Source organism: Onychomys torridus, chromosome 21 (genome assembly GCF_903995425.1).
Source record: "Onychomys torridus chromosome 21, mOncTor1.1, whole genome shotgun sequence".
Taxonomy (NCBI): Eukaryota; Metazoa; Chordata; class Mammalia; order Rodentia; family Cricetidae; genus Onychomys; species Onychomys torridus.
In genome coordinates, this window is record NC_050463.1 from 3,718,517 (window position 1) to 3,790,605 (window position 72,089).

General features: G+C 39.3%; 1 protein-coding gene across 1 annotated transcript; it reads right to left on the reverse strand.

Annotated features, from left to right (window-relative positions):
• Positions 1 to 12,458: 12,458 nt before the first annotated feature.
• LOC118571400 (zinc finger protein 883-like) lies at positions 12,459 to 25,723 on the reverse strand. Its single transcript, XM_036170384.1, has 4 exons — positions 25,651 to 25,723; positions 17,177 to 17,303; positions 16,920 to 16,980; positions 12,459 to 14,351 (listed from the first exon to the last, which is right to left on the reverse strand). Exons 1-4 carry the CDS (start codon positions 25,651 to 25,653, stop codon positions 12,575 to 12,577), a joined length of 1,968 nt encoding a protein of 655 aa, XP_036026277.1. The 5' UTR covers positions 25,654 to 25,723; the 3' UTR covers positions 12,459 to 12,574.
• Positions 25,724 to 72,089: the final 46,366 nt, after the last annotated feature.

The following is a 72,089-nucleotide window of genomic DNA, read 5'->3' on the forward strand; positions in this document are numbered from 1 at the left end:
GCAGAGATCCTTGGCCAGGCCCCAGGTGGAGCTCCAGGAGTCCAACTGTTGAGAAAGAGGAGGGACTGTAAGAGTGTGAATTGATGAGACCAAGATTGGAAAAAGCACAGGGACAAATAGCCAAACTAATGGAAACACATGAATTATGAACCAAAAGCTGTGGAGCCCCCAACTGGATCAGGCCCTCTGGATAAGTGAGACAATTGAATAGTTTGAACTGTTTGGGAGACACCCAGCCAGTGGGACCAGGACCTGTCCTTAGTGCATGAGCTGGCTGTTTGGAACCTGGGGCTTATGCAGGGACACTTTGCTCAGCCTGGAAGGAGGGGATTGGACTTGCCTGTACTGAATCTACCAGGTTGAGCTGAATCCCCAGGGGAGTCTTGGCCCTGGAGGAGATGGGAATGGGGGGACATTGGGGGAAAGGCAGGGGCAGGAGGCGGGGAGGACAGGGGAACCCATTGTTGATATGTAAAATTAAATTAAATTAAAAATAAATAAATAAATTTTGTGTTGGGGTGGAAGGAAATGGAATGTATAAAATGATGAAATTATATCTTAATTAAAAATGTAAATAAAAATGCTTGGAACAGAATTGAAGAAGTAGGAAAAAATGAGTCATTTACAAAAATTATAGAAGGCCCAAAAGAAACCTTCATTGACTTCTTACAAAGGCTGTCTTCAGCAGTAAATAAAATGATAGCAAATTCAGAAGCTACACAGACAATAATTGAATCTCTGGCTTTTTAAAATACTAATTCACAATGCAAAAAGATAATTAGGCCATTGAAGGCAACATCAGCACTGTAGCTGGGGTTTTCCTGTGTCCACCTGGCTCCTACACCCGCTCAGACCCATGTAAACACACAGAGACTTATATTACTTATAATCTGTATGGCTGTGGCAGGCTTCTTGATATCTAGTTCTTATATCTTAAATTAACCCATTTCTATAAATCTATACCTTGCTATGTGGCTCATGGCTTACTAGCATCCTTACATCTTACTTTTCATGGTGGCAGTAGCTGGCAGCATCTCCTGACTCAGCCTCCCACTTCCCAGCATTCTCCTCTCTGCTTATCCTGCCTATACTATACTTCCTGCCTGGCTACTGGCCAATCAGCATTTCATTTATCAATCCATCAGAGCAACACATTCACAGCATACAGAAAGATATCCCCAGTACTTTCCCTTTTCTTTTTTTCAAAAAGGAAGATTTTAACTTTAACAGAGTAAAATTACATATAACAAAACCATTATCAAGCAAGAATTATAGTTATAATATCTAGTCTATTTGTATTTGGCAAAGTTAAAGAAGATATCCTATCTATCCTATATTTGTGAGTCTAAGCTTTTATATCTAACTTATCTTTTATTATAACTAAGGAAATTATAACTATTTAGTCTTCCACTACATCAAAGACACCAAAGGGATATAATATTATCTGAGAAGTGGGAGAAGGACGCAAGCTACTTTTGGGAGTCCTGCAAGAGTAGACAGAGACAGCTGGCAGCCTGAACAGCCACCCAAAGTTCCTCTGTAAAGTTGGGGCATCTGTCTTCAGCCCATAGGTCTAGAGTCTCTCAGTCACTTCTTGCTGTGTCCTGTAGAATGTCTGGCAATTTCCTCTGCAAGGCAAGAACCTAAAGGACCATTGCAAAGTTCAGTGGTCACCTTTCTATGGGTCCTGCATGTCCAGTTGATCAAGCAGTCCAGGCAAGAACAGTTTTCTTGCCCAAATGGCTATTTTTGTCAAGAAGAAGATAAACTCCATATAGAGTGTGTCTTCGATGCTCATCCTTCTCTCTGAAGTAAATCAGTCCTGCCAGGAGTAGACATGTCTCACTGTGCAGGAAGTCTAAATTTTTAAAAACATTTTAAATGCCATATCCTGTAGGACTTTGAAGTGTTTGAAGAATACCTAACTAATTTAATCATGTCTATGTATACCTAGAAAACTTAACATGACTATAAGTTTGACTATCATAGAAGACTAATTATTATTCTGTATTTTTAATTATCCATTACAATCTAAATGAGTTACACAAACATAATACCTCAAACAAGAGTAGAAATATATACTCAGTATAACAAAATTAAGTTTAAACTTATATCAATAAACTAAAATCCATAGCAATGTAAAACATTTCTAAACAAGTTGTTGCTCTTTAAAAGTAGATTCAATAATCTACCCTTTCCTATCATATCTATATCCCTTTTTTCTTGTTTAGAAAGATATCACATTTATATTCCTTCTCAGGTCTTTGATGGGATTGAAGACTTAACAGTTACAGTTATAATCTTCTCTCTTAGCTAGAACATATTATTAAGTATTAGATTCAGGTTCTTCAGGAAAGAGTACTTTTTGGAATGATCCCTGTAATGTGCAATTTACTCAGGCTCCAGACTTCTCTGGATTTTAGTATTTGTCTCTCTCTCTCTCTCTCTCTCTCTCTCTCTCTCTCTCTCTCTCTCTCTTTTTGAGACAGGGCTTTTCTGTAGCTTTGGAACCTGTCCTGGACTAGCTCTGTAGACCAGGCTGGCCTCAAACTCACAGAGATCCACCTGCCTCTGCCTCCTGAGTGCTGGGATTACAGGCATGCACCACCACTGCCTGGCTGTATGTGTCTCTTGTTTGATATTGTTTGTTTTGGTTGTAGTTCCATCTTGTCTAGGTCATTATCCTTTATTCCTCCTTGACAATATTTGATAATCATTCCTATTGTACATAGTTTTGTATTAGGTTAGGACTTTCTTATTTAGAAAAGAAGGGGAGATGTAGTAGGTAGCTGCTCCAGCTTTGCTCTGGAAGTACTACCGCCATTGAGGCTTCCAGTAACTGTCAAGGCAAGGCCAAAAGAGGAGCCTTTAAGACCCAAAATCTGGATTTGCTGGTTCTCTTGGTTCCTAGATCCTGCACACTGGAGGTAGATTGAGCAGAGTTCTCCAGAGAACACTGCTGGACTGTACTACATCTTTCCTGGACCCTGTAATCTATTCCTTTACTTGTAAGTTACCCTACAAAATAAACCTCCCTTTGAACTATGTGGAGTTGCATTAATACTTCCACCAATACAGCACCCTTGGAGAAATGGATCTGAGGTACAATTACTATTGAATCTCATGACTATGATGATACTTGGATAGGAGAGGTAATTTCCAGATTTTTAAAGAAAAATCATAATGTTAGATGTTTCAAATGTGGTAAACAAAGTTACCTAAAAAGGGGCTGTAAACAGGGTGTTCCTAGAAACAATTTTTTTAAGGAATAATACCAACAGAATGCTCCTCCCTTCTGGAATATGCAGAAGGTATAGTAAAGACAAACATTGGACTAATGAATATAGATTAAAAAAAAGGGACAGACAAGGTAATCTTTTGCCTTTGCCGTCAGGAAATGTCCTGAGGGACCTTTTGAAGGCCCCATGACAAATTCAGTATAGTCCTTTCCTGTCATCATGGAAGAAAATTTTTCTCAGAGCAATTAAAAAACCTAATGATTATTGTAAGAAACTATACCTCTCTGGATCATAGAATAACTTTAGAAAGTAAATAAAAAAATTAAGTAGAAACTATAAATCAAAATTGATAAAGATTAGAAAGGGAAACTCCCCAAAGTTAGGGTTAGGGAAGGGTTTTGTTTTTGTCTTTCAGGAGAATGAATGCAAAATCTCTGCATTGTATCAGAAGAGCCACCTGATATAGGACAGAAGAAAAACCAAACATAAGGGACTGTTCTATTGCCACTAATCTCACAATTCTTTGGTTTTATTTTTACTCTTTCTGAGCTTTTCTTAAGGTATGAATTTTATATCAAAATTTATAATATATATATACATATATATGTATATATTTATACATATATATATATATATATATATATATATATATATATATAAAACTTTTGTCATGATATTAATGGTCATACAGAGTACTAACTAATTCTAGGGGGGAAAAAGTCTTTAGCTTCCTGTACATGATTTTGGGTTTGAGTCTCTATCAGTTTTCTGCAGAGAACAATTACCATGCCTAACAGTGAATTTGAAGTCTCCAAAAAGATGATAGGGCCCCACAATTATGATTTCATCAGGATGATGATAATACCACTAAGATGACAAGCACCACCCAAAGGTCAGTTTTGAACTACAAACTGCTCAGGACAATTTTGAGATGGCTAGCTGAAATTATCTAGCCTCATAGACAATTTGAGCAAGGACTTGAGACAAGCCCTGCATTTTCCCGTTATGCAGAGACTGGACAACAAATGATAGAGCTACCTCTCCAAGGACTTGACAACCCTAGTTTTTTTTCAGGATCCCCCAAAGATGCCATCAACCACAGATGGCAGGAAGTAATTTTAAGAACATGACACCCATATTCTCATGAGGTGGGGTAGGTGGATTTTAGTCATTCAATGAGTTATGGATAATTGCCATTGTTTAGAATGGTTGGTTACAGATTGTTAATTGATAATAGTATGGGAGAAAAGCTAAACAAGGAGATTATACTCAGGGTATTTGTTTAAAAAAAAGAAAAAAGGGATATAAATAAGAGGTACATTATTGAATCTACCCTCAAAAGAAAAAAGTGGAGGATATAGATATGATAAGATAAAAAGGTTGATTATTAAATCTACTTTTAGAAAGCAACTACTAGCTTTAAATATTTTACATTGGAATGGATTTTTGTATATTGTATACAAATTATGAACATTGATATAAATCTGAGATTGATTTTGTTAGAAAATACTGTATGTATATTTCTAATCTTGTTCAAAGTATTGTACCTATACAGCTCATTTAACAATGTAATGTAAATTGCTAGTCCTTTAAAGTTATTATTAATAACTAATCAGGATATAAGAAATGTAAGTTAGGGTTGGGGATTTAGCTCAGTGTTAGAGCATTTGCCTAGCAAGCGTAAGGCTCTGGGTTCGATCCTCAGCTCAAAAAAAAAGAAAAGAAATGTAAGTTAATAGTCATTACAATCAAATTTGTAGTCATATTAGGTATGTTTTCAAGGTTAAACAGAAATATATTTTAGATAGATCATCTTCAAACACTTTAGAGATTTATGGAATATGGCATTTAAGATGTTTTAATAATACTGGGATTTTTTATGACTTTGAGACATATCTGTTCCTGGCAGTACCAATCTACTTCAGAGACAATAATGGGCATTGAAAAAACTATTTATGGACTTTACTTTCCTTGTGGCAAGTTAGCCACTGGTCAAGAAAGTGCCTTTACATCAACTGCTGACAGTATGCTGTTCAAAATGGACAAGCAGGACACAAAAGAAAGGACTGCTAAACCTTGCCAAGACAAGGTAGGAAGGCTCTTTAGAAAATCCTGCTTCACAGATGAGTCTGTCAGATATGCGAGGCCTGTAGGTTGAACATAGATGCCCCAACATTACAGAGAAACCTTGGGTGACTGTCCAGGCAGCCAGCTAGCTGTTTCTGTCATTTCTCACTATTTTTTAGAAGTCATTTGTTTGCAATTCCTGTTTACTTAGTTAATATTATTACCTTCTCAGGTCTCTGAGGGAGTTCAAGACTAGATATTTATGGTTTTCCTTGTTAACAAATTCAGAAAAGAAACTCACTGAAGAGGTGTAAAGTGTATAAGATTAAAAGACATCAAAAGATTGTTTTGGGGTGGTAATGCAAATTAGGATAGAAAGTGAATTAGATACAATACCTGGATTCACAAAGATAGTAAATGCAGTATTTTCTCTGAATTTGTCAAATGCAAATGGACTAGATGTTGTTGATATATTTATTGCCTGCATATATTGTATATACTTATTGTACTTATATAGTTTTCTTTATATTAGTTATAACCTTCTTTTATTATTTTAGACAAAAAAGGGGAAATGTGGTAATATATTGTGTACCCCAATAAAGCTTACCTGTGGATCAGAGGACAGAGCCAGCCACTAAATTAGATATAGAGGTCAGGCAGTGGTGGCACACACATTTAATCCTGTCACTTGGGGGCAGAGATCCCTCTGGATCTGTGTGAGTTCCAGGCCACACTGGGCTACATGAGAGAAACAGAACCAGGCAGTAGTGACACACTCCTTTAGTCTCAGGAAGTGATATGGCAAGACACAGAATGGTAATCAAGGCATGAGGAAACAGAAACTCATTCTCTTGAGGCTGAGGATTTTGTAGAGGTAAGTTAGTGGCTGGCTGTTCTGCTTCTCTTATCTTTCAGCTTTCATACCATTATCTGGCTCTGGGTTTTTTTTTTATTATAAGACCTTTTAAGACTTGTGTTACAGCTAGAACAATTTTCTTCTAACATTTCTGAGCCTTTGACCTGGGATTCTTCTCCTCCTATTCCTAATAATTTTAAGTTTGGTCTTTTCATATTGTTCCAATTTCCTGAATGTTTTCTGTAAAGAACATTTTAGATTTAACATTTTATTTGATCAATGTATCAATTTCTTCTCTCATATTCTACACCTGAGATTCTTTCTTCTACCTATTGTAAACTGTTGGTGACATATGTGTCTGCAGTTACTGTTCACTTCCCTAGATTTTACATCTACAGGTTTCCCTCAGTTTGTGTTTTCTTTATTGCTTCTATTTGCATTTTCAGGTGTTGAACAGTTTTATTAATTTCTTTCACCTGTTTGCTTGTATTTTCCTGGATGTATTTAAGGGATTTATTAATTTACTCTTTAAGGGCCTCTATCATCTTTATAAGATTGGATTTAAGGTCATTTTCCTGGGTTTCAGCTGTCTTAGAATATCCAAGGCATGTGTAGTAGGATAGCTGGGCTATGATGGTGCCCTATTGCCCTGGCTGTTTTTAAATGTGTTCTTACTCTACCTCTAGCCATCTGATTTGGGAGTTATTATGGGTTTAGGTGCTGATTTGACTTTATCTTTGTTAGGTGGATTTTTTTTTTCTTTTTGGATGTTTTCCCCTTGGTTTCTGTATCCTTTCTGATCTTCTGGTCTGAGTGGCCTGGGGTTCTGGTGACCAGCCAGGTCACTTCAGGTCCAGTAAGGGGTCTCCACTAAGGTCTTTTTGCATCCTGCATGACCTCTGGGGCTTGGGGTATCAACATTGCTTGTGGATGTTGGGTGGGTTTTTAGGAATATTAGCTGGGATCCCTAGTGCTGGATGGCATCTGGTAAAGCAGAAGTCTTCTGGTAAAGTTGTGACCCAGAATATGGAACCCAGGGGAATGGGGGTGTTAAGGGCTGCTGGATGGGCTTTACAGAGTTTTGGTGGATGATGAGCTGCTGTGGGATGTTCTGTATGTCAAATGTGTTGCTCTGATTGGTTAAAATAAATAAAGTGCTAATTGGCCAGTAGCCAGGCAGGAAGGATAGGGTAGGTGGGACAAGGAGAAGAATTCTGGGAAGTAAAGGTGGGGAGAGAGACACTGCCAGCTGCTGCCAGGACAAGCAACATGTAAAGACATTGGTAAGCCATAAGCCACGTGGCAAAGTATAAATTAATAGAAATGGGTTAATTTAAGATAGAAGAAGTAGATAACAAAAAGCCTGCCACACCCATACAGTTTGTAAACAATATAAGTCTCTGTGTGCTTACTTGGTTGGGTCTGAGCGACTGTGGGACTGGCAGGTAAGAGAGATTTGTCCTGACTGTGGGCCAGGCCCGAAAACTCTGCCTACAATGAGCTGTGTCTTACTTGGGTTTCCTTTTCTGGATCCAGCCTCTGGTAAAACAGAACCTTTCTTCCAGAGTTTTGAGCTGTAATATGGAGTCCAGTGGAAGGGGTGCAAATTTTTATAATAGTATACACAATTCCATTTTAAGTTTTATAGAAGTAGGAACTCCCATAACAAAATTTTGTATAAAAGATGAGCATACTTCAGAAGCATTCTGTGAGGAATGAGGTACAGTCCCAAAAAAATTAGAATATGTGTAAATGAACACATACAGATATGGTATCTGAGCTAAAAGAGCAAAGTGACTGACATCTATTGCCATAATTTATTATTTTTACCTCTGGGATTAACTCAAGCTACATGACTGACAATGCAAAAGAACATAAGTAGGACATCTCTCACTTGGCTAAATGGGATGGGGCACTGCCCATGATGCATATTAGAAGTAGTATGTAGGAGTTGATGTTTTGTTCTAGAGAAGTAAAAAAAAAAAAAGGGCTTGTTTCCATCTGCAATAAAACAGGCAGACCAAAGTATACACAAGTATGAGTAATAGACAAAGGACATCTGAGAGTATTAACTAGATGTTTTAGTTCCTGTAGTAATGGAAGAATAACAGGAAGTATAGATTAAAATAAAGCAGTTTCATGCTGAAGAGATGGCCCAGAGGTTACGAGCACTGGCTGCTCTTCCTGAGGTCCTGAGTTCAAGTCTCAGCAACCACATGGTGGCTCACAACCATCTGTAATGAGATCTGATGCCCTCTTCTAGCATGCAGGCAGAATACTGTATAACAAATAGATGATAGATAGATAGATAGATAGATAGATAGATAGATAGATAGATAAAATCTTTTAAAAAATAAATAAAGCAGCTTCTACTGCTGGAAATATTCTACAGCATAAGCAGAATCTGAAACAATATTTTAAAAGTTTATAAATTGGGTTGGGGATTTAGCTCAGTGGTAGAGTGCTTGCCTAGCAAGCACAAGGCCCTGGGTTCGACCCTCAGCTCCAAAAATAAATAAATAAAATATAAAGTTTATAAATTAACTGTAACCCATAATTCTAAAAAGCCAGTTCCACCTATTGACCTCAGCAAAAAGAAGTATTGATGAACATCTGGACTATGAATTTTTCCTAGTTGATTATATGAGCCATCAATAAAATAAGTTTCTGCCTGTAGGTTGGACAATTTTTGTAATCACAAATTCAGGCCATATCTTGCCAGCAGGATAATGATGTCCTCTCTTTCCATAAAAATCTGTAAATAATTTGAAAGTCCATATAGTTGTTTAACACACCAAAACACTGATTGTTACTCATGGGTAATAAATACAGCAACAATCAAATCTATATAATTGTTGATATCAATTTGTGCTCTGATTTACTAATTGAACAAGAAGAGCAAGGAAAGCTTGTAGTGTTTTCTTCCTCTTATCATATAAATAAACCCATTCCAAAGGTTTATCCTCTTGTGCTATAGTAAGTGTATGAGACAATTTATTGGAGAAAATAAGTAAGTTTAAAAGGAGCGAAGGCTCCACATGACACATGAATGCCATACTGCCTCTACTTCCATAGTTTTAAATAGAATGGTCAATGCATCATTAGGTACTCCTAACAGAAGACATAGCTAATTAATATCTCCTACAAATTTCTGAAAGTCATTAAGTGTTTTTAAGTTGTCTTATGTAATAGACATTTTTGGTTTTGTGTGGTTCAATAGTTGTTCTAGCAACTAATTTTCCTAAACATTGAGTGTCTGCTATTTGCACCATTTCAGTACAATGTCCATTGTGGCATATCCTAAGTCATGTCATACATGAACTGTAGCTCTTCCTTTTTGGGGTAGGCAAGTAGGATATCATCTATATATTGAATAATATAAGGCTAAGGGAATTCCTTTCTCACAGGCTCTAACACCTTTCCTATATAGTATTGACACATATAAGGGCAGTTTGTCATGCAATGAAGCAATAAAGTCCATTGATATTGGAGCAGAGGTTCTTTATGACTGACAGAGGGAACAAAAAAGCAAAACACACATTATACTTTAAAAGCAATCTTTTAAATCCAAAACTATTGAAGCCTAATCTTTAGGAATATCTGTGGGAGTGAACCTGGCTGTAAACCTGTCACTGGCTAGTTGGTATTTTCTGGCCTTTATAATGTAAATAAATCCATTCCAAAAGTTTATCCTCTTGTATTGCAGGTGTAGGTGACAATTTAGTGGGCTAAGTAAGTATGATTGAGGGCTACAAAGGATACACAAATGCATCTAGGTTCTGATTCAAATATCTGTAGTTATTTTTTGCCTCTCAAGATGGTGAGGACAGTCCAATGCCATCTCTCCTTCTAGAGTTTAAATGAATTGGTTAGTGCATAATTAGGTGTTAAAGATTTTGATTTTTCTGAAGTTGCACTGGAAATACCAATCAAACCTCATGAGTCTAGGAAAGAATACATAAATGAAATCAACTTTTTTAGAGGCTCTTCTAAGTCTTAACCAAAATGGAGAGAATTAAAGATTAGACAGATCAATAAATTACTCACACTATGCTTCATATAATTTTCAGAAAAATGGAGGACATGTATTTAAAGGAGGCTCTAGTGAGGGAGCTGAGGGAGCTGTCCTCAGCACACATACAAGTGATACTATTTTTACTTTTGATTTTGTCTTAACAAGGAAAATCACCTTTTTGCCTTTTATCAATTTTAAAGTTTGATCATAAAGTTTATATTCATTCATGGAATTCACTATCATTCCTTCATAATTAATGTCCTCCTTATCTTTCTTTCTTAGTTTGGTAACAGTCCATGTTAATGACCAAAGGACCCAAAATTGAACAGGGAACTTTTCCTTGTTCATGTCTTTTCAATATTGTTTTGGGCTCTGTCCCATACTTCATCTAAAATTTCTTTTCTGGAAACCAGGAGTTATAATTATAGTCAATTGGCAAGCAATCTTGTATTTGTGATTTTAATACTTGTGCTCCTTCTTTCTTTTGGAAAATGATGCACTAGCTCAACATAAGGCAAAACCTACTCTGAGAGTCTTCACTCTCATAATTAGTAGCTGACTAATTTCTGTTCAATTACAACTTTTCACCAATCTAGAGGTGATGGGACCTGGGAGAATGGAGCCAATAAATGAGGACCATAAAGTCTCACACAATAGCCAACTTTATTCACTGCCCCAGACAATTTATATTCTGCAGATTAAGAAAGGTAACATGAGTAAAGTTCTCATGAGTTTAATAAGAATACAATGATTTAAAATAAAACAAGGTACATGGAACAAAAACATGTTTTTCCATAAAAGTATATAAAGGATAATTCAAAAATTTAATTGAATAACAATAGCAAGGAATACTGAGTAATCTGAAGTCAACTTACACCTGTCTGATACACCTGGGAGGAGCACAGAAACACATTCCATAACAATTCCTGGCTTTGAAGTAACTGAGGTTACAAGAGTCTTGCCTATTTTCTTGGACTGCTAACATAAACATCCAAATTCTCCTCAAATGACTCAAGGACCATTTTCTGACATAACACCTACATTAATATTTATTTTAGAAAAAAAATACAACATATACATAGAAAAACTTTTAAAATATAGTCATACACACATATATGCACACATATCTGTCTTTTCTCCATTTGCATACTGGTGGCCAAGGAAGCCAGAGAGTGCATCAAGATCTTCAGGACAAGGCTTTATAAGTAGTTTTGAACCATCTGATAGGGGTTCTAAGGAACCAAACTTGGGTACCCAACAGCAGTGCTACAACTGAATCAAATCCCCAACTGCCAATTATGTTATTACAGTGTAGAAGATGAAAATGTGTCATTACTCTTTCTGTCTTCTATCACATGAAAGTGATGAAATACCCTGGCATTTGGTTATTGAAGGCTGGAATGACTTTCTATCCCTCTGTGAATCGACTCTGCGCATTGTTTTTTATTGTAATTGTTAACACAGTTCTCTTGATGGTAATGAAGACAACTAAAGATTTAGTTGAGTAGAGATGAGTCCAGATTACATTAGGGAAAGTTCTATAATGTGATATATTCTTTTTTAATAGTTTATTTTACATGCATAAGTGTTTTGTTTGTATGTATGTCTGTGTGAGGGTGTTGGATATCCTGGAATAGGACTTACAGACAGTTGTAAACTTCCATGTGGGTGCTGTGAATTGAAACTACGTACTCTGGAAGAACAGCCAGTGTTCTTAATTGCTGAGTCATCTGTCCATAACCCCCAACCCTTTTTTTTTTTTTTTTTTTTTTTTTTTTGGATTTTTTTAAGACAGGATATCTTTGTTAGCATTTTGGCAATGAAACACCATGATTGAAAAGTTTATTTGACCTACACCTCCATATTGCTGTTCATCATTGAAGGAATTCAGGACAAAAATCTAAACAGGGCAGGAACCTGGAGGCAGGAGCTGATGAAGAGGCCATGGAGGGGTGCTGCTTACTGGCTTGCTTTCCATGGCTTATGAGGTGTTTTCTTATATATCCCAGAACCCTTCCCCATGAATCACTAAGTGAGAAAATGCCTTACAGCCAGATCTTATGGAGGTATTTTCTCAATTGAGTTTCCCTCTTTTCAGATAACCCCAGTTTGTATATGAAGTTGATGCAAGACTAGCCAGTATAATTGATCACTTGGCAACTTGACACAAAAACACATCCCTATTAAGCCGCAACCCTTCCTTATTCTTTCACAAGCTCTCACATTAAGAACATAAATAACTTTAATAAATGTCCCACAATTTTTACAAATTCAAACATATTAAAAATTCTTTCAACTTGGAAAAAGTCAAAATTAAATATCTTCTTTCTTCAAGAAAGAAGCATGGTAGTCACAACCTGAAAAAAACAAAACCAAACTCTTGACAGTATAACTAACTCAACATCCAAGGACTGGGATACACTCACTATCATCAGGGCTTCTCCAAAGAGTTTGGGTCACTTCTCTGGCTACACCCTCTACAGTACACAAAACTTCTCTTCTAGGCTCTGACTGGCTCCACTTCACTGCTGATAGTCTTGGTTGACACCCCATAGCACTGGACTCTCCAAAATGATGGAGTTTTTGCCTGGTGTGCAAAAGTTTACTTCTTTTATTAGGCTCATGACATTTCTGTCTAGTATGTATTTTTTCATGATTTTGAAGATGACAACTCTGTACAAAAGTTTTACCACACTGATTACATCTATAGGGTTTTTCTCCAGTATGATTTTTTTTATGTTTCTGAAGATAACCTTTCTGTGCAAAGACTTTACCACATTGGTCACATTTATAGGGTTTCTCTCCAGTATGATTTCTTTCATGCATTTGAAGATAACTGCGAGTTGAAAAGGCTTTACCACATTGACAACATTTATATGGTTTCTCTCCAGTATGACTTCTTTCATGCCTTTGAAGATTGCCATTACTTGCAAAGGCTTTACCACATTGGTTACATTCATAGGGTTTCTCTCCAGTATGACATCTTTCATGTTGTTTAAGACTACTAGGATCTATAAAGGCTTTATCACATTGATGACATTCATAGGGTTTCTCTCCAGTATGACTTCTTTCATGCTGTTTAAGACTACTTGAACATGTAAAGGCTTTACCACACTGATTACATCCGTAGGGTTTCTCTCCAGTATGATTTCTTTCATGACTGCGAAGATGACTTTTTTGAGCAAAGGCTTTACCACATTGATGACATTCATAGGGTTTTTCTCCAGAATGACTTCTTTCATGCCTGTGAAGATGACTGTTATGTGCAAAGGCTTTACCACATTGATTACATTCATAAGGTTTCTCTCCAGCATGACTTCTTTCATGCCGGTGAAGATGACTTTTTCGTGCAAAGGCTTTACCACACTGATTACACCCATAGGGTTTCTCTCCAGAATGACTTCTTTCATGCCTCTGAAGAAGACTGTTCTGTGAAAAGGCTTTGCCACATTGATTACATTCATAGGGTTTGTCTCCAGTATGAGTTCTTTCATGTATTTGACAATGACTAGGGCGTGCAAAGGCTTTTCCACATTGATGACATTCATACTGTTTTTTTCTAGTATGAGTTCTGGGTACTTTAAGATGATTGTAATGTGCAAAGTCTTTATTGCCTTGATTATATTCACAGGATTTCATTTTCAAAAGAGGTCTTTGGTATAATTGTAAAGAGGAATCAGATCTAAATGATTTATCAAGTTGTTTACATTCATAGGTTTCTTCTTCATTATGGGATTTTTTGTGTGTTTGAAGAGACTTATAATCATTAAAGACTTTAGTACATCGCTCACATTTATAGTGTCCTTTTCTCGTATGAGTTTTTTCATCACTTTGAATAGAGCTAGAAGAACTCAGAGCTTTAAGACATTGATCGCATTCATAAAATTTTCCTGTAGTGTGAGTCACATTACATATGCAACATGAACCAGGACAAACAGAAAATTTTCCATATTCCCTGTACTCCTGAGGTTTTTCTCCAGTGTAAAAATGTAGATGCATTCCCACTGCAGTTGGAAATCCAATTAATGGTACACTTGTATCACATTTACAAAGTCTTCTCATAGTGGGAACTACTACATATCTTCCAATTTTTCTGGGAGAAAAAGAGGTACATTGCTTCTTTTCATATCCCTTAGGATCACATGGCTTGTATCCTGAGTGACAGATGATATACCTATTAAAGGAATAATAACAAACCAAAGGCTTTCAAACTGAATTTGTACAGTTTAACTTTCTGTTTCTCATAAAGATATGGTGTAGAGGTTAAGTTCTCTCCACCACAACAACTTTCTTTACTCTCATAAACTGCCCCTCTCAATAAACTATGGTAAGTCATTAGAATATATGAGCAATACTAGCTTTACTATGGGCTATTTGCATATAAAAGGTCTTGGACATATCCTAATCCCCTAATCAATGTGAATGCCTTTACAATTAGTGCATTGAATGAAAGTAAATAAATGGATCTCAGGGAGCTATGATTAATATGGCATAGTATTAATATTAATATGGTATAATATTAATATGAAATCTGTTAAGGCATTGTTTCCTTGTCTTTTTTTCTTGTCTTATTTCTTAGAAGAATGCCTTGCCAACACAGATCAGCTACCTGAATTTGAGGTACATAATGCTGTAGGAATTTTATAATCATCACAAAGCTGTAATTATTTACACTGTTGCTTTTCATTAAATATCAGGGCACATTAAAATCTCAGAGACAGAAATGTATTGCCTTGCACATGAAAATTACCTTCTTTGAATATGACCACTGGAGAACTGACAGTCTGGGGAGGCACCCTCTGTGTGGAGGTCCACCCTCTGTGGACCCACTGGCCCAACCCAGTCCTGAACTGGCAATGGACACAGAGACTCTTGGGTCTGTGGGGGCCATATTCAACCAGGAGCCACCAACCCAACCCAGGCCTGAATCAGCAATGGACATAACACAGCTGAAGAAGGGCAGGGGATTCTAACCCTGGCCTGAAGTGGAAAACCAGCCAAGCACCCACCCCACACCATGTGGCCAGGATAGATAGAATGCAGCCAAAGGCACTACCAGGAGCCTGCACAGTATTGGTGCCAGGCAGTTGGGCAGTATAATGATCTTCTTGTGATGAGGAAGCATGGCCCAACCCTGTGTCAGGATGACCTGAGACAGGGAGAGCCACATGCAGGTCTGGTGCTGCCCATCCTGGGCTCTTAAGAGAAAACATTAGCCCACCTAGTACCTCACAGCACCAGCCAGAAAGCCACTATTAGAGTGAACAGAGGTATGATATGTTGTCTTATGGGAGAGAGAGGGGGAGACAGAGAGAAAAAGATGGAATGGTTCAAGTCCTGTGAACAGAGGCAAATCTGAAGATGAGAGAGGAGGGGAGCTGATCCCTTGATCAGCAGTAACACACAGGAAAGTAATCCTTGCACTTTGTCCAGGCAGTACAGCAAAGATGACCCTGTTGATGAGACCACAGGTGAGCCAACTCCTAGCTCCATTCCTCATCTACCACAGACCAACATGGGCTGGGAATAGATGCGCTCCCACGCCCCCCTCCCCATACTTCAATGCCTGGGGCAGATGGGAGAGCCAGCCCTATGGTCATAAGAGCGGGACAGCTGTCCCTGACCTCCACCAGCTGCAACACTCAGGACAGCAGGCCCTATACATTGCCAGGGCAGCAAAATTGAACCAACACGGTTAGTGCATATGTGGGAGAGCCAGCCCCCAAACTGTTACCATGGGAGGGCTATTGCTATTACTCAACTGTCTTGTGGTAACATTGGTGGTGGAGACATGCCCTTCCCCCAGCCCAGCAATGCCAGAGACAGGTGGGAGAGATGACCCTGTGATCAAAGGAGTGGGAGAACCATTCCCACCCCCACCATCTGCAACCCTGTTCCTTGATAGGGCAGCACAATAGAGTCAACCCTGTAAGCACGGTTTTGAGTGAGCAAATCCCAAAATTGTGAGCATGGGAGAGCTGTCCCCATTACCCATCTGTTCTATAGTAGCATGGATGGGAGAGAGCTACCCATCAACACCTGGAGGGAGAGCTGACATTGTGTCATAATAGCAAGAGAGCTGTCCCTGACCACCACCCCCCCACCAGCTTCAACATTTGAGAGAGCAGGCCCTGAACTTTCCAGGGCAGCACAACAGAGCCAATATGGATAGGGCAGGTGTAGGTGAGCCAGCCCCGAAACTGGAACCATGGAAGAGATGTTCCCATTTCTCATCTGGCAGACCAACCCTACAGCTGCCTATTCCCAGACCCAGCTATATGACTTCATCTGCCCCAAACATCAACCCCATTTATGACCTACTGGAACACATGAAGGGACTTGAACCACAAACCCAAAACTGCAGGATTTCCATAACACAGGGTGTCAGTGGGATGTCCAGGAAGAGTCCTAGAGAGGGCTCAGCATTGGATGTGTAGTGGAGACCAAGGGCCTCGAACTAGACCAATGACTCTTTGCAATGAACACTTGCAAGCAGAGACATATGGACAAAGGGTGTGACTTGTTGGGTCTCACTGCAGCTTCTATGATGAGATTTTTAATTTTTTCCCTTTAAAAATTTTTTCTCATTATACTTTCTTCCTTGTTTTTCTCTTCAATTTTTTTAATGGGGGGGGGGAGCTAGCAGGGGCGGAGGGCAGATGCAAAGAGATGGTGAATGAATGGGATCAAGATATATGATGTGAAAAATACATAGAATAAAGACAGAAAGAAAGATAATTACCTTCCATGTCTTCTAGAACTTTGACAATGTTCTTCAATATTCTGGTTTTCCCATTTGTAGCCTAAAATACAGTACCAGAAATGTATGCTATATTATTAGAAATTATGTAAAATTTAAGTTATCATCAGTGAACCTTACAATAATGTCTGATTTATTCACCACATTCTTCCTCTTTTATAGTTGAAGTCACAATAGAATATGAAACTCCAAAAAAGGCTTGTCTCAAGTGAAAAAGTAAAGGAAAACTCACTGCTTACCTATAGCAGTAAGATTATCACAGGTTTCCAGCATCACATCTTTGTAGAGACTCTTCTGGGAAGGATCCAGCAAAGCCCATTCTTCATGAGTGAAGTTCACATGCACATCCTCATAGGTCACTGCATCCTAAAATATACCATACATATACATAACAGAAATGGTGAGACTGAATACATTGTAAATGTACACTTCATTGGGAATATATTTACATAATTCTTCACACTCAACAAATTTATTTCATATCATAGAATTTCAAATGCAATCTCTGAGTCATTTTAAAGAAAACAGAAAAGGAGGATCATGACATGCATGGCATGCAAAACAGTACATGGCATTGCAAAAAAAAAAAAAAAGCTGACTTACATATATAGAAAGATATGTGAGCTGGAGAGATGGCTGAGAGGTTAAGAGCATTGGCTGCTCTTCCAGAGGTCCTGAGTTCAATTCCCAGCAACCACATGGTGGCTCACAACCATCTGTATTAAGATCTGGTGCCCTCTTCTGGCATGCAATCATACATTCAGGCAGAACACTGTACATATAATAAATAAATAAATGTTTAAAAAAAAAGATATGTGCCAGGCAGTGGTGGCGCACGCCTTTAAGTGGAGGCAGAGCCAGGTGGATCTCTGTGAGTTTGAGGCCAGCCTGGGCTACCAAGTGAGTTCCAGGAAAGGCGCAAAGCTACACAGAGAAACCCTGTCTCAAAAAACAAAACAAAACAAAACAAAACGGAAAAAAAAGATATGCAAACGGAGCAATAGTATTAAGTAAACATCAGCAAAATTGTATCCAAATTGCTGACATCAAAACAGGATGGACAAGATGGGCATGGTGGTGCACAACTTTAATCTCAAAAATCAGGAGGCAGAGACAAGTGAATCTCTGTGTTTTCCAGGCCAGCCTGGTCTATAGAGATTTCAAGGTCATCCAAAGGTACATTTTGATACCCTGTCTCAAAAAACAAAGAAAAAAAAAAAGAGAAAACTCAGAGGCTCACACTAAATTCTACCACATCCACTCCAGAAATATGTTTTCCTTTCAGAGAACTGGAGTGCCTCATTTAAATATAATGCTAATATGATATTCCTACAAAGAAATGCATGTTTAATAACCTACTCACTGACAGATTAAAAGGGTTCTCAAAAATATTAGTAAAGTAATGGCTGATGCTTAAAAAAAAATGAAAGAAAACAAACAAAAAATGGTAGAGGATAAAAATGGATCAACACTTAAGATCACCTGTTGTTTTTGCAGAGGACCTGCATCAATCCTCAGTACTCACTTGGAGGTCCCAACAATTTGTTACTCCAGTTCAAGAGAATCCAGTGCTCTCTTCTGACTTCAGTGAATACCAGGCACACACAATAGTACACATGCATATACACAGGCAAAAGACTCACACACATTCCAAAAATTAAAACATGCATAAAGATATGGAGAAAGTTACCCATCTACAATGCAATGATTTATAAGACTAGTATTATTGTCATGAATGTATGCCATTCTGGTGGAAAAATTATACTTTCTACCAAAGTTTAAAAGTAAAGAAGTAGGTAAAGCTCAGCACATGAGCAAATGTTTCACATGTACAAAAACCCATTCTATCAGCCATAAATTTACAAATAAAAATATCAGGGCAGAAAGGTAGCAAAGAAAAGCAATTGCTTCTATTTTACCTTATATTATTTAGGGATGGAGTCTGTTATGGTGATAATGGCATGGCTACATAAGAAAGAAAGGGGGTGCGCAGTTTCAACCACAGAAAGAAGACAAGTGTGGTCAGGGTATAAACACCCAGCCCCAGAGACTAACATACTCTAGAAAGGCCCTCATCCTAAAGATACCACATGCACCCTGGTAAAACCCATAAACCAGAGACAAAGTCTGAAATACATCTTTTTACCTGGGAGAATTTTCATTCACCTACCACATTTTGATACAGGTCATATGATAGGTTCACAGTTAACCCATAATGAAAAATGCATTTAGTCTAACCTCAAACATCGCTGTATTCTGTACCAGTCTCAAAACTGTTAGAACGTACAAAGTGTATTCTGACACTCAAGGGAGTCTCTTAACTATGATATCTTGTACAAATAAAAAAAAAAATTATATCTACACAACACACAAAGATACAGAATACACATTTCCTTTTCAAAGAAGGAAAGATTGGACCAAGGCAAAACTGAAACCCTGCTGGGCAAACACCAAACTGCAAGTCTGTGTCAGACACCTGGGGCTTCAGTTTCAAAGGGCTTAGATGGCTCTTTCTCTTTGACACTTTTCACACATCTCTCTCTTGCTGCTTTCACACCCTGCATGCAGCTATCCATGGAAGTTGTCTCAAAGCTTGAGTATCTCAACATCTAGTGGACTCAGAATGCTACCCAGTCTTCATTTCCACACCTTCATACAATGAACTATCACAGTCTCCTCACCAGGGCCTTGACTCTGCCAAACAAAAGGCTGCAACAGCGCTGAACTAAAAACACAGAGGAAGAATCCATGACCTTTAAATTTTGCATCTTTCTTCTTTCCATAAAATGTGACACATAGATAATAAAGTTAAATGGGGTTCTAGCTTTGGATTGACTGATCCTGCCCCACTGAAACAGATCAACAGCAAGTTCTATATATAGTTCTGGGACTTGGAATCTTGTTCCCTTTTCCTCCTCTATTTACATGCTTTGCTGAGTGGTACAGTACCCTTGCAACACCTTTTCTATATTTCCAAAGTGGAGCAGGTACCTTCTCTTTAACGGCCCTGAGCTCCCTGACAATTACAGCCTCTATTTCAGAACTTGACTGGGATTGGTACTACCTAGTGCTGTTTTTCTTGAAAAATTACACAGGTTTTATTAATTCTGCCCCTATTATTGCTCTTTTTCTCTATGGATCTGCATAAGTCATCAGTAATAACCAAGCTACAGACTAAATCGGTTGTCAAGACAGTCCATGACTATTTAATTTAGCCTTATTCATTTTCACAGGACACAGGAAGAATATATACAGACAATGTGTCAAAATATTACACAAAACATCTATCTTAGTTACTGCATTATGACTCTGAAGAAACACTGTGACCAAAGTGACTGTTATAAGGCAAGGCTTTTTATTTGGGGCTTGATTACACAGACAGAGGATCAGTCCATTATTATCATGAACATCAGCATCAAAGCAGGAGGAATGCAAGGGGCTGAGAATAACTTTCTGATACAGACAGGCAAGCAGAAACACTTGGCTTTGGCTTTTGAAATCTTAAAGCCTGCCTACAGTGACACCTTAACAAACCACACACCTACTCCCACAAGGACATATCTCCTAATTTTACACAATTAGTTCCAGTAAATGGGGACCAAGCTTTTAAAGATAGGAGCCTGAGGATCTTGAGTAAATATAAACCATGAAAGAAATATAACCTACGTAGAAAGAGCAGTATAGGAAAAGAGTGAAAGAAATTGAGGAAAAACAGGGAGTAAGAACAAGGGAGAGGGAGAGGGAATGAGAGAGAGAGGAACAAAGGGAAGAAAATATTTACCCAAACATGGGGGAGCCAATAATTCTTGCCACTATATATACAGCCTTTCCAATTCCATCTAAGAAGAGAGTAAACAATTCAAGACCTCCACAACTTAGGTTTAAGTCCCTATTTTTCTCAAAGTGTACAGAATTATCCTTTGTTTCCCACCATACCCAGTTCCCACAGAGAACCTGGAAAATTTTAGAAAAGGTAGGGTAGAAGCAATAAAGGCAGTCTCTTGGTGTCTTAAGGGTTACTATTATAGATGATGCCATCTGGAAGGCACATTTCTAAATGGGAAGAAGTGCCTCACAAGGATACTAAGTTTTTAAATTCAATTTCACTATTTTAGCAAGTTGAATTCTGAATGTCTTAAATTCCAGTCAACAGAGAGTCACACATCTGTCTGATCATAGCCTAGATCATAATCAACTGGGATAAAATGGGGTCAAGCAACATCTTGTATCTGGGGACTGAGGAGAAGGTGAAACATCTGGATGACAATGATTCGCTTCCACAGTTACAATCCATGTGGTAAGGCATACAGATAAACTCAACTGTCTCAGCTTGAGGCTACGGAATTCTATATGACAAGAACTTTAAGTCCCTGAAAAAAGAAATTGAAGAAGATGTCAAAAAATGGAAAGATCTCCCATGCTCATGGATAGGCTGGATTAACATAGTAAAAATGGCGATCTTACCAAACGCAATCTACAGATTCAATGCAATCCCCATCAAATTACCAACACAATTCTTCACAGACCTGGAAAGAATAATACTCAACTTCATATGGAAAAACAAAAAATGCAGGATAGCCAAAAGAATCCTGTACAAGAAAACAACCTCTGGAGGCATCACGATCCCCGACCTTAAGCTCTACTATAGAGCTACCATAATAAAAACAGCTTGGTACTGGCATAAAAACTGACATGTGGACCAATGGAATCAAATTGAAGACCCTGACATTAACTCACACTCCTATGAACATATAATTTTTGACAAAGAAGCCAAAAATGTACAATGGAAAAAAAGAAAGCATCTTCAACAAATGGTGCTGGCATAACTGGATGTCAATGTGTAGAAGGCTGGAAATAGATCCATATCTGTCACCATGCACAAAACTTAAGTCCAAGTGGATCAAAGACCTCAATATAAATCCAGTTACTCTGAACCAGATAGAAGAGAAAGTAGGAAGTAGTCTTGAACGCATTGGCATCGGAGATCACTATCTAAATATAACACCAGTAGCACAGACACTGAGAGAAACAATCAATCAATGAGACCTGTTGAAACTGAGAAGCTTTTATAGAGCAAAGGACACGGTCAGCAAGACAAAGCGACAGCCTACAGAATGGGAAAAGGTCTTCACCAACCCCACATTTGACAGAGGGCTGATATCCAGAATATATAGAGAACTTAAGAAATTAGACATCAAAATGCCCCACAGTCCAATTAAGAAATGGGCTATAGAAATAAACAGACAATTCTCAACAGAGGAAGCTCAAATGGCTGAAAGACATTTAAGGAATTGCTCAACATCCCTAATTATCCGGGAAATGCAAATCAAAATGACTCTGAGATACCACCTTACACCTGTCAGAATGGCTAAGATCAAAAATACAGAAGACAGCTTATGCTGGAGAGGATGTAGAACAAGGGGAACTCTCCTCCACTGCTGGTGGGAATGCAAGCTTGTACAGCCACTTTGGAAATCAATATGGCACTTCCTTAGAAAATTGGGAATCCATCTCCCCCAAGACCCAGCTATATCACTCTTGGGCATATACCCAAGGAATGCTCAATCATACCACAAGGGCATTTGCTCAGCTATGTTCATACCATAGCTATTGTAATAGCCGGAACCTGGAAACAACCTAGATGCCCTCAACTGAAGGATGAATAAAGAAAATATGGTACATATACACAGTGGAGTACTACTCAGCAGAGAAAAACAATGACATCATGAGGTTTGCAGGCAAATGGATGGATCTAGAAAAAATCATCCTGAGTGAGGTAACCCAGACTCAGAAGGACAAACATAGTATGTACTCACTCATAGGAGGATACTAGATGTAAAACAAAGATGACTAGACTGCTACACAACTCCAGTGAGGCTACCTAAAAAACAGGACCCTAGGAAAGACACAGGGATCACGCAATGACAGAGAAATGGATGAGATCTACATGAACACCCTGGATGACAGTGGGAGTAATGAAGGGCAAGGTTCGAGGGAAAGAGAACTTAGGGGAGCAGGAGATCCCAGCTGGATCAGGAACAGAAAGGGAAAACAAGGAATAACAGCCCATGATAAATGAAGACCACATGAAAACAGGAAGAAGCAAAGTGCTAGAGAGGTCCCCAGAAATCCACAATGATACAGCCTCTGTAGACTGCTGGCAATGGTCGAGAGAAAGCCTAAACTGACCTAGTCTGGTGATCGGATGGCCAAACACCCTAACTCTCATGCTAGAACTCTCATCCAATAACTGATGGGAATGGATGCAGAGATCCTTGGCCAGGCCCCAGGTGGAGCTCCAGGAGTCCAACTGTCGAGAAAGAGGAGGGACTGTAAGAGTGTGAATTGTTGAGACCAAGATTGGAAAAGCACAGGGACAAATAGCCAAACTAATGGAAACACATGAATTATGAACCAAAAGCTGTGGAGCCCCCAACTGGATCAGGCCCTCTGGATAAGAGAGACAATTGAATAGCTTGAACTGTTTGGGGGGCACTCGGGCAGTGGGACCAGGACCTGTCCTTAGTGCATGAGCTGGCTGTTTGAAACCTTGGGCTTACACAGGAAGACTTTGCTCAGCCTGGAAGGAGGGAACTGGACCTGCCTGTACTGAATCTACCAGGTTGAGCTGAATCCCCAGGGGAGTCTTGGCCCTGGAAGAGATGGGAATGGAGGGGAGGGTCTGGGGGGGAAGGTGGAGGTGGGGGCGGGAGGGGAAGCATGGGGGAACCCATGGCTTATATGAAAAATTAAAACACAAATACAATAAAAAAAAGAAAAGAAAATTCAGAATTTGAGCAATACATTCAATGAAAGTCTAATAAAATGTCTAATAATTTATGCTATCAACAACAGAAAATTGATGGCAAAATGAAAAAAATGATCAACATAAGATTGAATAAACAGCACACATAGTAACATCACCTGAATTCAACCCTTCAAATACAACTACCAAAACGATTGTATTGTCTGAGAAAGAATAAAAAGATCAACTGAACATGAGAGCAAATTGCCATACGAACACAACTGAAATATCCTCAGTGGTGAACAATGAGACCAGGGAACCCAACAAATATGGCCTTATTAACACACACGACTGGAACATTGTGGCATTTATATGCAAATGTATTAATAACACAGATATTAAGATCTGTACAAAATTAACCCAAGAAGGATCTTACAGCTGCATGTTAAGTGGCAAGTACAGAACTTCAAGAGACTAGCCAAACAAGGGCTCTTCAAGTTAGCAAAAAGTAAAAGCAGCTGACTTGTGCCCATTGCATGGTGAAGCCAATAATAAGCATGTTTTCTCAGAAGGGCTGCTGCTCCCTATGCTCAGGAAGGAAGGCATGACAGGAACTCAAACATGGCAGAAACCTGGGCGCAGGACCTGATGCACATGACATGGAAGGTGCTGCTTACTGGCTTGCTCACCATGGCTTGCTCAACCTGCTTTCTTATAGAACCCAAGACCTCCATCCCATAGGGGTAGGAGGGTGCGGGGTGGAGCTCATCCACAATGGGCTGGATACCTCCCAAATAATCACTAATTAAGAGGACACCCTATAGGCTTATGTACAGCTGGATCTTATGGAGGCATTTCCTCAACTGAGACTCTCTCCTCTCACATGACTGTAACTTGTGTCAATTTAACATAAAACAAGCCAGCACACTGATGATTCACCTTAACTGGATTAGACAGAAACCTGGATGAGTGCCCTCTGAAGTGGGAGAGAACAGAAAGGTGTTTCAAGAGTCTATGTTCTGCTGGATTGAACTCCTGGGGCAAGAGAAGTGTGAACGCATTCTGGTGTTAGTACTTCTGTTTGATTAAGAAGTCTTAACCCCAACTCTTCAGGAGATTTTTAAACAATATATCAAGCCGACTAGGTGACACATGCCTGTTATCTCAGCATCCAGACTAGCATGGGCTGCACAGGGAAGTGCAGGAGATCAGGGACAGCAAAGACGAATTCTGTCTTAAATAAGATGTTTTTCTGAGGTGCTAGAATGGGACCTAGACCTTAGATATGCTAGGGCAACTATTCTACCTCTGACTCAAAAAAAGTACATAGATACACTTTTCTTTAAGGATTGTCTCACTATATACCAGTAGCTGGCCTAAAACTTTCTGTGTACTGTTTGGGAAAGAATAATAAGAAAACCTAAGAGAAAACTTAAAAATAGAAACACAATTGATATAGAATCAGTTTTGACACTGGAGGCCAGGAAACCCAGTAAGACTGACCTTACATACGTCACTGGACCACCCTGGCATCTACAAGCAAATGTGTTAATGACACAGACTTTACGCCCTGCACAGAATTAACTGCAGACGGATCCTACACTTGAATGTTCAGCGCCAAATGCAGAACTTCTAGAAGACACTGGAGAGACCAGGGCTCTGAGTTACTGAATCTGCCTTCCAAGGCAAGGATGAAAGTGACTCATGCCCGAGGATTGCACAGTGACGTTAGCAATAAAAACAAATCCACACACAGTCCACCCAATCCCCGCGTTCCCCAAAGTCCCAGCCAGCAGATGGAGTTTATTCAGATGTCACATGACCCCGGAAGCCTAACCGGCAATGACCTCAGGGTACTCACGTGACCTCACGGAGCGCCACGTAGGTCGCCGGTTCCCACAGTCCCAGGAGAACCCCACACGGGCTCCGGGACTGCTCCCCATGTGGGGACGGCGGCCCCTCACTCACCATGGCATAGCACGAGCTCGCTCGGCTCTCCTCACAGCGGGTCCCAGCGCAGCACGGGAAACAGGGAAGTCTCCCTCAGTTTAGCGCCAACGAACACACACCTGGACGGACCGGAAGTGCCCGCCCCCATTCTGACTGGCAGTCCGCCTGGATGCACTCATTGGCTAATGTGGCCTGAGTGACAGGTGGGGCTTACTCAGAGTCGGAGACCTGAGAAGGGGCGCGGCTCTGTGGTTCCCTGCCGTGGCTTCCACCTCAGGCACAGGACTGTCCCAGATCTGCAGAGCTTGGCATCTAAGCAGACCGTCAGAGATCTCCTTATTATGTGCCGGTTCCAACACTGTTCCAAAGTTTCTTCTGAAAATCAAGGCAGTGTCTTGTCTGTGGCATCTTGTAAAATCAAAACACAAATTATATATGCCCAACACACAATGTACCAGAATACACATTCCCCTTTCAAAGAAATTAAAAAAAAAAAAAAAAAAAAAAATCGGAACAAGGCAATATAAAACCCTGCAAGGCAAACACCTGCAGCTCTGTGTCAGACATTTCAAAGGACTTAGATGGCTCTTTCTTTCTACAACTTCTCAAACGTCTCTCTCTTTGGCTAGTTCCACTACCTTCATGCAGCTTTTCATAGCAGGTGTCTGAAAGCTTGAGTTTCTCACATGTTATGGTCTCAAGATGCAACACAGGCTTCATGCAACGAACTCCCCAGGACTCCTCACTAGGGATTTGACTCAGCAAAAAAGATGACTGAAACACTGCTGAGCTGAAGCACAAAGAAAGAATTCATAACCTTTAAATGCTACATCATTCTTCTTTCAAGAAAAAGTAGCACAGCTATGGTACCACCACAGGGGTTCTAGCTTTGCATATACCTGGCCCCAGTGGAACAGAGCAGCATCAGAGTCTGTATGACATTGGTTTCTGAGACTAGGAATCACCTTGCACTTTCTTTTCCATCGTTAAATGCTTGGCTGGGTGGGCAGTGCCTTCTCTGTATTTCTAAGGAAGAGCAGGTGTCTCCTCTCTAATGGCCCTAACCCTCCTGATAATTACTGTCTCTGTTTCATCATCATATGACTGCCCTCTGAAACTGCCTAGTGCTGTTTTTCTTTCCAAGCCACATTAAGTTTCATTAATTTCTGCCCCTATTGTTGCCCTTTTATACTATGGGCCTGCATGAATAATCAGTAATAAATGTGCCATGACTATATGTTTTGTCAAGACAGTCCATTACTCTTTAATTCAGCCTTATTCAATATCACAGTACATGGCCACAATACAGAAAAATAATACACCAAAATATATTACACAGACAACCTGTCTCAGTGACTGTTTTATTGCTGTGAAGAAACATTCACCAAGACAACTCTTATAATAATAGGAAGTTAATTTGGCCTTGATTCCAGTGACAGAGGACTAGGCAACTGTCATCACAAATGGCATCATGATGGTGGCAAGGTATGGCACTGAGACTTACATAGTGATGCACAGGCAAGCATAAAAAAAATCACTGTCTTAGTATGGACTTTTGGAACCTCAAGCCCCACCTACAATGACACACCTTAACAAAGACACACCTAATACTGCAAAGACATACTTCCTACTGTTACCAAGCATTTAAATATAAGAGCCTGAGGATGTTGAGCACAATATAAACCATGAAAGAAATATAACCTAAGTAGGAAAAGGTCTAGAATAGAAGACAGAGGGTGAAAAAATGGACTGAACTGGGAGAGAGAAAAAGTGTGGGGGGTGCAGAAGAAGAAGAGAGGCATGGGGGAGGGTGCAGGGAGAGAGAGAAACCAAAGGAAAAATACATTTTCCAGAAACTGAGTGGATCCAGTCCCCCTGGCTGGGCAATAGGTTACCATAATATAACCTTCCCTATCCCATCTAAGAAGAGATTAAACAACGTGAAGCCTCAAAACTTAGGTTTAAATCTCTGTATTTTTTCTCAATGCATGGCATTATCCCTTGTTTCCTTCCCTACCATGTTCTGGCAGAGAACCTGGGAAACCTTGGATCTGCTCTGGTGTGAGTAATTAAGTCAGTATCTTGTGTGCTTACATGTGACTGTGGTAGATGATGTCATCTGGAAGCTGCATTTCTAACTGGGTAGAAGTGCCTCAAAAGGCTACCAAGATTTTAAATTTGATTTAACTATTTTAACAAGTTGGAATCTGAAGGTCACTGTTGTGGAATATTATTTTAAGGTGTGTTACATTTGTCTATGCTCTTAAACATCTGTTTAATGATGCAAAGATGTGTTGCATTCCTTTATGTTACATGTGTTTAACTCTGTGAAGCTGTGATTCTTTGCCTGTCTAAAACACCTGATGGCCAACAGTGAGGCAGGAGAAAGGATAGGTGGGGCTGGCAGGCAGAGAAAATAAATAGAAGGATAAATCTGGGGGAAGAAGAAGGAGCAAGAGAAGGGGATGCTAGTGTCATCCAGCCAGGCACATAGCCAGACACTGAGTAAGAGTGAAAAATAAGATGTGTGTGTGTGTGTGTGTGTGTGTGTGTGTGTGTGTGTGTGTGTGTATGTAAGAAAAGGGAAAAGCCAAGAGGCAAAAGGTAGTGGGGATAATTTAAAGTTAAGAAAAGCTGGCAAGAATTAATCCAAACTAAGGCTGGGCATTTATAATTAAGAATAAGCCACCAAGTGTGATTTATTTGGGAGCTGGGTGGCAGGACCCCCAAAGAACAAAGAGCCAAAAGAGTAAAAAATAACCAACAACATTTTGGCATACCAATGTGGGCCAAATTTCCATGTAGGTCCTGGGAAAGCTGAAAAAAAAAAAAAAAGGAAGGAAGGAAGGAAGGAAGGAAGGAAGGAAGGAAGGAAGAAAGAAAGAAAGAAAGAAAGAAAGAAAGAAAGAAAGAAAGAAAGAAAGAAAGAAAGAAAGAAATGGAAAAGGACACAGCTCCTTTAAGATGCACTGCTGTTCAGATGTCACTGCTAAGTAGAAACTAGAATTGGCAATCTAAGTAAAAACTGCTTGTGGCAGTGCAGGTACCAGTTTTCTACAGCTAGGAAGGTCAAATGCAGCTTTTGGCCACACATCTCCTCCAGCCAGGCCAAGAGCTTTGGGCTCAGCTTTCAGGACCTGAGAAGTGGGCAGACCCAGCAAAGAGAGCCATATGGAGGATTCAGGTATAGCTTAGCAGTTTAAAGTTTGCTCCTACAGTCAACAAAGGTTAGAGATACACAGTAAAAGAGGTCCAGATAAGAAAAAAAAAATCTTCTAAACAGGCTCCAGTGTGTTTTACAATATGTATAGGCTTAAGAAAGAAAGGAAGGAGCTGGAGAGATGGCTCAGAGGTTAAGAGCACTGACTGCTCTTCCAGAGGTCTTGAGTTCAATTCCCAGCAACCACATGGTGGCTCCCAACCATCTGTAATGAGATCTGGTGCCCTCTTCTGGCCTGCAGGCATACATGCAGACAGAACACTATACATAATAAATAAATAAATCTAAAAAAAAGAAAACAACAACAAAAAAAAAGTAAATACAAAAAGTAAGGAAATGGGTATGGACAGTCATAGAAAGAAAGAAATAGTTTAAAAATAATAAAATATTTAAAGAGAGAAATAAAATAATAAAAAAGAATAAGCAAATAAGATGAGAAATATACAAGAAGTATGGATCCTGTATGCTATTGTGTTGGTTTTGAATTTTTTGATTATTGATAAGCAAACAACAGCTGCTAAGAGACCTAGAATTGAAAGAGCAACTGATGAAATAAACCATTCTAGATATTTTATGAATGCCTTAACTTTAAAATGGAAATAAAAAATGCTTTGGAGAAGAGGTTTTGCTTTTGTTTCCATAAAAATCAGGAGGCTGTGGATTTGTTCCAGGTTAATATGGTTCATGTTTGATCAAAGGAGACCTCCTGAATCTTGACAGGTTATATCTAGCAGCAAAGATTATAGCTAGTCTTCCTAGTACTTAGACATTATTTCAAATTATCTCAGGGACCCTAAAGATACTACATCCACAGACAGCAGGAAGGAGTTTGAAGAACACAACACCCACATTCCCAAGATGGGTGTGAGGGGCTTTTGGTTAATTGGTGGGTAAATGATGTTTGTTATATTTAGAGGAATACAGGAATATAAGAAAGATAGTAGGGTAGATTATTGAATCTACTTTAAACTAAAACACAACTATTATTCTCAAATATTTTGTATTTGTATGGACTTTTGTAATATACAAAATAAAGGTAATTTTTGTTACAACACACACACACACTATATATATATATATATATATATATATATATATATATATATATATATGTTTCTACTCTTGTTTAAAGGATTTTTGTATATTAATAAAAATTTAAGGTTACTTTTGTTATGACATATTGTATATCTGTTTCTACTCTTGTTTTAGATATTGTACCTATGCAGCTTCTTAAAGAATATAAGATAAAATTCTAGTTTTTGAAAGCTATTATTATGAACTACTGAGAATAATCTCAAATTTGTAGACATGTTAGGTGTGCTTTCAAGATAATATAGAGATACATTTTAGATAGATAAATGGTTTTTAAAGAGTTCAAAGACATACAGAATATGACATTTAAAAATTTTGTTAACCTAAGGTTTTTTCATGACAAAGAGACACATCTGCCCCTGGCAGCACCATTTATTTCACAGATGATGGGCATCGAAGAAACTCCGTATGGAGTTTGCTTTTATTGTGGCAAATTTAACAATTTGGGCAAGAAACTGCTTTTGCCTTGACAGTGTGCTGTGCAGACTGGACATGCAGGACCTACAGAAAAGTGGCTGCTGAACTTTGCCCAAACAAGGTGGGATAGTCCTTTAGCATTCCTGCTTCATAGACAAGTCTGCCAGATATTCTGCAGGACACAGAGGAAAGAGATTGATGAACTTAGCCAATACAAGGCAGGACAGTCTTTAAAAGTTCCTGCTTCACTGAAAAATTTGACAGATATTCTAGACTTTAAGCTGAAGATGGATGCCCCAATGTTGCACAGAAACTTTGGGTGAATGTCCAGGCAGCCAAACATTTCTGTTATTAGATAATATTACATCCTTCTGGGGCTTTAATGGAGATGAAGACTAGATGGTTATAATTGCAGTTTTCCTTAGTTATGGTAGAACTTAAGTTATGTGTAAAACTTTGGACTCACTAAGATAGGATAAATATTGCATGATTTACTCTAAATATGCTGACTACAAATGGACTGGATATTGTAAATGTATTTCTTACTTGATAAATTTTTTGTTGTATGTAGTTTTACTATTTTAAAGTTAAAACCTTCCTTTTTATTTAGAAAAAAGGAGGAAATGTGGAATATTATTTTAAGATGTGTTACATTTGTCTATGCTCTGGAACATCAGTTTAATGATGCAAAGATGTGTTGCATTCCTTTATGTTACATGTGTTTAACTCTGTGAAGCTGTGATTCTTTATCTGTCTAAAACACCTGATGGCCAACAGTGAGGCAGGAGAAAAGATAGGTGGGGCTGGCAGGCAGAGAAAATAAATAGAAGGATAAATCTGGGGGAAGAAGAAGGAGCAAGATAAGGGGACGCTAGTGACCACCCAGCCAGGCACATAGCCAGACACTGAGTAAGAGTGAAAAATAAGATATACATAAGTAAGAAAAAGGAATAGCCAAGAGGCAAAAAAGTAGATGGGATAATTTAAAGTTAAGAAAAGCTGGCAAGAAACAAGCCAAGCTAAGGTTGGTCATTTATAATTAAGAATAAGCCTCCATGTGTAATTTATTTGAGAGCTGAGCAGCAGGGCCCCCAAAGAACAAAGAGCCAAATGAGTGAAAAACAACCAACAACAGGTCTTAAATTCCAGCCAATAAGGATAATCATAAATCTGTCTATCCTAGCCCAGACCATATCTGCTGGGACAAAATGGGGGCAAGAAAGATCTTGTGTCCAGATACTGAGAAGGTAAAACATGTGGATGACAACACTAGGCTTCCATAGTTACAATCTGTGTCACAAAATATGGATGAAATCAATTGTCTCTGGTTAAAGGCATGGAATTCTTTCTGATGTGGATTTGTCCTCAAGACCCACAGGGTAGAAGAGGGCTTGGACCCACAGGCTGCCATCTGACTTTTGAATTGTGCCATTTGTGTGCACACATAATGAGAAGAATGACAAATTAAATCTTAAGAGAAATATTAAGGGCTAAAGGGTGGCTCAACAGTCCAAGCACCGGCTACACTTGCAGAGGTCCCAGGTTTGTTTTCCACCTCCTACATGTGGTTTATGTCTGTAACTCCAAGTTCCAGAGAACACAATGTCTTCTTCTTGCCTCTGGATCAATACTTGAGTATTAGTTCTGTCTTTCTATCATTTTGGGTGAGAACTCCAGTCAATAGGATTGGCAGCAAGCCACTCTATCAACTTGTCCATCTCGTTGGTTCTAATTATACATTTTGAGAAATATGGGGATGTATGTTCACAGGGTGTGTGACTGGTAAATCTGCCTATATGTTACTTCTAGATTTACATGGGAGGAACATGGGCAATGTGTGTCTCTGCATGTTTGCCATCTTTGCATGTGGGTGTGTTTGTAGAATTCTGCATGGGTGTGTGGGGTTGTGGACTTTGGTGTGCTGTGTTGTGGATGCACCATGATGCCCGTGTGAAGCTATTGAATGTCAATGTCCCCCTGGCACTGATGGTCACTCTGTCCCATTTAATGAGTCCCACAACCTCTCTCAGTTCCACTCACCCCCTTCCTGGTCTTTCCCATTGCTTTCTCTGGGCAAGTCATGCCTGCTTGATGCTAGCTTTTTTTTATACTGTGGCACTGCCCACACTTTCCCCCACCCTTTTGCCAGCACTGCCACCACCCACTGTGAAAATGGCTCTGTCCTAACCCTGTCCCTGACCTGCACTGACTTTGCCCACACTTCTATTCCTATCCAAGTCTCCAACCCCACCAAGCCTCTGTCTCCTCCTCTGCAGCATGTACACTAACATCATGGGCCCTTCCCCTGTGGTCCTGCCCCTGGACCCTGCCCACCATCAGGAGGCTCATAGCTGCATGTGTTGCAACAGACAACATTGTAGCAGACATAGCAACCATAAACATCTGGGCAATTTCTTCATGTAACTTGGTTGTAGCTTCAGGACTTGGTCCTGGCATGATGATTTATTTTATGATAGATTTGTTAATAGCTACAGTCTCATGATGGGCAGCTCAGCTTGCATGGTAACAACCAGGCCCATTTTCAGAGGTTCAGTTTCTACTAAAGCACAAGAGCATGCCAAAAACTGACTCCCAAATGGAGAATAGTTATCTGCAGATAATGGACAAGTCTCACTCCAAAATCCCAAAAGTCTCTTCTGTGATTCAACTATGGGGGCAACCACAGGCTTCAAACAGCATTCCAATCTGCTACCGACACCTCAAGTGCCATTGGGTCTTCTGGATCATATGGTTCAAGTGATATAGCAGCCTGGACCTGTTGAGGACCTATTTCCTGTTCTAGGCCACACACAATGATTGCAGCTTTCCCTGTCACTTGGTATATGAACCAGGGTCTGGCACAAGGAATATAGCTCAAACTGAAGTTGTGGGAAATGGTGGAGGAACTCACCAATCTTGGTGGCACTGTGTGGTAGGGGGAGATGAGGTGGCAGTGGTTGTAGCAGCACGAACACAGTCCTAACGTGATACCATGGTGGCAGCAGCAGTGGCAGCTGGGCAAATGAATGAAAAGAGCATAGCGCATAGTGGCAGGTCCTGGGTACAGGTTTCCAACAAGGCTCCACCTTAGACACTGAGTGAGCAGAATTTCCTATCCGAGTTCATGGCACCAATGAAAAGATGATAATCAGCACTAGTGGCAGTGCTGGTTGTCATACTTCATTGGTACTCTTACCTCTGGGATTAAATCCAGCTATATGACTATGACAGTGTAAGAGAGCACAAATAGGACATTCCTGCAGAATTTGTCTTACTTCTCTGAATGGGATATGGCACTGTACATCAAGTCTATTAGCTTTATGATATAGGTGTTGATGTTCCTGTTCTGGAGAAGTAAAAATAGGGCAGATTAATGCAACACCTTGCTTGTTTCTTTTGGCAATGAAACCAGGGAGGTTAGAGTGTGCATGAGTAATGAACAATGAACAAAGGATGTGTGCAGGCTTTAACCAGAGGTGGTAGTAGGAGCATAACAGAAAGGGAAGATGAAAATTACAGCAGTCTGAATTACAGAAATGATCCTACAACGTAAGGAGATGGTAAAATGACATTAAAGAGTGTATTAATTAACCATACTAGATTAATCAAAACAGCCAGTTCCACCTTTTGGACTGAGGAAAAAGAAGAATCATGAGATTGAAGATTATATTGTGAATTCCATATACTCCTTTAGATGAACCATTAATAAGTGTCTCCCTATGGAATGGGATATTTGACAATTTTTGTCATCACAAATTCAGCTTGTATGAGAAAATTTCATAGTTTGCCAGCCAGCTAATGATTTCCTGTTCTTCTCTGGTAATCAACAATTAAGTCTGAAAATCCATAGAGTTATATAATACTTCTTTTTTTCTTTTCTTTCTTTTTTTATTTTTATTTTTATTTTGAGACAGGGTTTCTCTGTGTAACTTTGACTGTCCTGGAAATCTTTCTGTAGATCAGGCTGACCTCAACCTCAAAGTCCCACATGCCTCCACCTCCAAAGCACTAGGATTTTTTTTTTTTTTTTTTTTTTTTTTTTTTTTTTTTTGGTTTTTCAAGACAGGGTTTTTCTGTGTAGCTTGTGCCTTTCCTGGAACTCACTTGGTAGCCCAGGCTGGCCTCAAACTCACAGAGATCCATCTGGCTCTGCCTCCCAAGTGCTGGGATTAAAGGCATGTGCCACCACTACCTAGGTGAGGTGTGTAACACTATTTGAAACTGAGTCAGTTATAATACAATACAGCAAGTATCAAATCCATATAGTTGTTGACATAAACTCCTCTACTGATCTAATAATTGAGCAAGAATAGTAATGTAAGCATTTGGTATTTTATGGCCTTTACCATGGAAAAAAATCACTTCCAGAGGTTTATCCTCTTGTGCTATAATACCTGTAGGAGACAATTTAGTCGGGAAAGTAAGTTGAAAGGCAGTGAAGGATCCCCATGATACACAAATGTCTCTTTTAGTCTTGATTCAAATAGCTGTAGTTCTTCCCTTGTCTCTCAAGATGTGAGAACTGTTTGAAGCTGTCTCTCCTGCTAGAGTTTTAAACAGGTTGGTTAGTGCATAATTAGGTGTTAAATATTTTATTTTGCAGCAATTTACTTGAAACACGAAGTGCATTTCAAAAAGCATGAAAGGAATTGATGCACAAATTCCTTTTCTCTGCATACCCAAGCTTGCCTGTGTTATAATGCTGGCTTTTTCATAGGTTCTCCTAAGTTCTCCTCAGAAACTGGAGGGAATTTAAGATTACATTGTTTATCCAATTCCTCACCCTGTGCTTCAGGGCCATTTTCAGGTAATGGAGGATATCTATCTAAAAGAGGCTACAGTAAGGGACCTGGGACAGTCATCATCATCATCATCATCATCATCATCATCATCTTAGCTTTTGTGGTGAAATTTTTACTTTTGATTTTGCATAAACAGGGAAGATATTCTTTTTTGCCTCATTTACAGATTTTAAGGTTTGATCATCCAGTTCACTCATCCAAGGAATCTGTTATCTCTTCTTCCTGATTAATATTCTCCTTATCTTCCTTAAGTATTTTGATAACAGTCTGAACTAATGGTCAAGAGATCCAAAACTGAAAGGGAATCTTTTCCCCTGTTTATATGCCCTTTCAATATTCTTTAAAACTCTGTTCCATATGTCTTCATCTAAGGTTCCTTCTTCAGGAAAACAGGAATTACAATCAAAATCAACTTACAAGTAGTTGAATAGATATGATTTTAGTAGTTATATTTTTCCTCTCCTTAAAAAATGATGCATAAACCTGACATAATGCAAACCCTTCCTTGGTTTCTGTCCTCTTATTCTTACTCACTTCCTTCTGTGAGGGTTTCCAATCTCTTATCTCTTAGCTGATTTCAAGTCCCTGTTCCAGCAACCACTTACCATGACTCTGGAGGTGGGGGTGTTAGTTTTTAATGACGCTTTTACCTCGCAAGGAACATGTACCAAACACGACAAGACCACAGAAGAGTTTTTATTAAAGAGGATAGAGGTGACAGGCCTGTGTGAAACACACGTGGGTGAGGAGATAAGGGGGGCTCATGCAAGATGGCACCGGCTTTATAAAGGTTGGGCAACACATGTGTACAGGAACTCGTGTGGGTACTCCACACATGCTCATAGATTACATGGCTGCATGCACGCTTTACGCAACCACGCAAAGCCACAGAGTCCCGGTCCCGCAAGATGTCTGACCCAGAGATGGCTATTCTGAACCGGAAATAGTTAGGCAGTCCACCGGGCAAGCCCAACTGTGTGGACATGTAATTTTCTATCAGGGGGAACTGGTACAATGGAACCAATACAAGCAGTAAACTAAACTATTGTATAAGAAACAAATTTATGCAGAATTGCAGACAATTTGTACTCTGATGGATAATAAAGATCACATGAGTAAATTTCTCATAAATTCAATCTGTAGAAAATCACAAGGATTAGCCATGCATGGCACTAATATGTTTTTCTGTAGAAGCATATAAAATAATTTAACATTTAATGGAATAAGGAAAGCAAGCAATAATGAGTAATCTTAGATCTACTCACTCCTATCTGCTACACCTAGGCGGAACAAGAAAACACATTCCAAGAACAAACCCCTGTTTTGAAAAAAGTAAGGGCACAAGACTCTTGTCTTGTTTTCTTAGTGTTTCCACAATACTCAGAATTCTCCTCACAGGGCTCCATTCCAGGACTGTGTTCTCATAAAACACTGAATTAAATTAATTTCGTTTAATTTTGTAAAATACTGATGAATACACAAAGAGAGTCCTTTTTATAAAACTGAATCATATATATAATATATAAATGTGTTTGCTTTATATATACTATATAAAATATAAAGATATGCATATATATCTTTATACCATTTGGATACCTGTTACCCAAGAAGCCAGAAGACAGCATAAGATCTCCTATATGTGGAATTACACTTAATTCTGTGGCATCTGATGTGCAGGCTATGAACAAAATTTGGATACACACCCAGAGCAGTACTACTGAGTCAACTCTCCAGCCCCAAGTACGTAATTATTATGCTGAAGATAAAGTTGCCCTATTACTCCTTCTATTTTCTATCACTCAGAGGTGATAAAAGTCTGTAGTACATGGTCATGAAATGATTAAATTGATTTCTATCCCTCTGTGAATCAACTCTGCAATGCTTCTTATTGTCATTGTTAACACAGATGTAAATAAAGACAACAAAAGGATTAGTCTAAATTATATTAGGAAAAGTTCCATAATATGATAAATGATTTTTCTTTTTTTTTTGTTTTGTTTTGTTTTTTTTTTTGTTTTGTTTTTTAAGGACAGGAACTCTCTACATTGCCATGGACATAGTGGAGAGGAGAGAGTCAGACCAAGAGGTCAGAAAGCTAAAGGATAGATGAAAAAGAACCAGATTGCCAAAATGTAAGGAATTATGTAAGGAAGGGCATCTGGGAGAAGGACAGCCCAGCTCCTGGACTGGAGAAATTCAAAGTAGTGGTCAGGGTATGCCAGCCATACCCTGAAACAGGTAGGGACTGAGGGATGCATGGAGAATCTGGCAGACAGTGTTTGCTTTTATATGTTAATTAGGTGACTCAGCTGTTTGTCCTTGGTTTGAGACCTAACACCTTGTGTGTTAGTATTCTGAACTGCCCCTAGGGGACCTGCCCTTTGTCCCACCCAGTGTCCTGATGTCATCTTATGTAAAGTCCCATTTAGGAAAAAACTGCTCCCCCTTTACTCTCCTGCCCCCCAGGCAGAAGTAGCATGCACGTCCCTCTTTCTCTCCCTCCCTTTTTCTCTCTCCTCTCACAGTTTAATAACAGACTTTCCATGTGGACATGTGTCTGCATGGTATGAGTAACTTTCCACTGCTCCATGCCACAACTGGCCACTGTGACTGTGTGGTGTGTCTCCCTCACCCATCAAGGCATCCTGCATGTTATATCATAATATTGGTGTTATGGAACTCGGCAGAGGCTTTCCTGGCACTTTCTCCTGCCTGTGGGCACTCTGAGATGGGCTGGGATCTCTAGAACCTTGAACACTCTCTCCATAATCAGTAAGCCCCCTAACCCTTCTGCCCATTTTCCATGAATGAGGATTTATATTGTATTGACCTTGGTTTCTTGCCTTTCAGCCTTGCCCAAAAGACCTGGTACCAGGCACCACATGTCTCTGGCTTTGAGCCCTCTAGCTCAGTATGTGAAGACATATGGGACAGCTTGTGCCCACTCCAAAGCCCATAGCATTTAGAGAACAATCCACTGATCTTGTGCCATCATTGGTTTCTTCTGTTGGACCTTCTAACTCACTCATGGAAAATGAGTCTCCCACCTAACCTCTATCTTTATAACTTCTGCCAGGGATCCCTGTCCTGTTCCCTCCCCTATCCCTTCGGTTCCTTCCTTACCACACACTCCCTCATGCTTTCACTCAAACTGTCTCTGTCAGCTCCCTGTTTCCTATTCTTCTCCCCACTTCTGCAGCTGCTGCCACTGCTCGGGGTGAACCACAAGGAGTCACCCCTCCCCCTCTCAAGTAACCTGCCCTCCATCTGCCACTGTCACTGCTGCCACTGGTATTGAGGCTTGGAAGACCAAGATTGACTCTGATCTGCTCCTTCCTGGCTTTTTCCCCCATGATGTCTCTCAGTCTACTCATGCAGTTTTGTAAATTCTTATTGCTGGCTTTTTAAGTTGGTCAGCTGACAATTTCCTGGGAAGTTTTGTCTGCTGTTCTGCTAAAAAAGTTTATTTCCTATATGCAGATGGAAAGGTGTGATCGATGTGGCCACATGAATGTGTTTCTGACAGAGTTTTGAATGCTTGAGCTATGTGCTCCATATGTCTTGAAATATAAAACAAAATGTAAACATGTGGTCAGGCACAAGGGGGGTGATCACATGATCAGGCAGGCACCATAATGATTAAGGTCAAAGACAGACATGTCATATGGCTTCATCGCCATATTTGATAAAAGCAATCATGTGGTCAGGGGCTAAAAATCACTTCCTGACCATGGCTCAAGCATAGGGAGGGTGCCACCATGGTGCTTGGGCCATCTTTGTTGAGGAGGTGGAGGAAATCAGGAAAGTTCTACTGTGCATTGTTTTATGGAACCAAGGACTTGAGCCTTTGGTCGCAGCCTGGTGCTCCTCCACAGTGACTCTCATTTGTTTGGTAGAGCCCAGAAACTTATCCTTTCTCTCCCTCCCAGGTTCTCTGGCATCAGCAGTGCCATATGTTAATGATATGTCCAACTTGCCAGCTCATTTTATAGATAAAAAAGTTAAGCCTTAATTTTCCTGAAGCTACTAGGTCTCTTGACATAAATAAATGATGTAAATGCTTCAGATTGCTTTCCCCTTCTAAGATATTGTTATATTAATATTTTAAAAGTTCAGATTTTAACATTAATAGAATTCTGATACTATTTGGGTTCAAAGCTCAAGATTTTAGATTTTCTTTGGTTGTCTTCTAAAAATAAATTTAAACTTCTCATCAAGCCAGAAACATCTCCATCCTTGCTCTCTTTAAACAAAATATGCACATGCTTTTAACACAAATCTGTAATTTTGCTGGGACTCAAGGCTATGAGTCTACTCCTGCTGTTTTGCAGATACCCATTGCCTACTTTTCTAAGATATGGATTTCAATTCTGATTGTTAATACTATGTAGCTAAAACTTTTATGTCCTTTTATAAAATAAGAATTCAGATAAGCTTCAGATGATCAAAAGAAATCATGAAACTTGGATCCACTTCACAGAAGTCAAAAGAACTCTAGATAAATGAGTTTTCCTGGCCTGTCTATTCCTGGGGATGACATTTCTCTCTCTCATAGTCTCCCTTTCTCAATTACTAAGACCATAAGCCTAAAAGTTCCAAATAAGTTCATAAAATTTAACTCTTGAATCTAGTCTATATCTGTTTCAGTGGGCTTTCATTTGACTGACATGATCAGGCATTGGCTACTGATTTCAAGCTGTGAGCCATGGACTTACTGAAAGCTGATATGATAAAGCCAGCTGCCATAAATGCTCCTGGTTTCCAGCTAGATCAAATCAGATGCTTCTCATTAATGCGCCATTGGCTAAAGTCCCTCCTTACCTTTGACTAGCCTCTCAGCCTTGTTGGGCTCTGACCACCTGTACTGCATTTCAGCTTGAGGCAGTTATGGAATAGAATATGTCTTCCTGTACTCCCTGCTCCCAAAACATTCTAAAGAGCTAAGTTAAAGGTAAACCCCTTGGCATAGGGGACAAAATGGTTACCTAATGCCCACTGATATACCAGGAATCTGGACCCAATATTGTCAAGTGATAGATTTATTAACTAAAATGGTTCTGCACTAAGATAAGACACTTGACCTTCTTTATGCAGAACCAAAGAGGTATTATATGACCTCAAGAAATTATTATTTCTATATAGATCATTCAGGATTATGATCTGGCTATACTCAAAGATCAGATCAAAACTATGGGCCCTTAAAATGGCAATAGATGTAGAAATCACTATCAATAGCTTTAAAAAGTCTGTCCTTACTTAAAGATCTATTCAGGCTTAAGAATGTAAGCCTCCTTGTCTCTGGTAACTTCTCTAAGTTGTAACTTTCCCTCCTAATAAAGCTCTGAAAACTAACACTGGCTTCTGTCATGATCGTGACTTTTCCACGCAGTAACCAGCGTCACCACCAGCACTGTGCAACACCACCAGTGCCATTTATTATCTTTTATTCGGTGCCATGACTTGGATAGGAAATTCTGCTCACTCTGTGTCTGGGGCTGAGCATTGTAAGAAACCTATACCGAGGACCTGAGACTGCCCGATCCACTTTTTCATTTGCCTAGCCGCTGGACCTGCACACCACACCTGCCAATCAGATTGGTGAGTTTTTCCCCTTTTTGACCCCCACTGTTTCCCGCGACTGAAGCCTGAGCTATATTCCTTGCATCAGACCCCCCAGGGGGCCCTTGGCTGCATACCATGACACATTCTATCTTGACGAAGTGTGGGATGCTGTCCAGGGCCCTGGGGGGGGTCCCCCAGTACATACGTCCTAGCCCTTACCCTTATCATGATGGCAGTTCAAGTAATTTGTGCTGTTAATGCTGGTTCACAGACTGCCTTTTCTCAAGGATGCTTGAAATAGGAGCCTGGGATCCCATTTGTTATTTTAATTTTTTATTTTTCTCTCTCAGCACTGTAGCCATGGGACATAGGGGCTTCCTTCTTGTGGTTCCATTCCTCCTCTGACAAATACCTTAAATATCCCCAGATACCAGTAAATTTGGCTGTTTCAACCCTGATATTTCACAGAAATTATCTAACTACTTCTGCCAGCAAACGGGCAAATGAAAAGAGTTACCTTATCCCCAAGCCTTCTACAAAAGCTCTGAACCCTTCTCTGTAGCTGGAGAGCTTTTCTGCAGGTCCCACCAAGCCCCAGCAGTCCAGTAGCCCACTTATAGAATAAACACACAGACGCTTATATTATTTAAACTGCTTGGCCATTAGCTCAGGCCTACCATTGTCCAGCTCTTACTCTTATATTTAGCCCATTTCTATTAATCTATACTTTGCCACGTGGCTCGTGGCTTACATCTCGCTTGTCATGACGGCGGCTGGCAGGTCTCTTCCCTCTGCCTTCCACTTCCCGAATTCTCTTCTCTCTTGTTCCACCTATACTTCCTGCCTGGCTACTAGCCAATCAGTGTTTTATTTATTAACCAATCAGAGCAGCACATCCACAACATAGAGAACATCCCACAGCACTTCTCCCTTTCCATTTATGATTCTTTCTCTGCCATGTGCAACCACTTCTGTCTATCTGACTTCCACTCTCCACTCTCGGTATTGGGTGGGCTTTAACTCACATTAACTCCTCCCACTCATTCTCAAGCTGCCCTGAGAAGCACAGACAAGTCTGAAAGCAGACTAGGATCCATGCAAATAAACTTACAGTAATCAGAGTTCAGTTTATAGCCTGCCTCCTGGCAGGTCTTCCTCAAGCCAGCAGACATAAAAAAAAAAAAAAAAAAAAAAAAATCAAGACACAGAGTAAAATCCATCTCCATCTCTTGTCTCCCAGACTCACCCCCCCCACACACACACACACATAAGGACTAAAACCTAAACATCTAGAGAGCAAGGCTCTTGACCCCACAGGCAGAAGTTTCAGCTATGGTATTTAAGGTGTACCAGGGGAGAGATAAAAACACCCAAGAACAAAATTGCCAAGTGCTGACACAAAGCTGCTGGGTCCCTATATTAAGTTTGAGGATGTGTCAGGGGAGGCCACATAGGTTTTTGCATGGCCTACCAGGCCATCAATTGAGCCTTGTTTATAATGCCACCTAGAAAGACAACCAGTCATCTGACTTCATCCAGGCACCAAGGGGCAAGGGAGCATCAAGCTAAGACCTCCAGCAGACTTAGGCTTGTCCAAAGGCTCATTTGTAGGGAACCCAGAATGCAGCATGGAAGTGATCCATTTCTTTCCTTATGGATACCAGAGCCACTAACCCAGTCTTGGTAGTTTTGGGGTCCCACCTCTCCCCATTTCCCTATTTTCAGGGTAGGAGGACAGTCTTACCCACCTCACCTGACTTAATTGTACTTTCAGGGTTACTTAATGGGAAAAGATTTTCCAGCTAAGGTAGGAGCTTTCATTTCATTTGCTCCCTCCATGTGCCTCACTCCAGACTGGTCAGCAGTACTTCCCATGCACAGGGACATAGACAGGGTCCTGATCTCTGCTTTGTCCCCAAGTCCAAAGAAATAAGTTCTCATGAACCACAAGCTTTTCTCTTTCCAGTTCCCTCTTCTAATTAACTGCTCAGATAATGGCTGCTTTGGACCACCACAGAACTGGAGTATAGGGATCATCAAGTAAGAAACTGTAACAGCTAAAAGGTATTTACACCCCCAGACCAAAAAGTGTCTGGGTTCTACAAAAACATTTTAATATGACCATCTATTACTGTTAAATGCTCTCAACAATTGATCACCTGTGTCTCCTTGGATGCTAAATTAATAAAGGAAACAGGTGCCTTAAAATAATCAGTCTCTGATAAAGCTTATCTCAGGTTATGAAAATTAAAAATATGTTCCAATCTCTCTGTCTCTCTCATTAACACTAACCATTATAAGCAGATTACTAAACACTGTTCACTAATTTTCTCATGGCTGCTACTTAACATGTTCAAAATTCTTCTCAAGCTGCAGAAACCAGCTTAAATCCATCTGGACAGGTTGTATCTACTTCAGAATCTCCCTTCCCTATCCTCCCCAAGAGCCAACCAATGCCCACCAAGTAATCTGGAAGCAGATTTTTCTGGGAGAAACAACACCCCGTTCCTATTCACTCATTTTTTATAATAAGCAAAAAGTTTGGAGTGTTAAGCTTCTGCCCTTACTCCAGCTGCAGTACTGCATATGCACAGTTCAGGAGTTAAGCAAAAGGTCTTGTGTCTTACATCATCAGTGTGCACTGTCAACTACGTATGCACCTTAAAAAGCCAGACATAGAACCCACCTTCTCCCTGCTCTGATCTGTTTCCCTCTCCCTCCACCCCACCATCTTTCTCTCTCTCCAGGCCTGGTTCTCCTCTCTCCCTTCCCTCCTTTGCCTCCAAATAAAGCTCTGAAAACTAACACTGGTTTCTGTCGTGACTATGACCTTTCCATGTGGTAACCAGCACCAGCACCAGTGCTGTGAGCCAGCACCAGCACCATTTATTATCTTTTAGTAACTAATTGGGAGAACTATATGTCCAGATTTAATTTATACATGCTCTCAAAATTAAACCTAAATAACATGTGATTTTGTTCTCCCAACCTCATCATGATGTAGATAGCCACATGGCTGGCAACCATCTTTTACAGAGGTTTACTAAGGTTAAAAGAAAAAAAATACGTTTAGTCCTAACAAGCTCTGTCAATTTTATCTCCTTCTCAACAATCTTCAAATATCTTAGATTGGTATCAAATACATCTGTTCAGATTAGCAAAAGCTAACTTAGAGATTTACACCTATGTCTTTGCCAAGTGTTTAACACCAAGATTCTAGAGAATTTAAATAAGTGATGGCACATGTTTGATAAATAAGATATTTGATAAATAAGATATATATCCTATAATGGAGTTTCTGGTCCCCAAAGAGGGTCCTTTTCTCAAAGGGTCCTTTGCTCAGAGTTGGTCCACACTCCAACTCACAAGCCCCTTTTCTCCTGTTCCCATTTGGCCCTGGGATCTTTCCCCTGTCACTCTCTTTGCTGTCTCAGGAGACAGTAAGTCCTAGTCCCGTGAAAGCAGAAAACATATTGGATACTTAGAGAATACTAGTTAATAGTCAGTCATTCATACCTAATGGACAGACAGCTCTCAAATGCTCAGAGATCTTGTAGAATATGACATTTAAAATGTGTAATTAAAAAGATTTTTATGATAGGGAGACATGCTGGCTCCTGCCAGCACCTTTTTTCCTCCAAAGAAGATGGCTGGGCACAGAAGAACCTCCATCCGGAACTTGCTCCAGAGTGGCAGCACCAGCCACTGAGATGGGCACAGAAGAAGTTTGACTGCTGCCAGGGCCTTCTTCAGACCATGGACAACAGGACTGTGGGGACACATTGCCTCCCCTTTGCCTAGACAAGGTAGGCTGGTCCTTCCCACAAGTTTCTACCCACAACTTCAGATCTTCTGAGGCCTGGCAGGTGTAGGCCTGGCAGCTGAAGACTAATGCTGTTTCCCTGAGACCTCTGCCCTCAACAGACATGGAGGTCCCCAGGGTGGCTGTCTAGGTAGCCATCAGGTAAGTCTCTGTCACTTTGGAGTTGCTAACTCAGGTACAATTTATCCTTCTCAGATCTCTGATGTCATTGGACCACCAGGCTTTGCTTCAGCTACCTTCTCAGTTCTCTCTGTAAGATTCACAGCCTCATTCTCTTCGGCCTAATACTGCTCTCAGTGTCTCCTGGTGAATTAGATAAAAAGAAACCACTCTAAGGTTTGTTTATATGAAGACAGGAAAGCTGTCTCACTTCTGTTCACTTACTTATCTTACTCAGACCTGATGATGTTTGCCAGTTTTAACAGCTCTCTCTCCCAACTCCAAGGCTCCCGTGGACTTTACTGGTCCTAGCTTTTAGACAGAGGGTAGGGAAGCCTCGCTCCTCCTTCTTCACTCACCCAATCACTTCTATTCAGTAAGTTTCCTCTGATTTAAAGATGTGTTTCATTGGGCTGAAATCTGGCCCTAAAAATGTTCATATCTTTTTACCTAAAGCCATAACCTTTTGCTATGACACCAAAATATGAACCTGTTCCAGTTGTTTTACATACTTACAGATTCCCGCATAGATCCACCCCTCCTTCCAGACTTGTGCCAAGGCCAATCCACAGGGGGTCCATCAGATACACCAGCCCCTGAACCAGCTCTGAAGATGCCAGCCACCATTCAAAGTTGCCAACCAGGATGTGGGCATATCCCACCTCCAGAGAAACATGTGATGGCTACTGTACTCCTTGAACACATCATCCCTCAATTTTGCATGCCATTCTCCTAAGCTCATGGAACATCACTGCTGGTACTACCTTTCCAGACTCAAGGGCATATCTGCTCTTTCATCTGACTCATTCACCCTTGCCTCTTCTGTAAAGCTAAGAAACTTCTCTGCCCCATTGTTTCTGGCAGTTATCACTCTTCCCATGGCTAGCCCTGCTCATGAGGCCAATGATAATCTATTTCTCCCCTAGCAACCTGCCTCCTCAGTTCCCTTAAGGAACAAATGCCTGAGATCTCCATATGACAGCTAACTGAATACTTCTTCACTCACACCTCCCAGTGTGTGTGACCCCAACTCTCAACTACCTCCTCCCGTTTTGCCCCAAAATCAGCAGGAAGCACCCTCAAGAATTCAGCATCCTTATCCCCCACTTGTTATAACTCATTTTTTATAACAGTAAAAAATGGAGGAATGTTAGTATTCTAAACTGCCCCTTGGGGACTAGTGCTGCCTCCTGACATTGTCTTATATAAGGTTCCCTTTAAGAAAAACTCCTCCCCCCTCTCTCTCCCTGCTCTTGCCAAAGGTAGCATGTACCTCCCTCTTTCTCTCCCTCATTCCCTCCCTTCTCCCTTCTCTTCTTTTAATAATAAACTTTCCATGTGGACCTGTGTCTGCATGGTGTGAGTAACTTTGCACCACTCCATACCACAGCCCGCTGCTGCATCTGTATAGCATGTCTTCTTCACCTATTAGGGCACCTTGGCCCAACCCTCCAAGGCCTCCTACATGCTGTGCCCAAGAGAAAGAAGCGGGGAGTGCCTACTGAGTGCAGGAATAGTACAAGGGTGAATACAGTCTAGATGCAAGTTCTGCTGCAATGCCAAACTCTGCAGGTCTTGGGTAGTTCTGTGACTGGGGTGGAAGCCAGGGATGGGAACCACTGTGCAGAATCCATTCACAGAACTCTGTCCCTAAGGGAGCTGCTCCTGCTACTCAGGCCTCACTAGTCAATCATTTCCTCCAGGCGACATTCAATAAGAATAAGGGAGGGTAATTTCGGTCTTCCACACTGCTAGAGAGGTTCCAGAACAGAGTGATTCTCTCCTGGTTTCCTGTGCTATGAAGAACCAGAGGCCAGCTCAGTGGCCCATGAAATCCATGAGTTCCCTGAGGTTCCTGATATGCCTGCAACTCTTGTGTTCAGATAGCCTCTGAATAACTTGCCTCTGCAGCTCCAGCTGGGCACAACACTGGGATGGTGGTACTGAGCCTGCATATTTTCTTATTGTGACATCACTATCCAGTGCCCACTCTTGTGCCATTTTCATCTCCTCTTAGAAGGCAGATTTGCTAACTCTCAGAGCCCTGGTTTCCCTAGTGTCTTTTAGAAGTTCTGCAATTGGCCCTGAACATTCAAGTGTAGGTTCCATCTGCAGTTAATTCTGTTCAGGGCATAAAGTCTGTGTCATTAACACATTTTCATATAGATGCCAGGGTGGTCCAGTCATGTGTGTCAGTAAGGATGGACTTACTGGGATTCCTGGCCTGGTGTGTGAAAATTCACTCTATATTGGGTTTTTGTTTTTTCTGGTTTTTGAGACAGGGTTTCTCTGTGTTGTTTTGGTGGCTGTCCTGGATCTTTCTCTGTAGACCAGGCTGGCCTTGAACTCATAGAGATCCACCTGGGTCTGCCTGCCAAGTGCTGGGATCAAAGGCCTGCGCCGCCACTGCCCAGCTCTATATTGTATTTTTATATCTAAGTTTTCTCTTATATTCTGTTCATCTCTTAATTCTTTCCCAGACAGTACAGTCTCTATTGCAGTTGTATGAGAAGTTTTGAACTCAGATGATGTCAGTGTCTGTGCTATTTATTTAGTCTTTATTTGAATCATTTTTCATTCATGATGATCCATTGTCATCAATTTTCTGTTGTTCATAGCATAAACCATTAGATATTTTGTTGGACTTTTGTTGACTATAGCTCAAATTCTTTACTGAAATAATATTGAGGCTAGGAATCCTGTCCAGAGTCATGCAATTTTTCCCCTTTTATCAAGTTCCTTGGTTCTTTTAATTACAAAGTTATAGTTTGGTATACAGATATTTGTCACATTTCTATGTATTTCTGGTTTGTTTTATCCATAGAAACATATAATAGATATGAGGGGATGTGTTTTTAATTTTTCTGCCTTTACTTATTTCATACATATGAGTGTTTTTCCTACATGCATGTATGTTCACTATATGTATGTTTGGTGCCCACAGAAGACAGAGGGGGCATCAGATCTCTTGAAACAGGATCTAGGGATGATTGTGTGTGGCATGTTAGTTCTGGAAATGAAACTCATATCTTGTACAATAAGTTGCCTCAACCAATTGTCCTGTTAAGCTTCCATCCTTCCTTGACTATTAAGGGAACATAGAGAACCACTAAGAGGCCTGAGGGAGTGCTTTGGTCTTTCAGGAACTGGAAGGCACATTGTGCCCTGGACGTCATAGACTCCAACCTGGAAATCTTATGATTCATGCCTCTCAAGGCAGCTAGGTCAAGCCAACTCCATGGTCCCTACAAATCTGGATTGTCCTAGATGCCTCTGCCACTGCCCTTTTTCTCCAATATATCTATAACAAAAAGCTTATTCCCTTAGGAACAATTGTGTCCTCCTTTCCTTTCTTTTTTTTTTCTGCCTTCATTTATCTGATGCTGAAACTGTTATGCCCAGATTGTGGGGAATCCACAAAAGACTACCATGAGACTAAATGTGTATGAAAAAACAAAGAGCCTTTATTCAAACTCGAGCATTGACACTCTGTGTATCTGACACAGCAGTGTGATCACAGAGTGCCAAGCCTGGTGAGTCTATGGTTTTTAATCATTGTAGAAGTTGGGGGTGAAGGGATTTCCAGGGTTCAGGACCCTGAATGGCTGATATTTGTCTAGGGGTGTCTTGGTAAAAGGGAATAGGTGCGTGCTGGGCTCAGGGACATCTAGTGATCTTATCTAATCTTATCTTATGGCTAGAATGTTTAGAATTTCAGATGCTGTCTTGTCCCTGGGTGGTGTCAACTTTTTCTGGAAGCATGGGTTGCCTGCCTGTAAACTGAAACTTGAGCCTACTTTTTAATTAAACCTGTCTTGGCAGTTGTGTGGCTAAGCTGCCCTGGCCCCCATATGTCATGTCAGTAGTGTAGCCAAGCTGCCCTGGGCTCCACAAAATCAGGAGTGGGATAAATGAGTTCCCTCCCAAGGGACTTGACCACTGAGCCAAGCTGCTGATTTGACTCTCCTAACATATGGGTGGATTTTTTTTTCCTGCCTGTTTTTGGCATGCATCAAATTGATTATAAATTCTAGATTTTGACTTCTTAGCCCCTTTTGTTCACCTACTCTACTACATAAATATCTCTCTTCAACTCTAGACAGAGCCATTTTCAATCTCCTGGGGGATCTACCTGGGCATTCATTTCATATCTTTTAGGTTTGGGATTCTACACCCATCAGAGTATCTCTACATCAATGTGGACATCGACTAAAGACACTTATTACTATCTCCCTTTTCCCATAAGCCTCACCTGCTCTCTCCCTTCCTGTTCCACTTGTTAATTTTCACTCTGGAGCTTCGTATTTTGTTCACTATTATTACAAAAGCCACAGCAGTGTGCCAGGAAGCTCTTTTCACCCTGCTGGGGCCCTGATCTCCTAGGAGGGGATATCTCCTATGATTTGGGAATTTTTCTTAGCCAAGTCTTTAATTCTGCTTGCAGACAGCCTATATTGAAATTCTTGTCTACAGGACGTTTCCATTTGTTCTCAGCCCCCTTCTGTAATTCTGTAACTTCTTTAAACCCTCATAGTCCTTGTTTCCTCCTCCCATGATGTACCTGCAATCCTGCAGCTTCTCTGAGTCCATTTGGGCTACTATGAATTTGTGTTTGTATTTTTGAAATTCAGTGACATGGACTAAATATGTTGAGCACATATAATGTCAATATATTTTCAGGACAGAGTATAATGCAGTATCACTCTTTGTATTATATACATATTTGAGATAATTTAGGATGCAGTGATCTGTGAGGATGTGCATGTGAATTTAAGGAAGGAGGAATGGGCTTTGCTAACCCTTCCCAGCACAGTCTATACACAGATGACTGGCTGGAAACCTGCAGAATCCTCATTGTTATAGGTATAAATGTGAGTCATTTCTATTTTAAAAGAAGGGAAGAAGAGCTTCTTGGTTATTTATGCTCCTTGGGTTTCAACTGTAAAAGAGAAAGAATATGGATGCTTTTAATGTTCATCAGAGATAGTAACTGAAATTGTGCATAATTTCAATAATATGTCATACATTTCTGGTACTATATTTTAGGCTACAAATGGGAAGACCACAATATTCAAGAACATTGTCAAGTTCTAGAAGACATGAAAGGTAATTTTCATATGCATACTAATACAAATGGGCCTATGAAGAAAATTGAATGTGCCTTGAACTTTCAGGAAAAGCAACAGTGTAAATTAGCACAGCTTTGTGTGTATTGATGACTCTTAAATTCTCTTAACATCATGTACCTCACAGTGAGATAGATGATTCCTATTTATCAAATGTATGCCTAAGAAAGAAAATAAGGAAACAATGCCTTAACAGATGTCATAGCCCTGAAATAACGATGTTGAAGAACTGTCAGTCATTTCATTTCACACCATTCAAGTTTAGCAAAAGGTACATATTTTTATTAAGGGATCAGTGTATTCCAAGAGTTTTGTAAGAAAATCAAACATATTAAAGGAGTGTTACTCATATAGTTGAAGAGACTTGTCATAGTTTAATGAGAGGGACAGTTTTTGGAATTCAGGAAGGTTGTTTTGATGGAAAGAGCTTAATTCCTATACCACATCTCTATGAAGACCAAAAAGTTAAATGTTTGAATAAAATATGAAAAGTTTTTATTTGTTATTCTTCCTTTAACAGGTATATCATCTGTTACTCTAAATACAAACCATGTGATCCTGAGCAGCATAAAAAGGAGTAATGTACCTCTCTCTCCTCCAGAACAGCTAGAAAATCTGTAGTAGTCCTCACTGCATAGTCTTGGTAAATGTGATATATGTTTACAATTAATTGGTTCTCCAACTTTAATGAAAATACATCAACAAAGTCACATAGGAGAAGAGCCTTATGAGTGCAAGGAATTCTTTTGTCTGTCCTACATCACATTGCACATGGAATGTTACAGAAAATGTTTTGAAAGCAGGGTGATAACACTCTACGTTTTTTCAATTTTCTTCAAAGATATGAAAAAAATCATACAGGAAAAAGAAGTGATAAGTGTGAGCCATGTGCTAAAACTTTAATCATCACAAGTATCTTAAAACATATGTAAGACCTCCTAATGAAGAAGAACTTTATTAATGTAATAAACATGAAAAAAATCTTTAGATCTGATTACAGGAAATAACTCCTTTAGAAGTAAAACCCTATGAACATAAACACCATGGTAAATTTTTTAATATTCCAAACTTCTCCTTGGTTTTATTAAAGACTTCATACAATGGAATACATTCACCACTGGAGTCAATGTGGTAATGCATTTATACATCCTAGTCTTCTAACAAGCATAAAGAAAGTCATTATTTGTTGTGTGTGTGTGTGTGTGTGTGTGTGTGTGTGTGTGTGTGTGTGTATTTATAGCCTATGAATGTAATCCATGTGGGATGGCTTTTGCACATTTCAACAGTCTTCAAAAATATTACAAAATTGCCAGGTGGTGGTGGCAGCGGTGCATGCCTTTAATCCCACCACTGGGGAAGCAGAGCTAGGTGGATCTTTGTAAGTTCAAGGCAAGCCTGGGCTACAAAATGAGTTCCAGGAAAGGCACAAAGTTACACAGAGAAACCCTGTCTCAAAAAAAACCAATATTCATATATATATATATATATATATATATATATATATATATATATATATGAAAAAATTATCCTAGTGAGAAACCCTATGAGTGTAATTAATGTGATAAAGTTTTTCATATTGCAGCAATATTAAAGCACATGAAAGAAGTCATACTGGAAAGAAACATTATGGATATAATCAATGTGCTAAAGCCTTTGAAAAATAGAGTTAACTCATAGAATTCCAGGAAGCATTACTATGCAATACAAGAATGACAGTTTCTCTTTAAGTCTTACATTATCCTCTCATTCTTTGATCCAAAGGTAGGTCATTTAAAAATATCTCTCAGCTGAGTACAGTGGTGAATGCCTGAGATTTCATGAAGTGGGAGACAGAAGAAGGTAGATCTTTCTGAGGTCCACATAGTTCCAGGACAACCATGTTGTTATAGAGAGTTCCTGTCCTAAAACAAACAAACAAACAAACACATAAATAAATAAGTAAATAAATAAATGAATGAATGAATGAATGAATGAATAAATAGCATATATGACACTATGGGATTTTTCCTAATATAATCTGGACTCTACTACTCAACTAGTCCTTTTGTTATCTCTATTCACATCAAGAGAACTGTTAACAATAACAATAAGAAGCATTTGCAGAGTCAATTCACACAGGGATAGAAATTCATTCAAGCTACCCAACCCTACCCCAGTTCCTGTCCATCAGGGAAAAGAAGCTCCCCCCACCAAAGCCCCCCATCAGATCCTGCAATCTACAAGACCCAAGCCATACTCTAATACCCATCTGCTGTGACCCCACTAACTTCCTGAGATATGGAATGTGACACCTCTCATTGGAACAAGAGGTAAGTGACTCTAGAACCCAGGCTCTGGGACACAGCCAGTCCCCAGGGACCCCTACTCAACTCTGCCCCAGTTTCCAGCCAGCAGGGAAAACTCCAGTGGGAAGGCCCCACCATCAAAACCTCCCATCAGACCCTGTAATCTACAAGACCCCTGGAATACCCCAAAACCCATGACCCCAGTAACTTGCTGAGGCACAGAATCCACCAGCTCTTAGTGGACCAAGAATAACTTCTTGAGACATGGAAACCAAACCATCAGCTCTTATTGGACCAAGAGTCATTCTCTGAGACACAGAATCTGCCAGCTCTCATTGGAACAAGAGAGGCTTCCTAAAACACAAAATCTGATAGTTCTGACTGGACCAAGAGCCCTGATAAGACCAAGAGTGGCTCCCTGAGTCACAGAATCAGCTAGCTTGGATTGGACCAAGAGCAACTCCCTGAGATACAGAATCTGTCAGCACCAATAAGACCAAGAGCTAAGATTGGACCCAAGGGACCCCCCAAGACACAGACACAGCAAGCACAGATTGGACCAATTTCAGCTCACTCAGAAACAGGCACCTCTTGCACCAATTGGAGGAAGAGATTGGTAGATGCCAGTGCAAAACTACATACAACAACATGAAGAGCAATATGGCATCACCAGTATCTAGCCCTTCTACAACAGCAAGACCTGAACATCACAATGTAGAAGCAGAAGAAAGCAACCTTAAAAATAACTTCATGATGATACTAGAAGCCTTTAAAGAGCAAAAGAAAAATTCCCTTAAAGAAATTGATGAAAAGACGAACAAAAAACTTGGAAGAAATCAAGAAATTCCTTAAAGAAAGCCAAGGAAACATCAAAAAAGCAATTAAACATATGAAGGAAGCAGTTCAAGACCTGAAAAGTGAAATAGAAAGAATGAAGAATACACAAACAGAGGGAATACAGTAAATAGAAAATCTGAGCAAATGAACAGGAAACACAAATGCAAGCATAACCAACAGAATACAAGAGATGGAAGAGAAAATCTTTAGTGTAGAGGATACAATAGAAGATATAGAATCATCAGTCAAAGAAAATACCAAAGCCAAAAGTATCATAACGTAAAATGTCCAGGAAATCTGGGACACCATGAAAATGCCAAACCTAGGAATAATAGGAATAGAAAAAGGAGAAAAATGTCAACTGAAAGGCACAGAAAATTATTCAACAAAATCATAGAAGAAAACTTTGCCAACTTAAAGAAGGAAATACATATGAAACAACAAGAAGCCTATATAACTCCAAACAGACTAGACCTCCAAAAAAGTCCCCTTGGCACATAATAATTAAACAACTAAACATACAGATAAAGAATATTAAGAGCAGCAAAGAAAAAGGCCAAGTGACTTATAAAGGCAGACCCATCAGAGTAATACCTGACTTCTCAATGGAGACTTTTAATGCCAGAAGATCCTAGACAGATATAATGCAGATATTAGGAGACCATGGATGCCAGCCTAGACTAATATACCTAGAAAAACTTTCAATCACCATAGACAGAGTGAACAAGACATTCCAAGACAAAACCAGATTTAAACAATCCCTATCCACAAATCCAGCCCTACAGAAAGCACTAGAAGGAAATTTCCAACCTAACAAAGTCAGATACACCCATGAAAACATAGGCAATAGATAACCCCACAGCAGTAAACCTCAAAGAAGAGAAATAAGCACACACTACCACCTAAGCTAACAGGAATTAACAATCACTGGTCATTAATATCCCCTAATATCAATGGACTTAATTCACCTATAAAAAGACACAGCTTATAGAAAGATGGATACAAAATCAAAGCCCATCCATCTGCTGCATACAAGAAACACACCTAAACTTCAAAGACAGATACTACCTCAGAGTAAAAGGCAGGGAAAGACTTTCCAATAAAATGGACTTACAAAGCAAGCTGATTTAGCTATCCTAATATCTAACAAAATAGGCCTCAAACTAAAATCAATCAAAACAGATCAAGAAGGACATTACAAACTCATCACAGGAAAGATCCACCAAGATGAGGTTTCAATTCTGAACATTTATATCAAATACAAGGGTACCCACATATGTAAAATAAACATTACTAAAACTTAAATCACACATAAAACTGCACACATTAATACTGGGAGACTTCAACACGCCACTCTCACTACTAAAAAGATCTGCCAGCTCAAAACTTAACAGAGAAATAAGGAACATAACATGTTATGACTCAAATGGACTTAATAGATATCTACAGAACATTCCACCCTAACAAAAAAGAATATACCTTCTTCTCAGCACCTCATGGAACCTTCTCTAAAATTGACCACATACTCAGTCATAAAGCAAATCTCAACAGATACAAAAAAATGGGATAACCTCCTATTTTCTATTAGACCACCATGGTTTAAAGTTAGATTTCAACAACAAAAATTACAGAAAGTCTACAATCTCATAGAAACTGAATCACCAATAGGTCAAGAAAGAAAGAAAGAAAGAAAGAAAGAAAGAAAGAAAGAAAGAAAGAAAGAAAGAAAGAAAGAAAGAGGGAGGGAGGGAGGGAGGGAGGGAGGGAGAGAGAGAGAAAGAAAGAAAGAAAGAAAGAAAGAAAGACAGACAGACAGAAAGAAAGAAAGAAAGAAAGAAATTAAAGATTTCCTAGAATTCAATGAAAATGAAAGTACAACATACCGAAACTTATGGGTCACTACGAAAGCAGTGCTAAGAGGAAAATTCATAGCACTAAATGCCCACATAACGAAGTTGGAGAAATCTCACACTAGTGACTTTACAGCACAACTGAAAGCTCTAGAACAAGAAGAAGCTAACTCACCCAGGAGGAATAGATGCAAGGAAATAATCACATTGAGGACCGAAATCAATAAAATAGAAACAAAGAGAAGAATAAAAAGAATCAGTGAAACAAAGAGTTGGTTCTTTGAAAGAAATCAACAAGATAGACAAGCTCTTATCCAAATTAACCAAAAGACAGAGAGAGAACATCCAAATTAACAAAGTGAGAAATGAAAAGGGAGACATAACAACAGACAATGAGGAAATACAGAGAATCATCAGGTCATACTTCAAAAACCTATATTCTACAAAATTGGAAAATCTAAAAAAAATGGACAATTTTCTGGATAGATACCACAAACCAAAATTAAATCAAGACCAGATAAACAATTTAAATAGACCAATAACCCTTAAGGAAATAGAAACAGTCATTAAAAGTCTCCCAAACCAAAAAAAAAATCCCAGACCAGATAGTTTCAGTGCAGAATTCTACCATAATTTCAAAGAAGAGCTAATACCAATACCCTTTGAACTGTTCCATACAATAGAAACAGAAGGAACATTTCCAAACTCTTTTTATGAAGTTACATTTACCCTGATATCCAAACCACACAAAGATACAACAAAGAGAATTACAGACAAATTTCCTTCATGAACATTGATGCAAAAATACTCAATAAAATATTGGCAAACTGAATCCAGGAACACATCAAAAAATTATCCACCATGACCAAGAAGGCTTCATCCCAGAGAGGCAAAGATAGTTCAACATACAAAAATCTGTCAATATAATATGCTATATAAAGAAACTGAAAGAAAAATCGACATGATCATGCCATTAGATACTGAAAAGGCCTTTGATAAATATAACACCCTGCTGTGGGATGTTCTGTATGTTAAATGTGTTGCTCTGATTGGTTAATAAATAAAACACTGATTGTCCAGTAGCCAGACAGAAAGTATAGGCGGGACAAAGAGAAAAGAGAATGCTGAAAACCGAAAGGCTGGGGGAGAGGAGACGCTGCCAGCTGCCCATGATGAAAAACAACATATTAAGATACCAGTAAGCCACAAGCCATGTGGCAACTTATAGATTAATAGAAATAAGTTAATTTAAGATATAAGGACAGTTAGCAAGAAGCCTGCCATGGCCATATAGTTTGTAAGCAATATAACTCTCTATGTGTTTACTTGGTTGGGTCTGAGTGGCTATTAGACTGGTGGGTGAGAGAGATTTGTCCTGACTGTGCGCCAGACAAAAAAACTCTAGCTACAACACCCCTTCATGATAAAGCTCTTAGAGAGATCAAGAATACAAGTAACATACCTAAACATTCTAAAGGCATTTTACAGCAAGATGGCAGCCAACATCAAATTAAATGGAGAGAAACTCAAAGCAAATCCACTAAAATCAGGAACAAGACAAGGCTGTCCACTCTCCTGATATCTATTCAATACTAAGTTTTCTGGAGCAAACCATGATCATGCCTAGCAGTGACATCTGATGTCTACAAAAAGATGATGAGGCCCCATAACGACTATTCCACCAGGGCTATGATAATGCCACTAAGCTGACAAATAACACCTAAAGATTGGCTATGGACTACAAATTGCTCAGGACAATTGTTGAGGTGCCTAGCTAAGATGATCCTGTCTTACAGACTACTCTAGCAAGGACTTGAGAAAAACACTGTACTTTCCCATTATGCAGAGACTGGACAACAAATGAAACAGGTAACTCTCAAAGGACTTGACAATTAACCCATATTTTTCTTTTCAAGATCCCCTAAAGATGATATCAGCCCCAGACAGCAGGAAGTAAATTTAAGAACATGTCGCCCACATTCCAAAGACGTGGGGCAGGTGGTTTTTGGTCATTCAATGGAGACAAACTTGAAGTGATTCCACTAAAATCAGGAACAAGACAAGGCTTGTTCCTACTCTCCTTATATATATGCAATATAATACTTGAAGTCCTAGCTAGAGCAATAAGAACATAAAGGAGATCAAGGGGATAAAATTGGAAAGGAAGAAGTCAAACTTTTCCAATTTGCAGTTGATATGATAATATACATAAGTGACACCAAAAATTCTATCAGGGAAATCATACAGCTGACAAACATCTTCGATAATGTGGCAGGATACAAGATCAACTAAAAAAAAAAAAAAATCGGTAGCTCTCCTATATACAAATGATAAAAGTGCTGAGAAAGAAATCAGAGCAACATCATCCTTTACAATAGCCACAAATAATATAAAATACCTTGGAGCAACTCTAACCAAGCAAATAAATGACAAGAAATTAAATCTCTGAAGAAAGAAATTGAAGAAGATATCAGAAAATGAAAAGATAGGACAGGCTCATGGATAGGTAGGATTAACATAGTAAAAATGGCAATCTTACCAAAAGCAATCTACAGATTCAATGAAATCCCCATCAAAATCCCAACACAATTCTTCACAGTCCTGGAAAGAATAATATTCAACTTCATTTGGAAAAACAAAAAACCCAGGATAGCTAAAAGAATCCTGTACAATAAAGCCACCTCTGGAGGCATCACCATTCCCAACCTTAAGCTCTACTATAGAGCTATAGTAATAAAAACAGATTGGTATGGGCATAAAAACCAACATGTGGACCAATGGAATCAAATTGAAGACCTTGACATTAACTTACATACGTATGGACACCTGATATTTGACAAAGAAGCCAAAACTGTTCAAAGGAAAAAAGAATCTTCAACAAATGGTGCTGGCATAACTGGATGTCACCATGTAGAAGATTTCAAATAGATCCATATATTTTGCCATACACAAAACTCAAATCCAAGTGGATCAAAGACCTCAATATAAAACCAGTTACACTGAACCTGATAGAAGAGAAAGTAGGAAGTAGTCTTGAACATATTGGCACAGGAGACTATTTCTTAAATATAACATTAGTAGCACAGACACTGAGAGCAACAATTAACAAATGGGACCTCCTGAAAATGAGAAGCTTCTATAAGGCAAAAGACATACTAAATATGATGAAAGAACAGCCTAGATAATGGGAAAAGATCTTCACCAATCCCGTGTCTGACAGAAGGCTGATCTCTAAAATATATAAAGAATTCAAGAAACTAGACATTGAAATAGTGAACAATCCAATTAAAAATGAGCTACAGAGATAAACAGAGAATTCTCAACAGAAGAATCTCAAAAGGCTGAAAGACATTTATGGAATTTCTCAACATCCTTAGTCATCAGGGAAATTCAAATTAAAACAACTCTAGATACCATCTTACACCTGTCAGAATGGCTAAGATCAAAAACACTGAAGACAGCTTATGTTGGAGAGGATGTGGAGAAAGGGGAATTCTCCTCCACTGCTGGTGGGAATGCAAACTTGTACAGCCACTCTGGAAATCAGTATGGCAGTTTCTCAGAAAATTGGGAATAAGTCTTCCTCAAGACCCAGTTATAACACTCTTGGGCATATACTCAAGAGAACACATGCTCAACTATGTTCATATCAGCACTATTTGTAATAGTAAGAACCTGGAAACAACCTAGATGTCCCTCAACCAAAGAATGGATAAAGAAAATATGGCACATATACACAATAGAGTACTACTCAGCAGTAAAAACAATGATATCATGAATTTTTCAGGCAAATGGATGGAGCTAGAAAAATGTCATCTTGAGGAAGGTAACCCAGACTCAGAAGGACAAACATAGTATGTACTCACTCAGAAGTGAACACTAAATGAGAGGTAAGGCATGGCCAGACTGCAACCCACAACTCCAGAGAGGCTAGCTAACAGGAAAAGACCCTAGGAGGGACACATGGATGATCCTGTGAAAGAGAAGTGGATGAGATCTTCATGAGTGGACTGTGTGTGGCAGTGGTGGGGGGATGGCAGAGGGTGAGGAGTGGGGGATGAGAACATACAGAAATGGGAGGGTCAAGCTGGAACAGGGACAGAGTGGGAGGGCAGGGAGGAAGATACCATGATAGATGAGGACATCATGGGAATGGGAAGAGGCAGGGTGCTGAGGAGGCTTTCAGGAATCCACAAGGCTGACCCCACCTTGGTCTGCTGGAAGTGGTCTAGAGGGTGACTGGACCAGTCTACTCTGGTGACCAGCCTAGCAAATAACCTAGCTGTCATCATAGAGCATTTGTCCAGTAACAGATGGAGGCAGATACAGAGATCCATGGTCAGGCACCAGGCTGAGCTCTGGGTATCCAACTGATGAGAGAGAGGAGGGATACTGCAGGTGAGGGACACTGAGATCATGGTGAGAGGATGTGCAGAGATGACTGGCCACACTAGTGGAAGCCCATGAACTGTGGACTGGTGGCTGTGGAGCCTCCATGGGACTGGACTAGGCCCTCTGGATATGGAAGACAGTTGTTCGGCTCAAACTGTTTGGGGAGCACCCAGGCAGGGGGATCTGAATCTGTCCCTGGTCTATGGGTAGGCTTCTGGAATCTGGTGCCTGTGGTGTGACACCTTGCACAGCCTTGGTGCAATGGGAAGGGGCTTGGACCTGCCTAGGCTCAGTGTGCTGGGCTTTGCTGACCCCCCATGGGAGACCTCGATTGGGGGGATGTGGGGATGTCGGGTGGCTTGGGAAAGAGGGCTGGGGGTGGGAGGAGGGGGGTCTGTAGATAGTATGTGGAGTGAGTAGAAAATTTTTAATAAAGAAAAATGAAAAAAAATTAAAAAATAAAAAACATAACTCAAAAAATTTTTGAGATATTTATACCTTAAGAAAAGAGTCAAAATAAAACTAAAGGATTGTGAGGTTAGTGGCAATGGGATAGTCCCTGTATTTGTTTTTTCTTCTTTTCTGTATCAGGTGGCTCTTCTGACATGAGACAGAGATTTGGATTTTACTTTAACAAGCATGCTTGGGTTTAGAGAAGGAGAAAGCCACACTCCAATCCCAAAGGCAGCTTTAATTTTTAATAAAACTGGGACTACAAAAATACCATTTGCATTATATGTCTATAGAGAACAGCAGAAAGAAACATTTATGAAATTTTATTCTGTTGGAGATGTGATATACTAATAGCCAATTTACTCCTTTTTTGAGACATTTTTTCTGGATGATTTGTCCTTTGTCTTCAGATGTCTCATTTGTCCAGTGGTCTTCAGATTCCTTAGCTGGATGCATTCATCCTCCTAAAAAGACAAAAACAAAATCCTTCAGAAACCCTAATTTTGGGCAGGTTCCCTTTTAGCATGTTATATCTGATCATATGAAAAGCATTTGTTAGTTGTATAAGTTAGTTTAAATTGAATGGCCATGCTAGTTGATGATCTATCATCTCTCCTAATTAAGAGGTCTCTCTTATTCAAATCAGACCTTTATGAATTTTGATGGAATCCATAGCTATTTTCTCCTGTGGAGAAAAAAGCAAAACCTCTTGCCCAACATAGCACATATACTGGTTTCCATTCTGAAGTCAATATATCTTTAAAGTATACAGATTGATTTAATTCCATAGTCCTTTTCAATTATCCAATGTCTCTCCACAGCTATTATTCCTTTCTCATTAGCATTTAGAAAACTCAAAGTTAGGGTTGGGGATTTAGCTCAGTGGTAGAGTGCTCGCCTAGCAAGCGCAAGGCCCTGGGTTCGATCCTCAGCTCAAAAAAAAAAAAAATTCAAAGTTAATAAAGCACTATGTAATCTATTTCTGAGGGTCTTTATTACCCCTTTTTTAGCATATCCTTTAGAGTTTAATTTGATCTTTCTATAACTGCTTGCCCTGTAGGATTGTTTGGTATACCTGTAATATGCTTTATACTGTAATAAGCAAAAAAAAAAAAAAAAAAAGACAGACAAACAAACAAAAATAAACTAATTCATTTTACTAGAGAAATATGCCAGAGCATTGTCAGTCTTAATTTGTACAGGTATCCCCATGATGTCTATAACTTCTATCAAAAGTGTGTTTACAGAATCAGCCTTTTCAAAACTCAAAACAGTTGCCCATTGAAATCCTAAATAGATATCAATGATGTGGTGTACATATTTTAACTTTCCAAATTATGCACAATGAAACACATTCATCCGCCAGATTCCATTGCTTTTATTACCCTTTGTGTTACCTCCTGCAGGTAGTGGTGTTTGGTTGTATAAAGAACAAGTAGGACATTTCCTTGGCTTGTTGCCAAGTGGTAGAAAAATCCCTTTTCAAACTCTTGCTATTGACATGGTGTTTTTATTAATCTCTGAGGCCTCTAGCACATTTCCTATCATTAGTTGATCAATTTCACCATTACCTTGTGCTAGAGGGCCTGGCAGACCTGTATGAGATCAGATGTATGTTATTTATAAGGGATTATTCCTATTCATGAATATTTCTTATTACTGAATAAATAATAAAGTTAATTTTGACTCATCTGGAATAAATTCAACAGTTCCAATGTGTAAAATAACTCTTTCTGCATACTGAGAGTCAATAACTATGTTAAGAGGTTCTGTAAAATCTATTAATATTATCATAACAACATGTAATTCTGACTTTTGGGCAGAATCATAAGAGCTTTGAGATAGTTTACTTAAATTTTCTGATTTAGATACTGCTTTTACTGATTTATTTGCATCAGTATAGAATGTAGGGGCTCCAGATATTGGTGTTCCCTAAACAACATGAGGAAGAGTCCAGACAGTTCTTTATATAAATTTAATTCTCTAGTTTTGAGGATATTTGTTGTTAATCTCTCCCAAAGAACTACTGCAAGCTCTTTGCCAAGGTTCATTTTCTGTCCATAATTTATTAATTTCATCATTAGTAAAAGGTACTACAATTTCTGCTGGTTTTATTCCTGCTAATTGATGAAGTCTTAATTTTCATTTTAGTGTCATCTCAGAGACATTTTTCCACATAAGTTTCCCTCTGTTTGTGTAGTGAAAAGATCCATTCTAAGATAATATCTTCCTCCTGTTATTTATATTCCTGTTGGAGAATACATAAAGGGTAAAATAACCAGAATGCAATCAAGCTCTGGATCCAAACAAACAATATGTGCATTCTGTAATGACTTTTCCACCAAAGCCAATTCTCTCTCAGCTTCAGCTGATAATTCTCTTGGACTATTTAATTCCTTATCACCTCCTAAGGTTTAAAACAAATCTCTCAGTTCTTGAGTTGTTACTTAAATAATGAGCCATAGATTAGAAATGTCGCCTAGCAATCTTTGAAAGTAATTGAGAGTCCACAATCAATTTCTCCTAATTTGCACATTTTGAGGCTTAATTTTTTTTGTAGACCTAATGTTTTTCCTAAATAATTAATAGAATCTCCTCTTTGTATTTTTTTTTTCAGGAACAATTTGTAATCCCCAACAAGGCAAAATTTTCTTTACTTCTTCAAACTTCAGGTCATACTTCAACAACCTGTACTCCACATAATTAGAAAATCTGAAAGAAATGGAAAATTTTCCGGATAGGTACCACATACCTAAGTTAAATCAAGGCCGGATAAACTATTTAAATAGGCCAATAACCCCTAAGGAAATATAAACAGTCATTACAAGTCTCCCAACCAAAAAAAAAGTCCAGGACCAGATGGCTTCAGTGCAGAATTCTACCAGATTTTCAAAGAAGAGCTTTCTAAAGTATCTTCATTTGAATCAGCTAGTAAGATATCATCCATGTAATGACAAACTATAGATTGAGGAAATTCCTTATGTATCATTTGCAATGGCTGACACAAAATATTGGCACAGGATAGGGCTATTTAACATTCCCTGTTAAACATACCTCTTAACAGACTGAGAATTATCATAAATATGCCCCATGAAGGCAAATTTCTTGTATAATATTAGAGTGACCAGCCTCAATATTATATATCCCAGGGCTCAGGAGAGAGAACTACTAATGGCAAGGACTATTTTCAGGAAATAAAATCTCAGCACACCGAACTCCATAGTCCACTTGCTTTAATTCCTCTGACATAACATCCTAGATACACAACTTCTGTTCAGTTCTGTTCTCGTGCCTAGCTCCTTTCTTGCCTGATTTCTCTCTATACTTATCTACTGCTCCCTCTAAATTCTATCTTAATTCTGCCTCACCTAGGGCCTATTTTGCTTGTTCTTTACCCAGTTAGTACTTTCCCATCTGGCTTTTTCTCATCTTCCATCTCATTTTTCTAGTACTCTCTTCTAGCCCTTCAATCTAGTTCTTCCCCATCTCGGTTTGTTCCTCTCAAGTTCTTACCCATCTAGTTCTTTCATTCTCTTTTCTCTTCTCTGTCCTGTGACCTAGAAGTCCTGATATATAAAGGGAGGGTCTGAGCTAAAATGTATAAAGGTATTACTTAATGTCCACCTGACCTAGGTGGTGTCCCCTTGTGGAATTTACCTTAAGTCAGGAGACTTGTATGTGGGCTGTTATTGTTAGTCCTCAGAAGTTGGGTGCCCACCTGGGTGGAGCTTCTTATAGTCCTTGAAAGTGGCTAAGGGAGATATCTGATTCCAGAGAAAGCCTTTCCTGAGGCTGTTCTCCAAATTCCTGGAATGTGTATGTCCAGAGAGTCATCAGTCCACACTGTTAGCCCTTCTAGGGGAAAAGTCAATTGGGAAAACTACAAAGGCACACATGATTTTCATAACAGAATACAGCTGATATATAACAAGCCAAGTAACACCAAAAACTCCTTGGGATTTGTCTTCCTCTGGAGGAATTCCCTGATTCCTCTAGGTAGTGACTTTGCCATAACTAGCTGAGTTCTTATGATATATTCCTGTAGCCCGCAGCACAAATTTTTCTGTTTTTTTCTTGTAAAGATACAGTAAAGAAACAGTCTTTTAAATCAATAACTTCAAGAGGCCATTCTTTTTTGTTTGTTTGTTTGTTTGTTGTTTTGGTTTTTGTTTTGCGAGACAAGGTTTCTCTGTAGCTTTGGAGGCTGTCCTGGAGCTCGCTTTGTAGACCAGGCTGGCCTCGAACTCACAGAGATCCATCTGCCTCTGCCTCCTGAGTGTCACCACCGCCCGGCTCAAGAGGCCATTCTTTAGGTATCAGAGAAAGCAAAGGAATTCCAGACTGTAGAGAGCCCATTGGCTGAATCACCTTATTACCAGCTCTTAAGTCTGTTGTCATTCTCCATTTTCCAAATTTCTTTTTAATAACTAATATAGGAGAATTCTAAGGGCTGGTTGATTCTTCAATATTCTGAGCACTTGGCTACTACTGTACTAGCTATTCTAAGTCTTGCAGTTTCTCTGATGTTAAAGGCCATTGCTCAACCCATACAAGTTTGTCCATCAGCCATTTTAAAGGTAGGGCTATTAGTGAGTTTGAAAGATAAGCAGCTATTGTGCCCTATATTTACATAACCTGAATAGTTAGTGACTGTTCTTTATAATATCTTCTATTATTTTCCCCAGAAACATATGTTAATTTATAGTTTGTTTCTGATATGGGAGTAATGGTAATCTGAGTATTCCATTGTTGAAACTAATCACGTCCCCATAAATTCATCTTATGTTAGCCACATATGGCTTTAATTTTCTTCTCTGTCCTTCTGGCCCTATACATTCTACCCATCTCATACCTTGTTTTACCTAAGATAATGTTCCAATCCTGAAAAACTGAACATTTACCTCCTGAAGAAGCCAATTTGGATGCCAAGATTCTGGCGCACTTATTTTTATATCCACACCTATGTATACAAGATCTTCAATGACAATGTCATTTATTCCTCTTTTAAAATTTGGTCTTTGTTCATTTATAGAAGTCTGCCAAAATGTTTGCTTTATGGCTCCTTCTGAATGCTTTGTTCTCTTTTATATAGCTGTTCTATCATCTAGAGCTGTATGGTTTTTCCAATAGGCATTAGGTTTTTTAATTGCTCTAGGGAGGTTGTTCCTCTATGATGACAGGAAATGACTGAAACAATTTTGACATGGGGGCCTGTGAGAGGCAACTCAGGGCATTTCCCTATGGCAAAGGGTTACCTTGACTGTCCCTTATTGATCTACATTCGCTAGTCCAGTGTCTGCCTTTGCCACATGTTCTGCATACTCCAGAAAGGAGGCCATTCTGTTGGGATTATTCTTAAAAATACATTATTTCTAGGAATCCCCTGTTTACAATACCTTTTTAGGTGACCTTGTTTACCACAATTGAAACACATGACATTTTGATTTTTCTTCAAACCTCTGGAAATCACCTCTCCTATCCAAGCATCATCATGATTATGAGATTCAATATTGATTATATCTCAGATCCATTCCTCAAAGGGTGCTGAACTTGCCATTAACAGCCTAATTACCCTTTTGCATTGTTCATTAGCATTATAAAAAGTCAGAAGTTCAATTATTATTTGTCTAGCTTCCAAATTTGATATCATTCTATTTACTGCTGAAATCAATCTTTGTATGAAATCAGTGGTTCCTTTTGGGCCCTGTGTAACTTTAGTAAATGACTTGGTTTTCTTTCCTACTCCTTTAATTCTGTCCTAAGCATTCAAGGCTGCTGTGTAACATAAAGCCAGACTGTGTTCATAACAGAGATTGCCTTTGGACATTAGTATAATCTCCCTCTCCAAGAAGTTAGTCTTGGGAGATTTCAATACCTCTAGCACTGCTTCATTGTTCAATGATCTTAGCCTCATATTCCCACCAGGTTATCCACTGTAATTGAGGGCCAGCCTGCAAGAATGCTGTAACCAAATCTCTCCAATCTTGAGGAATAATTATATTACATGTTGACCATGAGTTTAACATCTACTTCACAAAAGGTGAATGCATGCCATATGAGACAATCAGTTCCTTGAATTTTCCTTGAATTTCCACAGGAGTCCATTCAGCTCTTACATAGTCTGAAGATATCTATCATTTGTCAGTTCCTGTAAGATTACTAGATAAATGAAAGTTGCCTGTTTTAAAACCTTAGGCTGTTCTTCTCTAAATTTATAATGCAATGTTGAGATTGGTTCTCCTTTAAATTCCTCTGTTGTGGTTTGAATTCTATGATCTGTTTTAATAAATTGTTCTAAAACTTTTATCTTGGCACTCATATTAACCAACTTTTTAAATGATAAAACAAAAATGATCAAACAGGTATTTATAACAGACATTACATAAATACCATCTAAATTAATTATCCTCTCATTTAATTGCTCCATTTTTAAACCATCCAGTGTATTATCATATAAAAACCTGGCTCTCTCCATTGTAATAGTGTTCCCCATTTTTTAATGTGGGATAAAATTCTCTCCTTTAAATAATTCCTCCCTTTAAGAATTCCCAATTGTCTCACCAAATCTGCTGTTGAGGAAGAGGAGGAAATGGGCTGAGTGCTTCAGCATAAAACAATAGAAGCCTCATAAGGTTTTCAAGGCAGCTACCTAGATTGGCAGCAGTCTGAGGAGGGGGTCCAAGGAATGCCCACAACCCAGCAGGAGAGGGAACCCACTTTCTGGAAAATGTACACTGTAGATTGTAGGGGGGAAACACATGTAGCAGGAGCTGGCTAAAGACAGAGCTGGCTGGTTAGGTAAGGGGCTAACTCTGGCAGTGTTCACAGCCCAAATACCTGTAGAGTTTGTTGCAGAGAGGCTGCAACAAAAACTTAGCTGATAGGGTGATGACTCTGGCCTCGTGAAGCTCCAGCCTGGCCAGTGGTTGCAAAGCCACAGGCAAGTGGCTTTTTTTGTGAATTTTTGCCCCAAAAGTTGGAAATCAGATATAGCACAAACTCTAATTGGTCTTAATAATAAATATCTGCAGTCAGATATTGGGGTAAATGCTGAAAGATCAGAGAGACAAAGGAGCAAGCCACAGCCACCTCTTATCTTCATGACTTCTCAGCCAGAAAAGGCTGAGCTCCTGTCTCCACCCCGCCTTAGAACTTCCTCTCTCTGCCCAGCCATAACAGTTCCTGTTTCTTCCTCCCAAGTTTTGGGGTTAAAGGCATGAGATCCCACGTGCTGGGATTAAAGGTGTGTGCCACCACTGCCTGGCCTCTAGAGGCTAACTCTGCACTCTGATCCTCCAGGAAAGTTTATTTGTTAGAGAACAAACAAAATATCACTACAGAAATCTTTATTCCTCTGGAAAACTATGGGATTTTCTTATATGAACTGAATTTAAGGTTACGAAAGTTATTCAACCTTTTCCTCTTCCATGGACAGATACTTACCTTATTGACAGCTCATCTAATGGTCCAGAAATTCATTCATCTTTCAATACATGTTTTTTTTCTGAGCTTAACAGGTTTAACTGGCTGTTTTGATTCACATATGAGAGTTAATTTATCAACCTTTAAATGCTGTTTCAGATTCTGCTGATGTTATAGGAATATTTTTAGCAATAGAAAATATTACTATTTATATTCAAATTCTGTTATGCTCCCAATACTGCAGGAACTACAATGTCTGGTAAGAATCCACAAGTATCCTTGGTTTATTACTCATACTTGTCCACACTCTAACCTTCCTGTAAAGATTGGACTATTAATCATATTACAGGCATTATTTATAATCCTCAGAGCTGGGGCATAAATGAATGTGCACCATAGAACATTAAAAAATAATTTTTCTGGAGTTGGGGATTTAGCTCAGTGGTAGAGCTCTTGCCTAACAAGCGCAAGGCCCTGGGTTCGGTCCTCAGCTCTGGAAAAAAAATTTCTTTTGGTTTTTCAAGACAAGGTTTCTCTGTGTAGTTTTGGTGCCTGTCCTGGATCTCGCTCTGTAGACCAGGCTGGCCTCGAACTCACAGAGATCCACCTGCCTCTGCCTCCCGAGTGCTGGAATTAAAGGCATGCACCACCACTTCCCTAAAAAAATAATTATTAAAAAATAAAAGAGGGGGAGCCCCAAGGGGTGTTCTTATATTTTTCTCATTTAGTCTTAAGTTTTAAAAACTGCCTCGAGGCTATATGTGTTCAAAATCACAAAATGTTCCTCTACAGTGTATTCTGTACTTCCTTTAGATAGGCCTGTGTGGCTTAAACAAGTTGATAGTTTGAATTCCAGTTGGATAAAGATTTGGTAAGGGATACACTTCTGTCATTGCAGAAAGATCCACAGAATCATTATGGATTTCTCTTCAGCTCTTCCAGTCTTCAAGAACAACTGTACATGGCAAGGAGACAGTGGAAGTCACAAGAAAGATAGCAAACCTCTAGCTAAAGAGCAAAAGGAGATATTGAGCATATACATCAAAGCTCAGTTTGGCCCATTGGAAGTCAAGTTTAAATGCTATACATTGTCATAGAAAATGTTCTATGAAACAGAGTCTTACATTACCTGATAAATTTTTTCTGCAAGTCTTAGCTGCTTTGACCTGTACAACTGCAGTGAGTGACAATGAGTGTGTGTATTGGTCTAACATTACTCATCCTTTGTACCAACTGTGGATTGGATGGATGTAGCTTCTGTTAATAATACTAATGTCTCTGTGCTTATGACTGAATCTTGAGACAGTAATAGAGTCATTCATTCATCTTAAGAAGGGAGTGCATTTAATTTTTCCTTGGGGATTTGAATCACTTCACAATTGTATAGAACAACAAAACATTTGTATTCCTAGTAAAGTCAAAATGGAGTAAGTTCCAAGAGCTACCAGATCTACTTATCCTATGGATGGATCACTTTTCAATCTATTCCCTAGATTTTACTCACCTTCATTATAATGTAACAAATAATACTGCTCATAGCTTTTATTCTTATCCTTGACTGCAGAAAAAGTTTATAATTTCCTTGCTTATAGCATTAGCATACTCATACATCAAATGACAATAGAGTTTATCTACATCTGAAATCAAAACCACTCAGGATATTTTGCATTTAAAACTTTTTTAATGAGGAAAATGATGGAACATGGTCCAGGACTGGAGTCATGTAAGGGGAATTCTGGGTGCTTGTAAGAACACTGCAAGAAAACAAGACAGGATTCTTGTGACCTTAGTTTCTTCAAAACATGGCATTATTATTGGAATGTATTATTGTGCTAGTCTTAGGTGTAGCAAAAGGAAATGAATTTACTTCATATTTCTCATTATTATTGTTATTCAATTAAATGTTCAAACTACACATCCCTAAGGAAAATCATGATTTCCATGTCTGACATGTGAAGTTATGGTATACAGCTTAAACTCAGGAGAATGTTACTCATTGACCTTTTTAACCCATAGAATATAAATTGTCTGGAGCTCTGAATCATTTTGGCTATTGCATGAGATTCTGTTCATGGCATTTAGAGGCTACATTCTCCCTTGTCCCACTGCCTGTAGAGACAAGGCTGTGCCCTCACAACTTGTAAACTTTATGTTTTTTAAAGATAAGGTCTCATATACTCCAGTATTTTTGAATTGGAGCAGTGATGGCTCTAAAAGGTCATGCCAACATTGAACCAAATACTTACTTTATCATGGTAAGTTTTACTTGTTAGATACTGTAAGCTACAGAAATATGAAATAAGAATTCAGCTGACTATGGCAAAACCTACAACCTGGAAGAGTTAAGAACTCTTCCAGAGGATAAAGCCAAGTATCAAGGAGTCTTGATGATGTTGGCTTTTGAATATTAGCTGTTTCCTAAAATTAATTTCTCATGTTCTATCATAGCTTTTCCATTCCTAGAACAGTGTGTTTGATCATTCATTGGGCACAATTTACCCTATAAAATTAAAGCATTTGGATAACATATCCCAACTGTGCTAAAAGCAGTCACACAGCCAGACCCCTAATTTCAGACCTCTTTGCAATGATTGTCATTAGCAACATCCGACCAAGACCTTCTCTGGATGAAAGTATCTTATCTGAGATACTTCCCAGACTTTCCAAGAATAGAAAGCATCCAGACTATCTGTTAGTTCCTGAGGGAAGATAAAAATTTAGTATGAGATAACAACCCAGGACAGGTGGAAGTGCTACTTAAGCTTAACTTTCCTCTGTCCACGTCTTATCTCTAGGTCTAGATTTCTTAACTCAGAACTAAAGGATTTTTGCTTACCAGGTATATCAAGCTAACTCAGGTTGTCTAGCTGACAAGTGTACTTCCCCCACCCTGCCAGAAAATGGCACAGTCTAGACAGATATGGCTCCAGAGGAAAGAAAAGACAGTTTTATTTCTACTCATGACCTAGTGATATAGATTTCTAACATTTTACCTAACCACTTCTAAGAATATAGTTGGAGCACATACATTCCTTTTACAATCTATTAATTGAATTTAGCCTTCAGTTGATTCTATTCTCCACCAGCCACTTCCCTTTTTGGTTGTTAATGATAGCTGAAAATCACTGCTTTTTGGGTAGATCATTTCTCCTCTCTGTTTGACCCTGTGGAATTCAAGCCTGTATGATGTTACCTTGGCCAGAGAATTGCTGCTTTGTATGGATATATAACTGAAATACCTGAGAGACTTGGGAAGAACTAGAAGACAGAGACTTGAGGAGGATTAGAAGAATGAGATGGAAGATGGGCAAGAACTAGATGAGGAAGAACTAGATGATGAATAGCCAGATGGAAAAGAACTAGATGGGGAAAAACTAGATGAAAAAAATTGAGATATAGTTTAGAGAGTAGAGATGAAAAATGTAGAGAGAAATCAGGCAAGAAAAGAGCTAAGTATGAGAACAGAATTGAAGCTGTGTAGATAGATTTTGACTCAGAGGAATAAAGTGAATGGACTAAAGAGTTTTGAGTAAGTTGATTTATTAGAAAATCCATCAGATTGATTAATCCATTGCTTGTATCATCTCTTCTGGAACTCCAGGAAAACACCATAGAGGGGCTGGACCCCAATAATCTTTGATAACTCAATAAGGTAAAAACACTATAATGAATCTCTGACTTTATCGCTTTATTTCAATGAAACTCTTTGCTTATAAATGCCAAGAAAAGAATAAATTTAAAAGTCCAATATCTGTGCCACCAAGGTTGCTGAAAGTTACTTGCAGCCAAGCCTTATGACTTGAGTTGAGAAGGGTACCGACTACTGAACACTCTGCTCTCACCTCTACAAATGCAGTCTTGCATATACAACCAACCTTGAACTCTTCACCCAACTGCTTCCACCTACCAATTACTGGGATGACAAGTTTCATGAACAACCCTTGTTTACTCAGAGGCCTGGTGCATGCTGGGTCATCATTCTATGCCTTGAGATTCATCTGAGCTTGAAAACATTGACATAGCAGACTTGTGTGATACATAACTGCACATCAAGAAGCTCTTAAAAAATGCAAACAAACCAAAAACTTTATTACAATGGAGTGTGTGTGTGTGTGTGTGTGTGTGTGTGTGTGTGTGTGTGTGTGTTGACCAAAGGTCTCTGTCAGTTTCCTGGGTTGCTTTTGAACTCACATTGACCCTTGAACTCCAGATACTCCTGCATCTGCCTCTAAGTTCCTAAAACACATGCCTGTATCAACAAGTGAGGAAGGTGAGGCACAGAGAAGCACAGGACACACAGCCAGAGGTGTATGAAAAGACTAGAATATTCCTTCGATTGAGTGGGAATCCAGAAACTTCCTTGAGGTAGAAAGCCATCTCCTCTCCATGAAGAGTGGAAAAAGCACCATCATCCAAGCTTCTTTGGATTCTAAATATCCAGAGAATTGTGTGTCATCCAGAGCAACAGGTGAAGCTTAAGGCATTGTTTAAGAAGACCCAGAGGCATGTGGCTCTGGCCTAGCTGGCCACAACCCAGATATAGCACTGTAGGATTTCTACAAAGTTCAAGAGGACATCCTAGCCCCAGAATCATGCCCAGGAGGCCCTAGAAAAGGACAAGGACAAGAAAGTGGGTTCCCTCCTGGCTCACTGTTGTGGCCCATTAAGCTGAGGTTACACAGAAGTGAGCATCTTACAAGCTGGCAATGTCTTATAAAATCAGACCATTTCTAACATGGGAGTATGGGGCACAGAGAAAAAAGAGATTCCTAGACAAATCTACTTTTGGTGTGATGCCAAGACTGGCAATTGTAACTGTGGTAACAGAGTTCAGCCCTTAATGCTCTCTCTAATTATCCCCATTTGAAGTAACAGATACAGACTGAGGAAGCTACTCACACAGTCATAAAATGGATCATTAGCCAGGATTTGAACCCATTTTCCATCCACCATCTACCACTTTAACATTCTTTAAATTATATGTATTTATTAATGTGGGGGACAAGGCAGGCACGTA

What these genes read in the sequence shown, in the direction of transcription:
- LOC118571400 (XM_036170384.1), bottom strand. An exon ending in TGATAATCTTACTGCTATAG is followed by an intron (nt 16,981 to 17,176) that starts GTAAGCAGTGAG and finishes ACTGTATTTTAG; the next exon opens with GCTACAAATGGGAAAACCAG. An exon ending in AGTTCTAGAAGACATGGAAG is followed by an intron (nt 14,352 to 16,919) that starts GTAATTATCTTT and finishes TTCCTTTAATAG; the next exon opens with GTATATCATCTGTCACTCAG.